Here is a 72,089-nt window from a genome sequence, read left to right as displayed (position 1 = left end):
TCTTTAGTGGGGTTGGCTGTCTCTTGGTCTTGCACCTTATTTCCTTTTCGGGCGTCTCCACAAGCCCCTGTTTCTCATTTCTTTGGGGTGGGATTTCTGGGGTTTTATTTAGGGATGTTGTTTATTATATTATGGCCTGTTGTTTAGTATTACCGCCATGGTTGCCTTGATTATTTAGTTGCGACAGTCATTGCCTGCCTCCGCTTGCCAATAGGGTATGTCCCCCTTGTCTCTTCTGGTCTTTCTGTGAGGTGCTATGTCCTTGTTGCTGCAGCCCCTACTCTTCTTCAAAATTTAAAAATGAAAACCTCATATCCTTTGTTACAGTCCCCACTACCGCGTCTGATGTACTTTAACATATCCTATTTGCCGATTGGTTTGCATTTCTCCTGTTTTTAATTGACTGTCTTTGCGGCCGGCCATGATGGTTGTGGGCCTGCGCATGTATCTCCTTATTTCTCCGAATAAAGGTTTAAAAAAAAAAAATAATAAAATAACCTCTGTGGGGCCATGTATCTGAAATTTGACAGCATCCCAAACAATTCCATCTAATACAGGCCAAACTGTGATGTTAACAAAAGTCTGGTCCGTTTTCTATATGTGTGATGATGAGTGGGGTGCCAAAGTTCCATCAATTAACCAAATTGTAGATCTTTCTATAACATAATGTCTGTTGACAAGATGGACAAATACAACTACGAATCCAACTGACATGAACAAAAAATCTGAAAAAAGCACCAGCCAAATGTAAGTCCAAGGGGGTATAAAAAAATGTTTTTTTAACCAAACAGCAAAAATAGAAACTTATGATGGGGACTTTGATGTTGCAGAGTCAGTGTCAAATGAAAAACATGACTGATTAACAGTATCTGGGAGTACACCAGGCACCGGCACATCTGTGGGGTAAGTATACTCAGTATCATCAAGAAGCTAACCAGCCGGTGGATTCAATAAGGGATTAGTAACTGTAGTCATATCGATGGCAACATCAGGCCTGTTGGTATTGGTAGGAGCCAAAACAGAATTTCTCAGCATTGCTCGAGAAGAGACCGCTGGAGTCATACTAAGAAGAATTGCCCACTCGCTGTAATTTTATATTGTCAATAGAGATGTACCTGTTTTCCTTGTGACCAGGAAGTGGAGGTAAAAATTACTGTCCTTGTACCCTGCACTCCAAGCACAGGAACAGGTGCACGAAATGAGGGGCCAAACTCCTTCTTGTTCTCCACCTTCTCATGGACCAGGTCACCGACTCGGGGTAGCCCGCCAACTACCAGAATCTGAGGCATAGCATCAGTTGTGGAGGGCAAATGTTCCTTTGCAAGACTGTCACAGGTCTTTTGTAGGTACTGTAATACAGTAGAATGATCATCTACGTCAAAGGGTGCGACAGACGCCGACACGTCTAGACCTTCAAGGTCGGGAACAAACATTTTGATGCCAAAGAGCACACCCAGAGACCTTCTAGGGAGATTTTTAAGTGCACGTTGAATGCTATAGAGATGTGCCATACCCTCATGAGCGGCTGTTATCAAGGTTTGCCTCCGGTCCGCGTTGGGAATCAGTCTGTCACCAACGTTGTTAATTCTCACATAGGGAACTTTATCAGGACTTAAATGATAAGAGTATTTAGAAGGGAAACCCTTAGGGTAATTACTTCCCTTTTTGGTCGCAGCAACAGCTGCCAAGATGTCATCATCAATCTTACTTTTGGCACGTGTAACTGCTTCTACTACATTTGTTGCTACTGCGGTCTTTGCTGCTTCATTAGCAAGACAGTTACCAACAGCGTGTACCCCCATGCGCTGGTGACCAAGACTATGAATTGTAAACACGAGTTGCAGGCATTCTTTAAGCTCTGCCACTCAAACCCATAGCATTTTGTGTTTGATAGTGCTACTTTCGGAATCACGATATTCATTTTGAGTCCACAAGAATAAACTGTCATTGTATGATTGAACACAGTAGTAAGAGTCACATAAGGATCAGCGTACTCCAGTGCAAGAACCAGAGCACGTAGCTCTGCCAACTGGGCGGTACAGTCCCCTAATGTCTTTGCATGCACGACATCGGATTCTTCATTCACCATAGTAGCAACCACTATTGTACAGGCTGCTGAATAAGCATGCTTTGATCCGTCGCCGGTTGCGCCGAACCGTTAGTGTAAATGATACAATGGGAATCCTCTAGTGGGCGCATTGACAGAGAAGCCGGATGAACAAGTTCATACTGTATATACTCCTGTGTTTGCAAAGAGGAATCAAAAATAAGAGTGACATCCGGAGACATCAAGGATATGGCTCATTGTATCCAACGCAGATGCAAAGTTTTCGAATTTGGTACACTGGCCTTCATTACTGCTTCTAGGGCAGGATATGGTGTTACAACCAACAAGCGTTCTCTCTTTCAGAATCGCCATCTGCACTGCCGGCAAGACTTTTTCGACTGTGGAAAATCGCATCTTAGCAGAAGTGTACAAGTGTGACTTGTAAGGAATACTGACTGTGTCACCCTCATTAAACGTCAGGTACGTGAAGCCAACTGAGCCTGGTACACTTCTTATCACCAAGTTCTTGTGGTTATCACGAGTCAGTAAGTATTTAGATTCAAGAAGATCAGACTGCAACGATTGCAGTATAGCTGAATGTTCTGGCAGCCAGCACGATTTGGTAAAAGTAGGTTGTATCAAGGCATAAAGAGGTTGATTCGCTGGGCATAATCGGGAATATAAGTGCGCCCGAAGTTGTAGGAGCGCGCAGCTGTGCGCATTTCTCCAGGGAGTAAGGTGCTAAACTTCAACCTTCATTGTTGAGCTCATAGCCCAAGAACAAAACTGTGTAATTTGTGATTTTGCAAAGTTAAACTTGTAACCAAAGTCCGCAAACATACAAATGATGCGGTCAACGCAACACAAATGCGCCAGATTTCATCGTCTGTGAGATAAATATCATCAACATACAAGCACGCATCAGGGTCAAGTCTCTCCAAAAGAGAGACTATGCAAGCGGCAAAGATGCCCGGGCTATTTTTGTAGCCCATGGCCAATCTTTTGAACTGGTATTATCTGCACCCGGAAGTAAATGCTGTCCACTGACTACAAAGAGGGAACAGGTTATGGCTAAAAAAGCCATTGGATATGTCAAGTGTGGTTTTAAACCGTTTACGCACGAGACTATCCACAAGGGCAGAACTGTAAGTTTTCTGTACCGCGCAGGTCCGACAATGAGAGTTCAAAAGCCGGTAATCCAAAACTATCCGGTAAGATCCATCAGGTTTGGTCACAGTAAAAAGAGGATTATTCATCAGTGACACACATGTTTCAATCACACCTTGATATTCCAATTGTTCAAGGATTTCTGCAATGGGAGCCATTTCCTCACACTGCATGGGATATTGGGGTTGTGGCTGTGGCATTGACCGCAATGGTATCTCATGGTGGGGTGAAAGTTTATCCCATCCACATTGACTATGGTAGAAAGCCGATGCAAGCACCTTAGCCCACTTTTCTGAAAAATTCAGCACCTGTTCTTTCGACACTGTGTGCTCAAAACTAGGGAGGATTCCCTCCTCCCCTCTCGGAGCGGCCAAAACGAAAGGTGGGGGCCAGTCTGCCTCTGCCAACATAATGTCATATGTAGAGGTCAGATTTTCCCAAAAAATCCCTTTTATTTTACGTTGTCTGTCACCTTCAATGAAAAGGACTATTTTAAAAAGTCTGTCAGGGGGAGCCACTCTAGTGTCAGCTGTTTCAACAGAGACAAACTTGTCAGTTGCTGTCCCCTTCAGATACCGACGCAGTGCTTGCCGCACAACTGTAATTTCTGCTGCGCTGTCTAGAAGGATCAGTGCCCATGTCTGGTTCTGAAGTTGTGTTCCCACTATCTGTGGCATACCTCGCTGTTAAAGCAACAACTTTATTTTTCTGAAACTGAGGTCATTGACATTGAAAGTCATCCTACTTGCCTTTACCTTCCACTTGGCAGGGCTGCTCACAACCTTGTAAGGGCACCCCAACCTCTGCCATGGTCTCCTCCACTGGGCTGCAATACCGATGTTTCCTTCAAAGAGCGAGGAGAACGTTGTTCAGGAACCTGAAAATGATCAGGCAACTTAATATTCACGCGGTTGCGCAAGTCATGCGTGCGCTCAGAAGACACAGTTATTGGTGATACAGGATGTGTCCCCTGTTTCTTTTGTTGCTTACCCTGTTTCTTAGATTTCCATGTAGTTTTAGGAAAATTGGGATGGTCGTCTTTATCAGACTAGCTGACTGAGTTTGTGGCTGGTTTAAGGTTTAAAATCCAAACTATTGTGGCCAATGGTCTTATAAGCCTCCGCAATAATTTTTGGTAACTGCCGGGGCTTATCGGCATTGGGGACTTCGCGCAAAGCATTAGACACCTGAAAGTTTACCGCATCTCCCTTGACATTAGCAAGGACGAGATCGGAAACTACGCCAAACACTTCGACTAGCCTCATTCCCAATTCAACACCCGTCCCTGCAAACTAATTGTCAGAAACCTGTGCTTCTCAACAGGGTTCGTGTTATGAAATTCTGCTTTCAGTTGGTCTAATTTCTCAGCAAGCCCATAACCGCTTAACCATTACGGGACTGAGTTTCATCCCGACAGGTCCAACTGAATGCATCGCAGCACCAGATGCCCCACCTGGACATTGCGGGAAACATATTGCACTAAAGCCCTAAGCACCCCTACAGAAGAGGTATAAAGGACTCTTAATTCCCCAACGGGAACTGTAAGGGAAAGCGGGTGCGGTATAAACCCGGCCAAAACAGGCCAAATAGCCCCAGGAATGGACAAAGGACCCAACCAAACCGCCGTTACTGAGTGGGGAAGGGTGCCATTAAACCAAACTTGATGCTGCCAAGGGAAACTCCCTTTTCCTATACAGAGTATATTCCAAAGTCACTGCAGTGTGAGTGTAGACATGAAGCATATTGCTATTTGCATTCATTGCAGGAAAAGGTAACCCTTGAGTACACAATCTCAAATGGGTATGCAGCTTCAGCACTCACCACAAAAAGTACCGCCATGCCTTCCAAGGGTAAGCCAAATGCCTGCAAATGATTGCAGACTGCTACTCGACTATGCTGGGGTATATCAACATCACCCATCAGGACACAGGAGTGAAGAAACAATCTATATTAATGTAACACAAACGGGTTGTAATCCAAACAAAGAACCTTTTTAAAATATCAAGCATGAATAAACCCATACTTAAACCATATAGGTAGGTTAATCCATCACCACTGTCAACCGGAAACAGTAATGAGGTTGTCGTGGACTGATATAAGCACTACTCGAGAGTCTCAAATATAAGACCACATCGTTAGGTGCGCCATGTGGCAGTGATTCTGCTCATACACAGAACTGTGCACAGAGACCAAGGACCTTAGTGAATTGTGGTGTACCAAAAAACTCACCTCAGTACCTAGAACCCCTAACCAACTAGGCTTGAATGGGGAATCCCATACCTCAAAGATCAGTAGAGGTGAATCACATCAGGATCTGCAAAAGCTCTTTGGAAACAAATTTTCTCCAAGTGTAATCATGCATTCAGTGCAATAGTAAAGGCGCTAGAATTTCAGTTAGCTGCAGCTGTGTGCATGTTGGGTCTAGAGCGTGGGCCGATCAGCCCGAATAAGAGTTTACATTGTTATGGTACCCTTGGAGGCTTCTGCACACACTGTACAGACTGAGGATGTGATGTAAGTCTAGGGATGTTGAAAACAAGCTTTTCTCATGTGAAGAATTCAAGCAGCCTAACTTACAATAACAGATACATGCAGTGTTGTGTGCAAAAGCTGCAAAATGGCAAAATGCCTTTTAAAAGTTGACTAAACTTAAGTTAACATATCAATGTGTGCATGCAAGGCCCTGCTTTCACTACATTACCACCTTCCTCCTTAGGTTTTGATGGGCCTAAACCCCCTTCTTGGAGTCTCTCCCGTGGAACTTTTTGGGTGCTCTTGTCCTTACATGCTCATCAGCTTTCAGAGCCAGTTCTCTAGGGCTAGAAGGGTTTAAATCTACATATATTGGTGTAACTGGCCTGAGCAACAATTACTCAAAAAGTGCTCCTTCATGAACAGATGATAGGGCCCCTCAAAGGTACTTACAGTGCTACCCTGTATCCTGCCCTCTAGTGTATTTACTGAGATGTCAACAAAGTCTGGGTGCTGACGTTCTGAGTATCCTTGAACTTCATCTAGTACTGCTCTGAAGAGAGACAGAACTTTCTGATCAGACACAGTTTCATGTGGTAGTGAGTTTCTGCTTCCTCCCACGATAGGACCTATCCCCCCAGCTACTGGGATCAATTCCAATAGGAGGTAACCTCAGTATTGAGAGCTAACCCTTCTCATTCTAAGGGCCCTCTCAAATGCTGTCAGATATTTACCTATATCATCATCCTCCAGGTACTTAGTGACAACACACTTGGGCAGCCTTGGGTCAAAGCCACCACCCCTTGACATCTCAAACTCTGTGACACTGCTGCCATCTCTTTTCTCTTCCTCCCTTGACCATTGCTTCTTGGCGGGGCCAGATACATTGGGGTAGTTGGGGTGATCAAAATGTTACCTTTAGAGTTCTGGGCCAATTAGAATCCTGTTTGGAAGGGCTCCGAATCAGATTTGAGTTTGCTGAATCCGATACAGAGCCCTTGTTTCAGCTAAATTGTACCCAGTTTCCAATTACCAATTACGATGCCCGTAAACCAGTTGGGCTGTCTGAATCAGTTCCTTAAGGCATTTGGATAGATCAAGTCTTTGAAGCCAAATTGATCAGCTCCATCGACTCGTTTTGTTGACCGATTTGGCCAGATATTCCGAATCGGTTTTTCCGGAATGAATTGGTTGCCGGAATCGGTCTTTGAGGGCCCGTAGCAGCCCCCTCTTCAGCCGGGGCTCTCCGAATTGGGTCTGTGGGGATACCCAAGGAACACCCCTTTCCAACCATGCACAGTGTGGCAGGCATCATGGGGTGCCTGACACAGGGTGCAAGTTTTCCCTCAACCACCCCTTTCTTCAATGGGAGTCTGTGTTCTTGTTCTGAACACAGGAGCCCTTTGAAGTCACTGGTAGGCCTACCGAATTGTATCCGGATGCATCCATATGCATCCAAATTGCTCGGTCGGACTCCCCCAATCTGGGTCATGCAGAAAGACGTACAGAACCAATTTGATAGGAATGCTTTCCAAAAAGGGTCTTATTCAGCCCCTTAGTCACTTTTTTGGTAAGCCTGGGCATAGTTCGCAGAGTTCCGCTTCACGGAACTCTGTGAAGTGCAAAAATAACTACGCCGTGCTATGTGGAGTGTGCTAAGCCGGAAAAGTACATTAGATAAATGCTGTTTGCAGTGATTTTCAGTACCGGGAGGTTGTCTGCACTGTGCAATCATTGCAAAAAGCACCATGCACAGTGCAAGCGGGAGCAAGCGGACACTGCTTCCTTTCTGCCGCTTGACTAGATCTTTTACTTGAGCAGCAGCTTTCTCAATGCGAATGGATGGTTTCTCAACGTGAGGGGTCATGAGCATACTCAACCACTCGCAATGAGAAATACGACCACCTGCATTTAGAAATCTCACTGGGAAGTTGATTTTCCATGAGGAAAAATCTCGCTGAGTGGTGGATTTTCTTCACTCGTGCTCGCCTTCTTGATGTTGATGAGCGTGAGCAAGGAAATAAAGTCTGCTACAAGGAGTAAAGTTTTCCTGAACTACGTGAACTCTGCGTAACACGGAGTACAGAAAACTCCACAAACATTGTGAACGGAGTTTACCACCCAGACCTGTTTTTTAGTTTTTTTTCTCTCAACGTCGAGCGAGTCTCCTGAGCAAACTGGGTTGCAGTTTGAAGACAGCGGCCTGCTTCAGGGCTAGGCCTCAGTGGATCCTGGGGGTCTTTGTTCTCATTGTCTATGGCATTGAGCTCCGGAGCTTTCAGCTGTAAAAACCTGGATTTCACCCCAAGTCAAGGTTCGACATTGCAGGCTTGACTCTCATTGACAGGTCGGTCACCTTATGAAGTTTTTATCAAAAATTCTTCAAATGATCGCAAAGTTCTGGATCTTCTTCAAGAGGGTTCTATTGGGGTCTTGAAGGGTCCACAACACCAGCTGCACTCTCAAGGCTTCACAAAAGAGGGCTTTGCCTGTCTTAAAAGACCAAGGAGTGGATTCCCTGATCAGAAACAAAAAGAAAAGTACTGGAAGATGACACCTGCATCAATTACCACAGGACAAGTCCAACTGACTAGCTTCACCTGGACTTACTTGGATTGACAAGGTGCATTGTGGGAATTGTAGTTCTAACAACATGAGAGTCAAATCTGAGCTTCTAGACCCATGTCTGGTGTTGTGGACCCTTCGGAACCCTTAAAGGACCTTTCAGAAGACAGATGTTTTGGACAACTCTTTGGAAAAAGCTCCATAAGACAAGGACATTGACAACAATCTTCAAGCCAGCAATGTCAAACCTTGACTGGGTGTGACCGTGCGGAAAGCTCTGGAGCGCTTCAATGTAAACAGTGAAGACAAAGACCTCTGGAACTCACCGTGCCATTGCGCTGCAACAAGCTGCCGTCATCGTACCGAAGTCTGAATTGTCAAAGCGGATCACTCAACATCGAAAGAAAAACATAGAAAAGTAACTAAGTGCAAAGATAAAAACTTGACCAGCCCCAGCCACTCAATGTATCCGACTCATGCTCCATTGCGGTGGGCCTGAAACTTTGACCAGCATTACTAGATAGCAGTGGTTGGGGCTTTTTACTTTTAGGTGCTAGAAAGCACATTTTCTATTTAATCCCTAAAATGTAAAATATTTTGTTATCATTTTAAAGATAATTGAAAGATTATTAATACAATAGTGTGGGATTTTTATTGTGTTTTGTGTCTTACTTGTTTACTGTTTTGGTGATATTTAATGCTACATTCACCTGCCTACTAAGTTAAGGCTCATCAGCCAAGCTACCATAACTTGAGCAAAGATTCATTTATTGAAACTTGACCAGACCTTATTTCTTGTTATGGTGTTATTATTAGTGGTAGTTACCTACCTGCATCTACTAATAAACCACCTTCCAGCAGGGTATTTTTGAAAATACGCTTGAATGGAATTTTGAGTTCTAAACATATTTGTAAGCTAAAACAAAATGTAATTAGTATGTAGTGTACCTGTGAGCATTTATAAATTTACAAATATCATTAAAACTCTAGGAAGGTCAGGCTTAATGTGCATAAGTACATGTTTCTCATTAATTTTACTGAGCACATTCATCCCTTGAGTTTTTTTATTGAGACTGGTATTTTTTGCTTACCTACGAGGTAATAATTCCTCTAGAAAATGTTTTTAAAATATTATGGTGCTTTGTTTCCTAATAACCAATCATAAAGGCATTTTGCATCTTTTTTTAATTTGTGGTTTTACCATTTGTAATCTACATTCCATTGCTGTACTTGTAACAATGTTTTTTTAGATCACTTTCAGCTAATTCAGTTTACAGTTGCATGCAGGGACTTTTCCATTCTCAGTTATTCACAGTACTATCATTTTATTCTGCCTCTTTATTTTTCTTTAAAGCCTTTGTTGTCCTCCTCTGTTAATTTATAGTTGCCCTCCTTCTGTGCGCGTTAGACAATGTAATACTGAACAGGTTACTTCCTTGCCTTTGATTCTTAGAGTTTCATTGCAATTATGCATATAGCCTTATTGTGACAATCATGGCCATTATGGTCATGTGGGCATTTTCATTTTAAGGGTCTAAGAGGAATCAGAGTCCCTTGTATGTGGCAAGTCAATTAATGATGTCTATGGGTGTTGATTATACCACACATTCACATTCAATATTTCCAATTGAAATGGAAATGTCATGTTTTTCCCATATTTATTTAAAATATGTATCATTATTGCGAAGGAAGATGTGCAAGGAGGAAATGCTCATATTAGTGAACTTAAATCTCTGTTAATCCAAGTTAGTCTTTCATTAAAACCTTGTAAGATTCCTTTTTTGCTGTAAGCTTGATTATGGCCAAATTGGAGCATAGATACTAAAGGACTAATTCTCAAATGTTTACTATTTCTTTTGTGTTCACAAACTATGGTGTTTATTTTACTCATAGTAATTTTACTACTGGGGAGACTCTGCATTCAGGAAAGAGAACTATGTATATACAAATATATAGGAGAGGTCTATCCTTGTATGAGCGGAGTATCTGCCACAAGTGCGGAGCCATAACGTTATTATTAGTAAAAGTAAATATGTAGTTTGTGAATATCAATACGAGATATATAATCTATTTATATAATGTTTACAACAATACATTCTACACTTAATATCTAAGATTAATTGATCTTATGTCCTGCAAGAAAATACTTTGATGATTGCAACATTATTATCTTACATTATGTAAGACTATGTAGGCTTGAACATTGGGGGCCTCATTTATGAAAAGCGACGCATCGCTGCGAGAAAACAGAGATGCTTCACTTTTCATTGCGCCCTCCTTGCGACACAAATGATGCGTCATATTTACAGTATGACGGATCATGTCGCAAGGAGTTACAGATACGTCAGTATTTCTGACATATCTGTAGGCGCAAAAATGATGCATTGCTGAGTGTGTCACAAAAGTGACGTAACTCCAGCAGTGCAAAAGTGATGCAAGGGCTCATGAATAAGCCCCTGGGTATTTATGTTTCACACTATCAGTAATTATGGGTGAAAATGCAAGAACAACAACGTCAGTCAGACAAGCTTGATTCCAAAGGCTCCAGAAGGTGGCACACAGCCTCAGAAGAAAGTCCACATATGTGAACAGGCCTCATAAATTACAAGATAAAAAGGAGCCACATCAATCCAGCCTCCAACAACAGCAATAATAATTACAAAAGTCTAGTAGAAAACAAAGAAAGCAATATTCATTTCCTGTGAGAAGGCTGACCAGAGAAAGTTTTTTAGTCAAAAAAGCTGTGATTTTTATCTGTAAAGATTGTGCAATATAGACAGACTTTTTCAACATGTTCTTATTAATTTGAGAACAACTAATGAGGATCGTATTTTAATTTAACAAAATTATACCTTTTCAACAGGAGTATAGTAGTAATCTTTTTAATGTTCAGTCTTGGCTTTGAGGGTGAGTTGTTTTGTTGTTAGCTGTGGGTATTATTTCTACATTGAATATTCTGGTGAATTATTATTATGTTTTAGAGTTTGTTTGTGGGACATTATGTGTAGTTATTATTAAAATGTGATAATTTAAATTTCATGTGATAAATGTTATAGTTTAATAAAAAGAAAACACTCTTTATTAGCATTCTTTAATATATATTACCTGAGCATTGTGAAAAGTATATTCGACAAACCTTTAATAAAATACTTTGTTACTAAGTATTATTCACATTCAATGTTGATTATTAAATCAGTATTAGAAATAAAAGAGTATTAAAATAAATAATATCCATTCCTAAATTAATGAGAGTATGTTGAAAAATGTAAAAACAATAGTGAATAATTTTGTATTCATGAGATTCTGCCTTAAAACACAAATTAATGTATTGAAGCTTATAAGTATTTTCAAACAATAATACATAACATAATTAAAAGTTGAAATGTTATCATGCCATTTAAACATTTGGATATCAAAAATTTTAAGACATTTTTTTTCAACAATTTTGACTCTTCTCCTTTTTTCCCTGTTTGTCAGAATCAATATGAGGATACATCTGGGAATATTCAACTTCAGTGTGATTTTCTGTATCTTTCTCAAGGGGTAATGATCCACTCACAGCAGTAGTACTTATAATTGCAAAGACAACAATCATTTTACAGACTAATTTTGGACTGCACAATAACCTCTTACCAGAGAGAGAGACAATCAAAAAAACGGAGACATGGGTATACCAAACATTTGTTTATTGATGGAGCTAGTTTTCTAATCAGTAACAGTTTAAAAAATACTAAATATTACATATTTTTTATAACCCACACAATCATATATTTGGTTTATGGGAACATTTAAACTACTTAAATGTGTGCACTTGCTTTAATTGCATTTTAGATTAATGTGTTTCAAATTGTATTACAAACTTTTTAATGTAATTTAAACTCATGAGTCTTAGGTCAGATAACATATCCATATTTGCTGATATAGAGACACAAACTCTGACCTATATAAAGAAGCAGAACAGATCTAAATATGAAAGTGTGTATGGGGAGGTAACAAGAAAAATTCCCTTATCAAGTATTAGGCCATCTCCATAAGGACGACTTTCTAATAGTTGATTAATATTGGAGTGTCTAAAAATGCAGGAGTCATGTGCACTTCATGGATATTTTGCTGTCACAATGCAGAAGCAGTATAATTAGCTATAAATGCCCTCATCAGTAATAGAGTAGGTATGGCTGCAATTCTGGTACAGGATATTAGTGTTTGCAGATGAAATAAAAGCCACATCGGTGCAATACATAGCATTATGAACATGTGGAAATTGGGCTAGGTGTTAGAAGCCTTGCTTCACCTGTAGCTGTAACTGTTCAGGTTTTGGGAAATGTAGGTGCTCATGTCATTTTCAGGGTGGCATCAAGGACAGTCGGCAGGTAAACAGTGAATAAACTCTCTGATATACATGCCACTTTCGCACATGAGCTCTGGAATCACCCAGAAACAAGCCGGTGGAGTACTGCTAAAAGTTTCATTTAACAATGTTCCTATTTAGTCTATAAAACTTGATAATGTGTCATCTTTCTGCTCACGAAGTGCAAATCTGTCCAAAGAGCCCCTTCTTTCCTTGATGTCTTTTCCTACCATGTTGTTGTAGGCACTGTGTCTCGGGATCACGTTGGGAGGGAGGGTTACAAGCAGAACCAAGACCAATTTCTTGTGTGTGTAAGAGGCCGCTTTATTGAAACAGGTGCATATCACAATGATCAACACTGGCAAGCCTTACAAAAGGAAAACCTCACTATACATAAAATAGCTGATCTCCTGTTCCCCCCCACCCCTACGATCCTCACATCAAATCCCTCACCCTGCCGATAACAATAATAACATTACAAAACAACCATATTACACAATGTTGCATTTACAAATCGTGCCATCCAATGACCCAAACCCCTACCTGCCTTTGTGCACCTGTAACTACCAAACATCTAGTCTAAACTTAGCCTACCAGCCTGCCCTTTCCCTGCCCCTGCTCACAAACTACCAACACTTAACTAAAAACTTCTGCTAATCTTGGCCAACTTTTAACAACCCCGCCTGCACCTGTTCCAAGCGACGAATATACAATTAGCAAAACCCCTTTGCACCTGTCCCATAAAACCGACCTCCACAGAAACAACACTGACCCAAAATAAACAAACCCCAAAGGTAAAATAAAGGGGGGGAGGGAGGGAAAAATGCTAAATGCCCACTACACTCCCAGCCACCAGGTCACCAAACCTAAGATGTTGGCTGGGAGTGCGCGAACCCTCCATATATATACCTTGGGCTATAACTCCTGTTGGGCTACAATTGGGCTATTCCCAATGTAGCCCAACCACAAAATGGCCACTAATCGGCTCACCCCTACCACCTACCAATCTGCCCGGGGGCAGACATCACCGGATTCGGCTGCCCCCTCAAACCCCCCTTGGGAGGGAGGGGGACAAAGCAAATAGAGATCAATTTTTTGTGTGTGTAAAAGGCCGCTTTATTGAAACAGGTGCATATCACAATGATCAACACTGGCAACTGCCTAACAAAACTAAAACCTCACTATACATAAAATAACTGATCCCCTGTTCCCTCCCCATCCCTACGATACCCACATCAAATCCCCCACCCTGCCGATAACAATAATAACATTACATAACAACCATATTACACACTATTGCATTTACAAATCCTGCCCTCCAATGACCCAACCCCCTACCTGCCATTGTGCAACTGTAACTACCAAACATCTAGTCTAAACTTCTGCCAATCTTGGCCAACATTTAACAACCCCGCCACCCAGGAAAAGGCGGGAGAGTAGGCGGAAACACCGCCTCCCCATTTTTTTGGACCCCTGACCGCATAGGAATGCCCCTTTAGTGCCTCTAAACATTCAACATACTGGCCAGGCCCTCCCTGATTTTCAAAAAATACAAATTCATGCCCATCTGCAACAAGTGAACTCCCCACACCTGAAAAACTCTGCTGTGTCAAATCTGATGTCCCTATGCGCAATCCTCGCAAAATCAAGATCCCTACAAAAATGCACCATTTTTCTCCGTGCCTTATCCACAGCCCTGGGATTAACAGCTCCTCTCCAAACTCTACGGGGAATAAACTCAGTCCAAATGACAGAACATCCAGACCACTGATGTTTTATCAAGGCCAGGTCGCACTTCATGCTCCTCATTAACACTAACCCTATTTTCCTGACCATGTCGTTCTCACCCAGATGGAACAACAAAATGGCAGGGCACGTACCAGCCACCAACACTCCGTTCAAAACCTGCACCAGCTCCTTCCAGCGCATGCCCCCCCTTCCCCTCCTGGAAACTTCAAACAAATCTTTATTAAAACCAAAACTTTCTCCAAAGTAACTGGTGTGGGCCTGGACCTGTGCCCACTTCACGAAAGAATGTCCCACTATCCAAATTGACAACTCCCTGGCGAGGGGGCCAATCACCGAACCTGAAACGATAAAAAGTAAATGAACACGGGAAACAAACAGAACCGCGCTACATCCCCCCTGCTGCGCTGCGAACATATCGCTTGTAACAATCCGAGGGCCATCTCCCCAACCTCATATTGTCCCCCTGCCCCCAAACCCTGTTACTTGCTTCCGATGCTGCCCCATCCCTGAAAGAATGAGTCCCAAAACCCCTGCCATCGATCCCAACTCTGTGAGTGCTTTCCGCAAAATTGCCAATAGCTCAAACGCTGTGGCTCTCCGTCCATTCACATGTACAAAAACCAACCCAGCCCGACCAGCAGCTAGCGCTCTGCACTTCGCTTCCCACCTGCAAGGGCAAGGCAACTGTGGCTCTGAAGCCTGGAGGGACCCCGGCTTCTGAGCCGCTTTAGATTTCCGCAGCCATATGCAAACTCTATCCTGACATGTTGCCACATCCCCCATTCAATCCCGCCCCCAAATTTTGTACCCCAAAATTCCGATACTCTAAAAGCCCCAAAAAAACATCCAAATCATGATCGTGAAAAAAAGGGACGACTCATAACTGTCTGTACATATCCCTGGCAAAATCTGAATCACCCTACCCAGCAAGTCCTCACCCTGCGTACCCGGCCTTGCTCCAGAGCCCGCCCCGCCAACCGATTTTTCCCGCAGATGGCGCATAGCCCCATAACAGTTTATCTACAAATGCAATTCCTGCTAGCTTATCCGCAATCTTCACCCTTGAAAGCCCTTTGTCAATCAAATCCAGCATAAACTGTATCACATCCTCCCTTCTATGCTCCAATAAAGTCTGCCGCCGCGCTCCAGAGAGCAGAAATTCTTCCCAAGCTAGCCTGTAAGCCATCCTCGTGGATTGTGCCAGTGACCCCAAAATCAGCTGCAGCATCCTGTGCTGCCTACGTACCACAACTGCTGCGGCATGAGAATTGGAGTCCTGTCGGAGTCCTTGGCTAGCCCATAGAATCTCCCCCACTGTGAACGAGAAAAAGCATCCGCTATGTCATTGTCCACTCCTGGCACATGCATCGCTCTAAAGGTGATATCATAACATATAGTCCCTTGCTCACTTGGCCACTGGATTCAAGATAGCCTGGCTGATGAGGTTTATGAATCCGAAACCGGTCCCAGGATGCTTGTTTCCGGTCCATGGAAGACATGGCTTGGCAGCTCGGGCTGGACTGTTCCCATGAGGCACAGGGTCAGACTGATTTGCATATAGCCATGTCTGAAATGGGGTGGCTGAGTGGGCTAAAGAATGGTGATGGATTGAACCCAGATCAGTTGACTGGGGGTGAGTGTTTGATTTGCTCAAACGCTCCGTCCATCATCCCCTTTTGTATCGCTTTGTTCGCCCTAAGTGTGGCAGGGTATGCTCAGACGTGAGTCCCTTGCTCACTTGGCAACTGGATTCAAAATGGCCTGGCTGATGAGGATTATGAATCCGAAACCGGTCCCAGGATGCTTGTTTCCGGTCCATGGAAGACATGGTTTGGCAGTTCGGGCTGGACTGTTCCCATGAGGCACAGGGTCAGACTGATTTGCATATAGCCATGTCTGAAATGGGGTGGCTGAGTGGGCTAAAGAATGGTGATGGATTAAACCCAGATCAGTTGACTGGGGTTGAGTGTTTGATTTGCTCAAACGCTCCGTCCATCATCCCCTTTTGTATCGCTTTGTTCGCCCTAAGTGTGGCAGGGTATGCTCAGACGTGAGTCCCTTGCTCACTTGGCCACTGGATTCAAGATAGCCTGGCTGATGAGGATTATGAATCCGAAACAGGTCCCAGGATGCTTGTTTCCGGTCCATGGAAGACATGGCTTGGCAGTTCGGGCTGGACTGTTCCCATGAGGCACAGGGTCAGACTGATTTGCATATAGCCATGTCTGAAATGGGGTGGCTGAGTGGGCTAAAGAATGGTGATGGATTAAACCCAGATCAGTTGACTGGGGGTGAGTGTTTGATTTGCTCAAACGCTCCGTCCATTATCCCCTTTTGTATCGCTTTGTTCGCCCTAAGTGTGGCAGGGTATGCTCAGACGTGAGTCCCTTGCTCACTTGGCTACTGGATTCAAGATAGCCTGGCTGAAGAGGATTATGAATCCGAAACCGGTCCTGGGAAGCTTGATTCCGGTCCAGGGAAGACATGGCTTGGCAGTTCGGGCTGGACTGTTCCCATGAGGCACATGGTCAGACTGATTTGCATATGGCCATGTCGGAACTGGGGTGGCTGAGTGGTCTAAAGAAGGGTGATGGATTAAACCCAGATCAGTTGACTGGGGGTGAGTGTTTGATTTGCTCAAACGCTCCGTCCATCATCCCCTTTTGTATCGATATCATAACGTAAGCATCCCAAAACAACCACCCTCAACAACTTCAAAACCTGTTCATCCCTAGCAGACTGGTGGTTTACAATCCCCACAAACGCCATGTTATCAATCCTGAAAGTCACCTTCCTGTGTGCCAAGTGTTCCCCCCCCATAGAGTGACTGCCACCACCAGGGGAAAGAATTCCAAAAATGCCATACTCCTACCCCCAGCCCACTCTGCAGGCCCCTGTTCAGTAAACCATTTCCCTTGCCAATAGAGTCCAAAGCCCTTCTCCGGCGACAAAGGCACCCCAAGTTCCCTCATGATCTTTTTGAATCTGTCCAGAGTTGCCTGGTAGTCCGTGGAGTCTGAGGTGCCCACAAAGAAAAAGTCATCCAGGTAGTGTGTTACCAGCTGGTGACCCGTCCGCTCTGGGAACAACCACTAAAGAAACATGCTAAAGCACTCAAATAGTGCGCAAAGCATAGAACAACCCATTATCAATGCTTTGTGCACGTACTATTTACCATTGAAATGGATGCCCAGAAGATCCCAATCATCCAGGTGGACTGAAAGTAAACGGAAAGCTGACTTTAGGCTACAGTGCTTTATGAAGATTAAATAAAGATTGAACTTCAAAAATAACATCATTGATTCTGCTACTGAATGCTTCACTACTGTGATTTACTAACTGTGGTTACTATTGTATGTATTTTATGAAAAAGAAATTTGTGTGCTGGATCAATATTGATTCAAAATGAAAGTTGGGACAATTGGTTGTCCTTGGAGATTTAGGGGACATAGAATCTCCGATCCGCGGCACCAATAAGACTGAATAAGGCAGCACTTAGGATAGGTGCAATCGTGTTTAAACCCCTTTCCCCAGTTCGTTTGCTCTCAACGGAAAGCTGACTTTATGTCGCATTTTCCCATCATCGCCGTTGCGCCAGCGGTCACTACCAGTGACATGGTCATGTCAACTGACGAATAAGGAACAGTAGCCTCCCTTTCATCAATGAAATCGTTCACAGACTCTCTACCAGCTGCGATTAAACGGAATAGCCCTTGTTGCCAATCGTCAAAGGGGCCTGCCATGCGGCCCTCGCGCTCCACTTTGTCCAATTTCTCTTGCACTATCTCAGGGTGTTCTTTTGCAGATTGTAAATTGTCCGCCAACCTTCGCGTCCTAGGTTCCCCATACCCTTGTTTAAAGCCCCCATGAAACCCTGCCTGCAAACGTTCCACAGCCTCCCAATTGCCGTAACCCCATAAGGCTGATGTTATTTTGTCTAGTCTAACCGACGTACAAGCCCTTTGACCCAGGCCCCTTAGCCCCAGCCCACCTGCAAAAGGTTGCTGCTGCTGTCTGCCTGCATTAAACCCCCCTGACTGCCACTGCTGACCCCTTGTTGCTGCCCCTGTCTGCCTGAAGCAGTTAATCAAGGCGTGCCTGCCTCCACATTTCGAGCAGTCATGCCGAAATCTACAAAACTCTCACGTGCACATTCCCTTATTAAAATCCAAGGAGGCCCCCCTTGATCCAGTCTGTCCTCTACCTGTACCACCCACCCCTCCCTGGGTGAGTTGCCCCTGAATGGGTCGATACATGAGCAGTAGCCCCCTGGCCGTGAAAATAGTCTTACCTGCCCGGGACTACCCAGTCGTGTGTTGCCACATATCTGTATCTAATTCCCCCATTTTGCCTCAGTGTCCCACATCATGTGTGCTCTAAATTCCTCATCATATTGAGCCCATGCGGTTCCACCCAGTAATCTGGGCATTCCTGATCACATCAATGTACCTAAACAGCGCCACGCATCTGTCCAGGTATTTTTCACAGTACACACTTGCATTTATCAAAAAGGGTGCTGTCCAATTCTCAATTGTGAGAGGCACCCTCGGCTGCTTGGCCAATTTGCACTTCTCCTCTTTCGACCTCTCTTTCGCCTGTACTTTCCTGTGCAGAAAGTTGAGCATCTCGACATACTCGCCCTTCCAGATCCGCTCCTTAGTAGCCAGCATTAAGTGGGCGCCCAAAGGCTTTGTTACTCCCAAATAAGGCAGCCGTTTTTTTTTAACTCCTTGCTCTCTCACTTGCTATCTGACTCAACTGCTGTTAGTACCACTGCATCCTTTTTGGTCTGAACATCATACCCTGGGCTCACTGACACCTTACCTGCATATTCGGTGCCCACTCCCATGGTCTCAACATCGTCCCATGGGCTCACTGGCGCCTTACCTGCATCCTCTGTGCCCACTCCCACATTTGAAATTGGTGAGCCGTAAAATTGGCGGTGGAGAAAAGTCCATACAGGAACAAACACCAGAGGCTATTAGAATGTTAGAGAAAAGTTGGCCGGTGATTTCATAATATGCGCCACACGAGATAACAGTCCTGCAGACTTCCCACACACTCACACATGGAAAAGACAGCACATAAAGCAGGGGTACAAGCTTAACAGACTCAGCATAAAGACTGCAGCTGAAACGCCCCTCGGCCATATGATACACATCGCTAAGCCGAAGTGGACAGATCAGGAAGTAGTACAGATCAGGAAACGTACAGATCAGGAAGCAGCAGAGCATGCTTTAGGTTACTTATCACACATAGAACAGGCACAGCAGTGTCTGCAAACATGAAAGCGTCATTCGTGGAGTGCCTACTATCTGTAGCGTAAAGGAATGTTAAACCAACCAATCAGCTACTTATGTGGCCGGCCAGTACAATTTAAAAATCAAAGTCCAACTGGCCACAGTGCATTTACGCATGACACAGACATTATCTGTGCAGCCACTGGCAGCTGCCAAGTGGGCACATGTCACGTGTGGCACCTTTAGCCAGTCCAGGTTTTTTGGCCAAGCGCACGTTGAATTCTGGGACTTTTAGTTTCACTTTTCAAATTTGACAGCATGAACAAAAATTCCCAACATACAAAACGTTGTTATCCAAAAAGCCAGGACTAGGTTAAGGTGTCGCAAATGGCAATCCGCCACTCCAACAATGACATTCGAACGTATCCTCCAGGTGCACCTAGAAATTCCCAATTTCAGACACGCCGCCGCGGTAAAAACAATCAGCCCCAAACATCATGCAAACGTCATGCAATCCAACGCTCTTAGCAGCAGCATAACATATTACAATCCTTGCATTATATGCATCGGTACTCCGTCAACTCCCTCCAAATATGCCGATGCGGTGTTCAAACACCAAGAAAGCGTCTGCAGAAACCAGAACCCAACGCACGAGAAGGAAGCCATGAAACAAATCCAGACCCAATTCAGCACTTTGCTTTCAAAGCTACTGCCGCGACGTTCTGGTTTCACGTGTGACTTCTCGGGCATGTAAGAGCTGGTTACGAGATTAGAATGCCATGACCAGGCACGGGGTGGTGGCACAAACAGCATTCCTGATGTTTCTCTGCCGTGAAAAGGATCTATCCGCCTTCCTCAAATCACACCGGAAAAGGTGCCCCAGCTGCAAACCGAGCAGAAACCCTACCTTGTTTGCCGTGCTTTGCCCGGTGTCAATGTGTAGGAACCGCAGCTTTTGAAGTCGTGCCCGCATCTCACCGCTCCTCACTGAGGAGGCGACAAAAAGGAATCCAAAAGTTTTCCAGAAGAGGATTTGTGCCTCCCATATTGCTCCTAAAGAAAAGCACAGAGGTCCCAAGAGAATAATAAAATAAATATAAAAAACTTACCTTGGCTTCCCGCGCTGACTCCCGACTCGAGTCCCGAGACTGCAGACTCCCGCCGTCCTGGATTTTAAATGCCGCCGCTGCGTCTGACGTGGTGTGGGCTCTCGTCACTGAAGGCTGCAGGCAGCCTCCCTCCCCTCCATGACAGCCGGCGCTGATTGGTTCGGACGGCTGCCCTAACCGCGTCATTTCTCCTAGTCTGCATCCTGCAGAACGGAGAGTGGGAGGTGGCTTGGGGGAGCGGCTTGCCCACTGTTGCTAATACTGTCTGTTTGGACAGCCTCTGAGGCTGTCCAAACAGTCAGTATTAACAACAGTGGGCAAGCCACTCCCCCAAGCCACTGCCCCCTGCCCTGAGGCTCGAGTAACCAGGAAGTTCTGCTGACTGCTTTCTCGCCGTGCAAGAAGGGCAGGCAGAAACAAATGGTAGTTATAAATAAATAACTACCATCTGTTTCTGCCGTCTTCTCGCACAGCGAGAAAGCAGGGGGGCGGCGCCCAAACGCCCCCATGGAAGAACCGCCACTGTCCTTTGACCCGGTAAGAGCTGTCAGATACTACTTAGTTTCAGTATTAGTATTTCCGGTGTATTCAAACGCATTAGTTGCAGTTATATGTAATAAAATGCAGGCATAAAGTCATCCTCTCCTCTCTGTAGTCACACAATGAAAATAATTCCTAGCCTTAATGTTCGTGTGCGATGTTCAAGCCCTTTGAGCATTGACTGTTTAGCATACTTTGCATTTCGATGGGTTACCTCCATTAATTCATAAAGCTAATACTTTCGGCAACATTATCTATGGCTCCCCTAGGACACTATTTCAAAATGTGCTCCATTTACCAAACATAAGCACGTTTACTGCAAGCGTTTTTATTAAGTAAATAACGTAGCATTACCTAAATGGAAACTTCTTAAGACTTAATCATCTTTGACAATAAAATGTTATCAATGTCTTATAAAAATAGACAATTAATTTAATGATAGCTCGCAATGCCAAAATCCTAGCTAATGTGTTGTGTTAAAGGAGTATTGCAACCTACGTGAATATCAATTACACAGACGAGAAAGTCTAATAATCAGAATGGCTGAAAATTCTTCACCTGTTAATGGTCCAGCTCTTTCGGCTCATTGCAAGGTGACTGCAACTTTGGTTCATGCTTCATTCGCTCTAAAATTTGTGAAGTTGCCAAGAGTCTTAGTTAACTTTATATTAGATTTTTCTCTTTGCATTTAATCAAATCACCATTGTCCTTAAAACTGAACTTACTTATGATAACATTGTAAAAATATCTACTAATTATATATAACCTACACCCCATTAAATGTAACAATTTAGTAAATCTGATTAGCACATTTTTGCAAAAATGTGTAATTGAACTAAACGCATTTGTAAGGTCAGTTTGTTATTGATCACATGCACATTAGGACCTCATAAACTTCCACTTTCTCTCTAAGCGGGGCGTGGGGGTGTGATAAACCAAAAATAAAGGATTACCGATGAGACATGAAAAAATAAATTTCTTAGTTTGCACTGACTTATATGGACTCGTATACAGGGATAATCATTAATCTAACTAGGACAAAAGCTCATATAAGGCTTTTTTTCCATACCTGCATATGCAGAACATTCCTACTTTATTTATACCAGCACAAGCAGGTGTGTCACACATTCCCTCCCCTTCCCCTTCCCCGCACCTTCCTAGTTTTGTTATGCTCCTTGTATTTGAGGTGTGTTGCTAATGGGGCAGAGAACGAATTGCTTATTTTTCCTTTGCATTCACTTACAAAACTGGGAGGCATATGTACAAGCCCCTATTGCCACGGGAACTTCACTTTGTGTGACGTTCCCGTGGCTATAGAGGCCTTGCCTTATGTACAAGGCAGAGTTAAGGCACTGATCGTGGCTTAACGCTGCCTTAATGCTGCCTTGTACATAAGGCACCGTTTCATGCTATGGTTAGCGAGAAATGGGCGTGCAGTGGGTGTTGCAGTGGGCGTTCCACTGCAACACTCATTCTATTTGAAGCTGCCCCTATGTACAAGGGTGGCATACATGGGAGGCAGCACCAAAATTAAGACCAGGGAAATCCTGGTCTCAAGATGGCGAAACGAGGAGAAATGCATTATTTCTCCTCGTTTTTGCTTTTTCCATGTGTGCTGCCTTGTGCAGAACACATGGAAAAAGCAAAATGAAATGGTTTGTTCATGTACTGGAAGTGTCCCTTCCTGTACATATATAAATATTTTAAAAAATGCTATTTTGTAACTTTTATGTGCGCTTCATGAAGCACACATGAACGTTACAAAAGGGCATTTTAGGATTGTTTATGTGTAGAACGGGACACTTTCCTACACAGAACCAATCCTTCCCTGCATGCAGACACCCTTGCACTCTGTTGCAAGGGTGCCTGTGTTGGTGCTAAGTTGTTAAACTTAGCGCATCGCAGGGGGAAAAGCAAGGCTGCACCACATTCTTGTAAATATGGTGCAGCCTTGCATTTCTGAAGTGGCGGAGCGTGTCGTTAAGCCCTGGAGGCTGACGACACGCTCCGCCACTTCATTGTACATATTCCCCTGGAGGCGCAATTATGATTTGACTTGACTTCTTTACTGAAAACTCTAATAGAAAATCAAAAACACATAAAAGACAATCCAACTGTGACTTCGGATTTTACCAATATAAATCTAATAACAACATACTACTCACTAAAGCCCTGTAACCTCACAATGAGCCCTCTAAAATCACAACCAACTCAATAAATACTGCAAACATAGCCCACCCCTTCTCTTTTTTGTACTTTCATTTGTTTTACTTGGTGTTCTTTGTTCAAAGAATCTTGTTTATCATGCTGTATTCTTGTACCTAAGATAACATTTTGATAGTTTGTCTGTAGAGCTGTGCAAATTTTTGTTTCCTTTACTGTTTATTTCCCCAAGGTACTCCATATGTGCCCGTCAGTTTCCACACTTCATCTGCCCTGGTACTATTTAGTCTGCCTTCTCGGCCTCAGTGGTGTCAAGGCATGTCCCCATTGGTCCAGAAGCACAGCTCTTACAGGAGCAACTGCAGTGTTTCAGTGGTATAAGTCCCTGGTGGTCTTGGATCGCTAACATTATGTCAGTGATTGCTGTTGTGGTAGCCTTGAGCATCTTTATACTTGCCATTCTATTTCTAAAAAACAAATGGCCAAGACAATAGACTTATAGTCTTGGAGGGTGAATTTCAATACAAGAATCCATCTCTTTTGCAATAGTTACACATTGATGTAGTTTTCAAGTTTTCAAATTCTAATTCATTTTATTTCGGCTGCTAATATGGTGCAAATTTAGCCTCAGAGATTTAGTGTAGAGACTGATGATCATTGGACACTTTGCATATTTGCCCTGGGGCCCTGTATGAGGTCTGTCACTGCCTTTCTGCCTACCTTTTCATGGTCGGGTCCCCACCATGAAAAGGTAGATGGGTAGATGGAAATGCAACTCCTGAGTAGGATGGCAGTGCTGGCATCAGCACTGCCGTCATTGAGGCCTGCTTTCAATGCCGCAGCAGTATCCAAGATACTGGTAGATGCTGCTGCTCTCCATGATTGTAATAGTAGTCGGACTGCCAACAGTACACTGTATCATAATCAGGCCTTATGTCTGTTAGAATGAGTCAAACAAGTTTAGCAATTCTAGAATGCCAAATGAATGAAAAGTGCAAACTGAGTGTAAATGAGCCTGGGGTAACCTTTGTCCATAATCATCAAAGTTTAACCAAAAACCTGATAATGAGGCAGTTTTGGGGTGCAGATGTTATGGTACTGGTGACAGGTATGCCTGCAGAAGATTCCGCTGTTAGACTCCGATTTGATTCAAGGTGACTCAGGAGTGAATGATTTACTTATCTCAAGCAAGCTTGCACGTCCCAGACAGCCTCGGCCGGTAGTGGGAGTACCGGCCGGGCAGTGACGTGGGGAGGGGGAGGGGCAAGGTGGGGGTAGAAATGTATGGATTACGGAGTTTAACAGGTAAGGAAACATAAATAAATAAAACAAATTTCGTTGCGCGCACTGCATTGAATTTGGTGATGCAGTGCATGCAACTACCCACCCAGCCCTTCCCACTCCCCACGTCACCGCCCGGCCGGTACTCCCACTACCGGCCGCGGCTGGTCTCAGACAGTAAGAAAGTCTAGAGATATGATAAATCATCTGTGTCACACTAAAACTGTCGGACCTCCTAATGAGATTGGGGCCCAGATTCTCCAAAGAATCACGAAACGCAGTGCTGCATCCAAAGATTCTGCACTGTGTTGTGTGGCAGGGAGGAAGCAGGAGAGGTCCATATCGACATAGATCTGATTCTCTCCTGCCCTCTCCCTGGTGCTGGCACAGCTTTTAGCTGCCATGCGCCAGGCACACGCCTTAGCGCCATAGTGCTAGGGTGCGTGTCTGAGTCTACTGTAGGTTCTGTACAGGAAGCCAACCGTTCCTGTGCAAAATACTATGGCTAGACAAGTTTAAAGTCTTTTCCTACTTTGTATGTGTGCTGTTACAGTGCAGCACACATGCAAAGTTGGAAAAGCAAGGAGAAATTAAAACATTTCTCCTTTTAACGCCTGCTTTTCAGTGGCATTAATTTTGGGCGCTACACTCTGTCTACTAATGTTAGTAGATAGGTTTTAGCATCTAAAAACATGAGTGGTTGCATGGAAATGAACATGTAGTTCTCAATGTAACACCCCCTTTGATGCAAAGTAATGTAAATCAGTGTTTTATGCTGCGTTTGTACTTTTCCATACAAACCAACACAAATAACAATTTGCGTTGGTTCAGTAATCTCCAAAAGGTTTAGCGTAATTTAGCATTAAAATGATAACGCTAACCTGATGCAAAACCTTTGTGAATTTTGGCATAGGTATTTCTAGAGGTTCCCAGGGTGCTTCGAAATCAGAAATAGAGAATGATATGAAGTCAGATATACAGGTCCCAAAAAAACCATAAGAATGAACACCATGGTATTAGGTTTAATTTTGCATTAATTCTCAAAAATTCTCCATCCAATACAACGTTCAGATAAAACCTGCAACATACCTATAAATGGTATCCTCCAGGTTCCAAACAATGAATGTCTTTATAGGATTTTTAAGCACAAACAATGTTCTTTTGAGCAGAACGTCATTTGCTATTTGAGGGGATAAGAAAGATATGGAGGTCCTTGTCTGGAGTCTTCCACACAAGCATACAAATCCAAGAATGTCAATAGAAAAAAGCAAAGCGTAACAATCTAGAGATATCAGTATGGTATTGTTAGCAATGCTAGGAGTTTTAAAAGCAAACAAAAGTAAACAAACAAAATAGCAGAAAGAAACTCAATGTTACGGTTGCAAATAATCACGGGGCATATTACAAAGCAATAGCGATAATTATCGCTATTGCTTGGTTAGCGGGAACAAAATATCGCCGAGCACCGAGGATTTTTACCGCTGAGATACCTTGATATTATCAAGGTTTATCTCAAAAGCGCTAAAAATCCTGCGAAATGCATGATATTTGGCTGAAAAATCAGCGATATTCATGCATTATCGTGTCAATGCTCTTAGCCATGTTATCCACCTTCCATTGGATAACATGGCTAAGAACTGCTTTTAGCAGGCGTTAGCTTTTGGAGATATTCGTGCTTAGCACGAATATTTCCAAAAGTTGTTAATAGGAGTTAGAGATGTTAGCGACTGTTTTCAGTCGCTAACATCTTGGCACACCCACTTTGCATGTCATTAGCGATAATTATTGCTGACATGCAAAGTGGGCCCCTAAATGCCCGCTATCGCCTACAAGCTGTCGCTAACTGGTGTTAGCGACAGCTTGGTAATAGGGCGATAAAATTATCGCCGCATTAGCGGGAAAAAGTCCCGCTAATGCGGCGATAATGCCCTTGGTAATATGCCCCCACGTTCTGCTAAAGCAGCATGTTTTTTTTAGAGCCGACAGCAATCTAAAAGCATGGACACAACAGCCCAGATCACAACATTGCCAAAGCAATGGTGGTTGTACTTGGCGTCAATTCCATTCAAGGCTGGATGTCAATATTGAAAGGGAGAATTGTACTCAAATAATCAGCCGAGAACATTAAGGAAAAATGTGCACAACTAGGCGTTATCCATTTCTCAATTTAAAGCTTTTATTGAAATTTCAAATAAATCAATACAGAAAGTAAAAAGTTAGTTAGAATCGAATGCCAGGTCAATAATAAATGCAAAAATACAATGTGCATTTAAGAAGTTAAGTAGCAAGCGCACATATGGCAATAATCAAATTAATAGTGACAAGCCCTAAATACAAAAGGACCAAGCAGCATCTAGCCATTTCTAGCACAACAGCAGATTCACTAAGTCAAGTGACTGGTCTGAAATGAATGAAAGCAATAACTCCTCCCCAAATAGCACTTATACTATGTTTCAGATCAGTGGCGTAGCTCGACCTATAGGGACCTGGGGCGGTCCCTAAGTTTGGCGCCTGGTGCAGGTAAGAGTGGGGAGATGGCGGTGGACAGGTATCTTGTTCTTTGGGGAGGTAGTCGACAGACAACTTGCTCACCACTGCTGCCTCCAGAAAGAGTGCGGCCTGGGGAAGACTGCCCCCCAAATCCATCCCCCCCCCCCAGCTACACCACTATTTCAAACTCTGAAAGCCGATTCATTTCATAGCATTAAATTATGTAAAAAGGAGGCACTAACATGTTATTTGCATAGCAAAACAATCAAACTATCAGTTTCCAATCCACCCTAAATTACACCTTCTTCCACATAATTGCCATTGCCTACTAGCTAGCATAATTTAGTTACATAGAGAAAATAAATGAGAAATGAAACTTAATAGAATGGACTACTCTGCACAACCATAACAACAACAAAGCAACAAGGATTCAGCCCATGATTTTTAATTTTTTCGAAACACGTCACTTTGGCCAAGGAGACAAAAGAAAAATTGTGCTTTACACGTCCAGAGCCATGTGTTAGACCTGTCAGCCTTAGGGTAGTCTATTACTAAACATTTTTCCTTCATTCTCCTATATTTCTGAATTTGTTTCTGCCGACCTTAGGACTCTGTGCACTTTACCACTGCTAACAGGTGCTAAAGTGCTTGTGCTCACTCCCTAAAACATGGTAACATTTGCTTACCCCTGAATTTACATATACATCCCTAGTAAATGTGTATGCTGTAGAAAGCTGGCTCTCTAAACAGTGTACTAAAACGAAGCATACTGTGCAGAGTGTCCAGTGAGACCCTGATTTGTATACAGAAGGAAACGTAGATAATACTAATGCTCTATTTGTGGTAGTGTGGGCGGGCAGTTATGCTTATCAGAGGGTAACACTAAGCATTTGTTGTACTTACAGAAGAAATAAACCAGACAACCTCAAAAATAAATCCAAGACCAATTTGTAAAATAAACCACTGATTTTTATATAATTGTTAAGACCGAGAAAATCATTCACAGCTAAGTCCTTTTTTAGTTATGAATTTTCAAGTTTTGAAAATAACTCACAGTTGTGGCATTTATGCACAATGAAAGTCTAAGGAAAAAAGTACCTAAATGTATATAAAATCGACCAGTCAGTACTAGTGTTTCACCTTCGAGGTTTAGAGTAGCGCAGGCCAAGGTCTAATGTTCCACCAGTGGATCGTCGGAAGCATCCCGATTTGGCCGGGAGCAGGGTGCTGAGGTCATTGGCAGCTGGTGCATTATGAAGAAGGGGGCTACCTCAAAACATGCTGTACAAGGGGACTTACAGGTATGTTTGAGGGACCCAGTATGAGGGATCGGGTCACAAGGCCCTCAGGACCATGGGAGAGCAACTGGTTCATCAGTACCCAGAACTGACGTGCTGGGTGCAGAGCAGATAGGTTAGCGTGACTCTGTGTGCCAACATGGTATTTGTGGTTAGGAGCAGGCAGGTTGTAGGGGCAATTCCGGCACAAATGGACCACTCATGGAGTACGCCTCAATGTCCCTTGATGGGTGCATGCTTCCTGGGCAGTAGGAGTCCAGATTGGACTCTTCTTCTTAGTGTTGGTGTAGGTGCATCGATACTGCAGGTTTTGATACGGCATGGCTCCTCTAGTCCCTGGTGTCCTCTCACTTTATGGGTGACAGATATTAACCTCATAAGCTGGTGTATCACTAATGGTTAAGTTGCTGCATTGTTATCGCCAGCGAGCAGCAAGTCGGTAACTCAGGCTTAAGTGCCTGAGGCAGTAGTGGAGTAGTCCCTCTACTCCAAGGGAGTTCTCTAAAAATTGTCGAAGGGCTGAAGGTGCTCTGGGAATCTTGGAGGCTTCACAGCAGCAGGATGAGTACCCACACCACAGTGGTCGAGTTCTTGGAGGCAGCAGGCAGTGTACCCTAATAGGCTAATACTGTCAAGGACCCCACAAGTCTTACCATTGAACTGTGAAGCGATCTTGCAGAGACGACATGAGCTACCACCACCGGACCCACCTTACCCCAATCTGGCTACAACAGGCTAGGATGGTGATGGGTACTGGGAAGGGAGCCAGAGAATGCTGGTGTTTTCTAGTAGCCCGGTTAAGGAACCTCCCTCTATCTTGGGACTATCCGTGTGCACCGGAAAACTGGGAAGAGAAAGAACAGCCCCTTTTAGTATGAACACAAACACACAGTTCCACCCCTCTTCTCTCAAGCACTTGCGAAAAACGGATTTACCTGTTTATGAAGACGCCAGGCAAACAAGATATAGTGCTCCAGTGCGGTTTGTTATTGCACAAACAAATGTTAGCGCTCCTGCGCGTGATAAGGCAAATAATAATGAAAGAGTGCTCCAGTGCGGTTTGTTGCTGCACAAACAATGTTAGCGTTCCAGCACGTGACAACGCAAAACAAGTTATAGCGCTCCAGCGCGCTTACCCCAGAAAGTAATAAGCTCTTTCTAGCACATAGTAAGACAAGGCAAGATAAGGTCTAGCGCTGCAGCGCGGTATTCCTGCTCCCTGCAGTGTAAGCGCTTCCAGCGCGTGGCAAGGCAAGCAGGATGAGGAAGGCAGTTCAAAAACGCGCAGCGGCCCGAAGAGTCGGAACAACGGCTTGGCAGCGGGGAGAAAGTTTGGGCCGATATCTCTTCCCAGGCTGAGGACAGTAATTCCACGGAATCCGAAGCGCCGATCGGGCGGAAACCGCGGTTCAAATGCTGTTTCCCCCAGAAGCACTTGCACGTCACAGGTAGCATTCAGAGGGTAGCTAGACTGCTAACTTCTCTTGAAACGGAAGTCCACGATCCGTATCGCATGTAGTGCGGAGCAGTACCCCCCGCAGTCATACAGGAAGACCTACCCTGATCTATCCTGACGGAACATGACAAGTACCCTCCATTCCAAGATGGAGAAATCGGAAAAGTGGGGTCTGCCCAACCTTAGAGCTGGTGCTGGCTGAATTTTGGCACACCTCCTAATATAACAATGTCCCACTGCCAAAAGTTGGAGCAGGACAGGAGGGTGGTTGTCATCCTCCACTAACAGGAGATGCCAAGGTTGCCTTTCAAAGGCGGCATCACCTTTGAAGCTTCCTACCTTGGAATGGAATTCCAGCCTGGGGGAAGTGTGAAGAACATAAGCCAAGAGCAGGCATTGTCCCCGGCCTCTGAGAGCGCAGGTTCTCACCCAATGACGTCAGAACCAAGTCTGGTGGTGGCAGGCTGGCTAAGACTATGAAGTCTAAAAGAGATTTCCCTTTGGGTCTGTTTGTCACATACACTTCTAACTCTCACTTTGTTCACAATCAACACATTTTGTACACCCCCAGTTACATTGCAGTGCGAGAACCACACCTGTATGATATTAAAACGTTGTGTCACTTTATTAATAAATAAATCACCAAATCTAGTCGAAAATACACTTGTCGCTTTTCATATAAGTTTCTCAAAAGTATAAAACCACTGTCTCAATATGCTTCAAGATTACATAAAAAAACATTAAAAACCTTTTATAACACTTGACGCTGTATTTTTCTATTTTGTGTCCTAATGCATAATCAAATACACAGATACATAAACATAAAACAAACAGGATGGTACAGTAGACAATCGCATATGTCTTTTCAGCCACTAATGTCTTTAAATCATTGCTCATTACACAGAGTATCTTCAAGTAATTAATATCAACAGTGTCCTTCACTGCACGTCAGATTAAGTGTCATAAATGCATTAACGCATTTCGGTGGATCCAAATAATTAAAGTCATCTTCTTCAGGATTATTTGATTTCTCCCACAGTATCGAAAACACAATTCTATTTTCATATTCCAGTATGACACCCGATTTCTTCCCTTGTTATTCTGTATTCGCCTGATCCCTTATGACGTGGATCCAAAATGATTCCTTTTTAGGTAGTTTTATCACCCGGTTTTACTTTTCTTGATCAATATCTATCCTGCCTTTATCAACAGGAGATGAGTCTCCCTTCTATATATAGAGCCCTACACGTGTCAGGACACATTTATTTGTCCTCATGCAATCACGTAAAGTGAATGAAGACAAAGAGACCCATTATTGGGACCAGACATGCTTTCATTCGAAATCACATCATGTTCCAGGCAATATGTGGGCCTAATCATGTCAAAAGAGACACTTTTCCACATATACCATATACCCATGGTCTGTAAAATAAAGACTACTAGAGGGCCTGCAGCACTTATTGTACAACCCACTTAAGTAGTCCCTTTAAACATGTGCTGTGTCTGGCATTGCAGCCTAAATGGAGTATTAAACTGGCCGGTTAACTTGGCAAAATAAACCCTTTGCCAAGCCTTAAACTTCCCTTTAATTACATACAATTCACCCCTAAGGTAGGTCATAGGTAGCCTATAAGGCAGGGTATATGGTAATTAGAAGGGGGGCATGTACTTTTACATGTCCCGGTACTGAAAAACTCCTACATTTGTTTTTTTACTACTATGAGGCCTACCTCTCCCATAGGTTAAATTTGGACTGCCACCCTCTTCATGACTTAGCCGGTCAACGCTGTCTCTTCCCACCAAAACAAGAAGAACGATCACCCAGGCCCTCGTCAGCAGCAGGTTGGACTACGGAAACACTATCTACGCAGGAGCCTCGGCGAAACTCCTGAAACAACTTCAACACATCCAGAACGCCTCTGCATGCCTGATCCTCAACATCCCCCACTGCAGCCACATCACACCTCACCTGAGATACCTGCACTGGATCCCCGTCAACAAGAGGATCACCTTCAAGCTCCTCACCCACGCACACAGCACACTCCACAACACCGGACCAGTGTACCTCAACAGAAGACTCAGCTTCTACACCCCCACCCGCCAGCTCCTCCCTGCCGACCTGCCACAAAAGGCCTCGCATCCGAAGAGCGACCTCCGGCTGCAGATCGTTCTCCCACTTAGCCGCCAAGACCTGGACCACCCTCCCCATTCACCTACAGCAGACTCAAGATCTGCTGTCCTTCAGAAGACTCCTCAAGACCTGGCTTTTCGAGTAGTAGCAGCACCTCCCACCCTCAGCGCCTTGAGACCCTCATGGGTAAGTAGAGCACTTTAGAAATGCTATGATTGATTGATTAATACTTGCTAACATTTGATTGGGAACAGGTAGAGATTTCAGATTTGGTGTCTAGGAAATTGTAATACACAATCCTCGTTATTGGTATAGTTAGATATTACGTTTCAATAATTAAAATGCAGCATTTTCTGCCTTAGCTATTTTGCACCTGCAACCTGTTCCTAGGTCACATGACTGGGTGTCGCTGGCAGTTGGACTTTTTTATATCGCTCCCAGACAGCCACACAATAGAGGGATTGGGTGTGCATAGATGGCCCATGATTGCAGGATAGGAGTTGCAGTTGGGTACAGCCTTACTTTCAAATCAATAGGCTGTGCACACAACAGACTTCACACCACTCCATTGTTCATGCAGCTAGGCTGGAACCAGAGCAGGAGAAACAGAAAAGTCAAAGTATTTCAAAGGGAATTCTCTATAAACTTCTCCTATTTCAAAGAAGCCATCAGATACCCAAATAGGACACTCAGAGCCACAATTGAATTAACTTCTGGGCCTACAGAAGGACTCTGAAGACTGAATGCTGCTGAGGCCTGCTTTGTACTTCAGAAGACTGCTTTACTGCACCTGGATGGACTGCTCTCCTTCCTAAAACATGCATTGAACACTCAGTGGCCTGCTCTGATGTGTGAGCCTGGTTCCACTTCTTGCACCCAGGACTACCAGAGTGGCTCCAATTGTGAGTTGACTGGCCACCTGATCAGAGCCTCAGGTATAGAAAAGGCTCCAACCATTTTAAACCTGCACCTTGACCCAGCCTGTGTGAATCCCAGCCCTTCTGAGTGGTACTAAAGTGACCAGAATCCTAAACTTTAGACTTAGACATTGTTTAGCTAAAATCTTCTTTAGGAACTGAGAGACAACTCTAGGAACTGAGAGAGAATCAGGACCAATCTGCCCAGGGTGTATCGCTGATCAGCATGATTTTACGGCAGCTCCTGCTATGTTCTTATACGCATCAGTAAATCCGGTTTAGTGGTTCCTCGCAGAAGAGGTTTTCAGCCTCTTGGAGCCCTCCTTGGCAGCAGCCTCCAGACTACAGCTCTGCACATCTATCTGTTTGAAATGTGACCATATTCATAGTTCAATGGGTGGCTGACAGCAAGTTAATTGAAGTCAACCTCATGAACCTTTTGAGTATTCATCCATTGTATTAAAACCTTTACCTGTTTATAACTGTGAATATGGTTCTGCTCCATTATATGTTTTCTTTCTCCCACTATCTGTTCGCTTATTCCTATTGAACCTATATGGCCTTTTATCTATTTCCCCAAATCATATTTTTTTTTTTATGGCTTTAAAGTCATTGTGCCCAAATAAGTACTTACATTCCCTTCTGTGTGTTTGAGCTTTGACTTCTACCTTATGAGTCAGGGGAAAATCACACCAGGAATTTTTTTACCTATGTCCAATGGGTAGTTTTAGTTATGGATTCGAGACCAGAAGCAGTGGAAGTGTTAACTTTCTCCTATAGTATGCATCACTAGCCACTGGAGCACTGTTAACAATCTGTGTTCATAGATAGCTGCTATCCCATCCTCTTTATCTCTGATTCAAGTGTATTGATCACAAGTCCTCTTAGCTCACTATTTCTTGCATATTCATCTATATTTAGAATCTCCTGAATCCTCTTGAGGCCCATCCTTTGTTTAACATTCTGTGTGTTCTGCCCAGTACACGTACGACCTCAGTAGATTCAGCCTCAAAATGTCAATATAATTGTAAATAGACTGCTCATCTATATAGGCTGTCTTCCCTTTTCAGGCAAGTTAATATGTATTTTTTTCAACCTGCAAATACTCTCAACTAGACCGTAGCTGAACATTGCTGCAGTCTCAAAAATCTTTAAGACTTTTTCCATAATAAATTATCTTATTCTGGCAAAGTGTGTTATTGTTATACTGTGCGAGAGAAATCATGTTTTTCTTAGTTTATGGAAGAACACCTTACACATAACTTACATAGTTTCATGTATCATGTAATGGGCATGTGTGATAAGCTCCTATTTCCTATGGTACATTGTGCCTAGGAGCCACATCACAAGGCTAAAGAGTATACAGACTTTAGGTCACTTTATGAATTTGAGTCTGAAGTGGTAATACATTTTGAGGCATCTATCAGAGAACAACTGTATTGCCTCAGGTTGTGGCATCAGAAAAGGCCACACTGTACTTTGTGGGTACTAACCTTCTCACAAGACTGTTACAAAAGTCCTTGAATTAAAATATTTTGTGAAGTCAACCTGGCCTGATTGGTTCCTTAGATCTCGGCAGAAATATTTCAATGTCCTGAATTACTTTGCATCCTTCATTTTTCAAATGAAACATTGCTTTTTTGATTAGTGTAGCTCTGATTTATCTCGAGTAGTTCTATTAGGTATGTAATGTGGTGTTAGAGTCTGTAGGCAAAGTGGCCAATGGTATTGTGCGCTTTGAAAGCTTACCATAATCGAGGGGAGCTTACTCTTTGTGTTATTGGTAATCTTCTACTGGTAACCAATGAAGTGCTTTGAAAACTGGGGTGTACAATTTTTTGCTCAGTCTCATATTTAGACTGGTAGTTCTATTTTAGATACACTGAGGTTTTTGGTTATCTCAATTGTGTAATAATAGCCCTGCCTGGACAGTATGAAACTCCTGGTAAATTCCTTGCAACATTTTATTTAAAGAAAAGTTGGCATCCTTTTTAGCATAATAATTGGAAATTGTTGAGCTTTGGTAAGTGAAAGGTTTGTGTCAAACTCTATGTCACTAATATTTATATAGGGGGGCATGGCTTGAACTGCCACAAGATGGCCGCATCCGATTGAGGCTCTGCGAGTGAACAGGACCTCTTTTACTTTCCGGGGCGGTTTTCCTCAGCTTTTGAAGTCACAGAGTGAAGGCTTCTATAGAGGGGGTGTGGGGGCACAGGTAGCATTTGAAAAAAAATGTACCTGTTTCCCCCACAACGTTTTTTCCTTCAAGTACCTGAGGTGGTGCCCGCCATTTTGTATTCGGTGGGTCGTCGCTATGCATCAGAGGATTACTGGGGCTGTTTGCGGTGCTATTTTTTGAGACACCACTGCAGCTTCAATTTGGGAGATTCGTGCCCTACTGGATAACCACACCTGAACCATTGTTTTGTCAAAAAGTGGCGGCAGGATACCAGTTAAGTTCATACATTGCATGCCTTTTTTGCCTTTTGGGCCTCTTTGAGAAGTGGCTTCACAGTTGCTTTCTGCACAGGCCAATGCATCAATATTCAAGCTCATGATAGATGGCAATAATATTACTCCGTTTATTTTCTTCGAATGACTGCATATATTTTGGAAGATACTCTTCTACTACGCCCTCTATAATGCCCTATATGTCTGTTCTCTCTCGATCATTTTGTAGATATATGGTTTCATTGGCTTCATAATGCTCTACAGTTAATGTTTCTTATATTCTTCTAACTGAGTGGCCTTCCTGATAAAAGAACTGAGTCAGCTATTGTTTTTTGATGCTTTTTCTTCAATGAGTGAACTCTGTCAGTGTAAGGCGATTGTCACTAAGTCTGGTGGTGGATATTAACATTTTTCCTTCGTGAGGTTGCCTATAGAATCAGGCTTCCCAATCCAGATGTGGTGCGCAGAAGTTTAAAAAGCTTTTTCATTATTGTTTTTTAGCTGCTTTTTATAGGTGTCATATTACTCGTTTATACACGGCCTATCTTCTGAACTCTTCAATAGAACAACAAATCCACATTCATGGAACCTTCCTCCTCGCTTGGACCAAAAATTACTTCAGAAAGTATGTCTTCTCTTCGTAAGGATTCCAATCCTGCTGCCCCTCCAAAACGTCACAAGAAGGAGCCTAACTTGCCTACCAAGTCTCTACTACCATAACAATGGAGGACCTTATGGAAGAGATAAGGATGCTTAAAACTTTTGTAGTACAAACCAAAGCTACCCTTCAGAAGTTGGATGAGAAATGGTCTAACTTAGACTGAAGAGTGTCGGCAGTGGAACAAAAGATTAGCGATGCTCCAGATTTGATCCCTCAGGTTGCTGATATGTCTAAGGAAATTGCTCTCCTCAAGATGCAATCGCAATAGACGCAGTAATCTTCGAATTTATGGTATTCCTGAGTGAGAGGAAGGATCTGAAATGCTCACCTTCTTAAAAATACACATCTCTAAAATTTTTGGTCTCAAGGATGGCACCACTCTCAAGTTGCAGCGTGCTCACCACATTGGCCCAAAACAGGTGTTTTGCCTTCTTCTCCGGCAGTAACTCACCCCAGAGTGATAATCGCTTTATTTTTGGAGTACACTGAGTTATTAATGGTCCTTTCAGTGGCAAAGTTGAGAAAGCAGATGTTATGGTCTGGTCTGAAAGTATTCTTATCTCAAGACATGGCCCGCGCCACTTCTGCCCGACACAAGGAGTTTCTTTCTCTTCGGCCAGCTCTTCGAACCATGAATGCCAGATACGGACTAGTGCATCCCTGCTTTTTTTAAGTCACATACAAAGAAAAGTCCTACTCTTCTGATCGTCCTAAAGATGGAAGACAATTTATTTCTTGTTTTAAAGGAGATATAAAGGACTTTCGAGGGCCTTGAGTAACAAAGTTCTTTCTGCTTTGTATTACGCTCTCTGAATTCATTTGTTTACTACAGGTCTTTAAAGAGTTTTGTCTGCCTTTATGGTTGTAGGTTATGTCTGCTGCTGCTATTATTTTCTAGAATATTGTGGCCCTTCTGCCCTCATTGGAGGTTATTTCATATTACTGTTCTTTTGTCTTTGTCCACAGATGTTCTCTCCTCCTGTAAGACCCCATTCCCTAGATGCTTCCCTATTTCCCGCCTTTTTCACCTCAATCCTAATGTTCCCAGTTAATCCTCATGTCTGGTAAGTGTTTGAGAATTTCATAGCACTCCTTTTGTTGATGTTTCTTGCCTGTTTTACATTTATTGACTTATGTCTAATCTATAGTTAGTCTCCCTCGTCGTGTTGTGTTATTTCACAGTTGGCTCCTTGTTTTCATATGTATTTTTATTTTTCACTATTGGTCTCGGCTGTTCTTGGTTGTTCTTACTGGCTCTGCCATCTGTCTTCATTCAGCGGTTTCCAGCTCCCCATGTTATTTTCTTTAATCTGGAGCTTATCCCATCTTTCTTGGCTGAAGTCCCTTGACTTCTTGTCAACCTTCCTTTGTCTATTATCTACTTCCTCTACTATCCTTTCCTTCACATTCCTGTTTTTTTTTTCTATTTTCTCTCCCCTGACTTTATTTCATATATTTCCTTTTTCACTTGCATTTTCTCTATGACCTTTTCCTTTCCTCCTCTATGTAACCCCTACTTATCATTTATTTCATATCGTTCTTTATTCTTATCTGTTTTCAGCTCAACTTTACAACCTTGTTGACTGGGATCGCTGTCATATTGTTTGTAACACACTTTTGAATTTTGCAATGTTCATGGTATTGATAATCTTTGCAGTGCTTAATTTTTACAGTGCTTATGTATTCTCCCCTTTGCGATGACCAAAAATGTTTGAATTATTTCATGGAATGTAAAAGGTTTATGTAATCCTGTTAAGAAGAAACGAGTACTTATGCATCTTTCCAAACTACAATGTAAAATTGCAATATTACAGGAAACGCACCTCAATGATAATGATGTTAATTCCCTCAAAAAACAATGGGTTGGCGATGTTTATAGTTCCCCTTCTAAAGATAGGAGAAATGGAGTGGTGATATTATTTCATAAGTCCCTTTTCCTTACTGTAGAGAGAGAGGAGAAAGGTGCAGATGGTCGTTGGCTTCTCCTTCATACTCTCCTTCATACTCTCATCAAGGGTTCACGTATTTCTCTCCTTAACATTTATGACCCCACAGGTATCGACTCCCAATTCTGTTACTCCATGTCGCACACCCTTCATTCATGCTCTGACTCTAATCTCATAGTGGGTGGTGATTGTAGTCACGTCATGAATCCATTTATTGATAGGAAATCCTCTTCCAGGTACATCCCTCATAAAATGCAAAAAAAACTTCTCTAATACTATGCTCTGGAGGGTTGGTTGATGCCTGGAGAATATTTAATCCCAATTGTTCCCAATTCACCTTTTATTCCCGGACTCATAATTCTACATCTAGAATTGATTATATTTTTTTTAGTCCACTTCTTCTTCCTAATCTGTTGCAGGCTGAGATTGGTTCCATTTCGATTTTCGATCACACTCCTGTCCTTATCAATCTAGATTGTCCCTCCCCGCCCTCTAAATCCCGCAGATGGCAATTTAATAATTATCTTCTTAAAGATCCTTCATTTGTTGGATGCTTTAAAGACTTTGTTTCAGAATTCTTTCTCCTAAACGCTAGTCTTAATATGCCTTTTCATACCGTATGGTAGGGGTCTTCAAAGTGTGGGGTGCAAACCCCAGGCGGGCCGTGGAGTGATAAAAAGGGGGTCGCACATTCCCAGTCACGCTTCTGCCCAGGCCCATAGGATTACGAGGGATTCAGCCACCCTCCTCCCCTGTTGTGTGTCTCAGCTCGAGCTGCTGAGGGCTCCGCTGGCCTATGTCTGCAGTCTTATCTCCAGCACAGCATGGCATGCCTGAGTTGCCTGAGTTTGTCACAGGTCTTTAAAGATCTTTTGCATATTTACATACCTTTTGTTAACTGGTTACCATGGCCTAATTTTTTTTCTACTTCCAGTAACCCCTGGGCCCCCACTCTGCCTATTCCTTACTTTTGTATTTTACATTTACTGCTGTAGTGTGAGAATGCATTTCATGAAGAGAAATATAAAGCAGGGTTGCCAAAATAAAAATACCAGTCATTTGATGTTTAAAGAGCATGCAAGGGCCTCCTACTAACAGGATTGTAAATAAAATCATATGCATTCATTCGTAATACCACTTTTTGGTCTTTGTTCCCTTTAATTATCTGTCATGGATCATTGAGGCAGCCCTATATGACAATTGCTTTCTATTTATATTTGCCCTTCCAAGTACCACAGATGAGTGCTGAAATATAGGGCTTTAGATGACTGCTTATTTTTGTACCGCCTGGGACATCAACATAATGAGCAGGCAACCCTAACCATAGGACAAGAAGTGTGTTGCAGGATTAGCATATTATTTATTTCCTCCACCCTTGATCCCTAATTAATGCCATAATAACAATAGTTTAACTTATTTCTTAAACACTACACAGCTGTCAATAATATGCTGGGTTACTTCAAGTGGCTGGGAATGCACCCTGCATTCAGAGAACTCACTTCTCATTCTCACACTTCACTTTCACGCTCACCCTGCACTCACAGCGATCACAATGCACTCACACTGATCCCCATCCACTCACATCATTCTCCTGCTCACCCTGCACTCATAGTGATCACTCTGCACTCACAATGCACATGCGGTGTTCACCGTGTACCTCACCCTACAGTCACACTACTCATCTGCACTCATCCTGCACTCATGTGACACCTCATTCACCTGCACCCCCTTACTGCTCAATTTGCAACTCACTCAAACAAGCCCATTCTGGGGCTAATAGCCATCTGCTGTCTGAAAGCAAATGAGAAACACACAGAAGGGGAAGGAGAACAAGCTAAATGGGGTGACCTACAGAGCATAGTGGCAGGTTTTTATATCTTTCTGAAGCACAATAGATTCTTGGTGGAGTGAAGCAAAGGAGGGTGCACATTCCATAACTGTGTGGCCTGCACCAAAACAGGAAGACAGACAATTTTTGCCTTCCTGAATTAGGGAACAATAAGAAGAGTGGCATAGGCCGAGAGGAGCATACGGGTCCAACCCGTGTGCTCGGTGAATAGAGATGAGAGGATGATAAAGGACATCAAGGGAGTGAGAGAATGCAATTTAAGAGGTCAGGGATGAGGAGAAATGTGAAGTGCTGAAGGGAAGTGCGAACACGCAAGAAGTGAGTGTGAGTGAATGTTGAGGGCACAGAGGAGGGCTAATGTTAAACTGTGAGAGAAGATAGATGAGAGATGATCTGTGACCTAAACAGTAATTTGATGCAACTTGGATGAGGGACAGCAGCAATAGGGGAAGAGAGGGAGTACTGGGGTGTGTGTTGAGCAGTGATTAATTTGTAATAAAACATGTGCCAGGGACCTCACCAGTAGGCCACTGCAACTTTAACTACCCGCCCATTGCCTTGCCTGTGCGGTCAATGACAATACATATGCAACTACCAACCACAAAACTTGTACAAGTGTGACTATTTCAAGCCGCCACAGCTATAAGAATGGCACGGGTGTCAGGAGTTTATCGTTTTTAATGTATATTGAATTAATAAACAGCTGTTCTGCTCATCTTTAAATTACACAGACCGAGCCATCATGTGGCATACGGTCATAGTGCCAGTGTGCACAATTAGGTGCCACTGCGGAGCACCGGAAACCACCTGTTCAAATTAAGCACTGGTGCTGAGGTAATGGAAGAGGGATATTGGTTCAAGAAGGTGTGGATGAAGAAAGGAGAGATGTAAAAGATGAATGGGGGGACTGGAGAGGAGTGAGATACAACTAGACAACAATTTGAATGGATAGACTTAAGGTGAATGAGAAGTGCAGATGGGCACAGGAGGTGACGGGGCCACAAAGGCCATGAGATAAATGCAAGAGACTGTTAGACATAAGGGCAGTGAAAAGACAGATTGGCAAGAGGTGACTAAGGGTGAAATGAGAAGTTGAATGGGGAGAGATCAGAAGTTGTAAAAAGGGGTGAAATAAAATGGCCTGCAAAGTGAGAGAGGGATCCCAGATTGGGAGAGGAGAGGAGAGGAGAGGAGAAGAGAGGAGAGGAGAGAAGAGGAGAGGAGAGGACAGGAGAGGAGAGGAGAAGAGAGAGGGATGGAAGGGAGGGGTGAGAGGAAAGTGCATGGGTAAATTGCTTAACCTGCACAAGACCTCTAGGGTTTTAAGGGATCCCTGCTTCTCCCGGCCAGGAGAGCTTCTAATATGGCAGCACGTATTTCTGCGGACCCATCACAAAGATTGACCAGACATCTTTCTGATGTTAATTGCTGTATTTTTGTTATAAACTGGTACTGATGGGGTGAAATCTTTCCTCATGTTACTGTGTGCACAAATGTCAAAATAATGAAGCAATTCTATCCCAAAATAATAACATCATTTAAATGTTCTTCCCACACAATTTAGTCAAGCCTGTTGTGTAATTTGGTCCTCACCTGCCTCATTATTCCAGTAGCCCTGCCTACAGGTTTAGAAACTTTTGTCAAGAGGTGGTCCTAACAACTGAAAATGTTGACAGGGGGGTATCAGTACCCAAAAGTATGAAGACCTCTGCCATATGGGATGCCTTTAAAGCCACAGCCAGAGGTTTTATTATTGACTATGTAGCCAGTAAAAGGAAATAATATTGTAAGGAGTCTGCTTCTATGTTATATTCTATTAAGAAATTGTCGCATGCATATTTTTCTTCTAACAATGCTGACAATCTTAAGAATCTGGTTCAGGCAAAACTAGCTATGGAGGAAGCTTCTGGAACATTATTAAAAATTAATTCTGAATCTTATGGTGGTCGCAATAGAGTGGGTAAATTGCTGGCGAACTACTTGAAGATTAAGGGGTCCATTACGATGTCGGGCGGATTTCCTCCGCCAGGCTGGCGGTGGCCACCGCCAGCCTGGTGGAGGAAATCTGCCCGACATCCACTGCCCAATTCCCCCCGCCATATTTGGATGGCGGGGGGACCGCGGCGGTGTCAAACACCGCCCGCCTGTTTTCCACCCCGGTCGCCTTGCGGCCGGGGTGGAAAATGAGTAACATGGTGGCAGTGTCTGTTAGACACCGCCCGCCATATTACAATGGGCATTTACAAAGGCTTTTCCGTGGCGGCAATGCCACCACGGAAAGGCATGCGGAGACTCCCTGCGGAGGCCCCTTGCGGGCCCCCTGGGAATCCAGGGCTTGGGGGGTGCACATGGGAGGTACCTATGGTACCCCCCAGCATTTCAAAGTGCAACATGGCAGGCACCACGCAGTGCCTGTCATGTTGTGCCTTGAAATGCACAACGTGCATTTTTACCATTGCGGCGGGCGGAGACTTCAGCTCCGCCCGCCGCAATGGTAAATATACAGGATGCGCCCGCCTGTGTGGCGGGCGCATCCTAATGCCAATATCGGGACCCCCACCCTGTAGGCGGGCGGTCCACATTACCGAAAGGGTGGCGGGCGGGCAAAGCCCGCCCGCCATCCTAATAAACTCCTAAGTCTCAAAGATCCAGAATTTGCAAGATTACTGATGATTGTGGTATTCATAGCTTTAAGGATGAAGAGATTTTAAAATGTTTCACAGACTTTAAAACAATTTATAAACCCCTGAATCCTCTCCTTCTGATGCTGCTTGGATTCATATTTTGATTCATTACCTCCTCCCTCTTCCCCTCTTCCCGATTGTTTCATTTTGGATGCCGATATATCACTTTCTGAGATCAAGTCCGCCCTATCTAAGTTGCCCAATGATAAGGCCCCTGGCCCGGACGGCCTTACTGTTGAATTTTATTCCTGTTTTTCGTCTATCCTTTTGCCTCATCTTTTATCTCTGTTTCAACATTTTGTTTCCTGCAAGGAGGCTCGAGATTCTTTTCTGGAAGCTATGATTTGGTGCCTATCTGGGATCGTGTGCATGAAGACATCAAGACCTGGTCTCATATTCCCATGTCTATTTATGGCCGGTCAGTCATTTTTAAGATGGTTTCGCTCCCGCGCCTACTGTCTCAACTGCAGAATCATCCGTACCCAATTCCCCCTAGGTTAGTTTGCCAGGTCAATGCAGCACTGGGTCAGTTTCTCTGGGATGGCGGAGCTGCAAGGGTGGCGTTACGGATTTGGTTTCAGTCTACGTACTGTGGGGGAATGGCGACCTCAGACATTTTGTCTTATTATATGGCCTCACACTTGCTCATCCTGAATGAGTGGTGGTATGGGGACAGGACAGATCCGTCATACACTGTCGAGCAACGGTGCATGGGGGAACACACCCTACATACAATTCTCTACTCTGCCCTGTTGAGATGCTCCCTACTGTCTGCCACATGGACTGTCTTCCAGATCTGGAAACAGGCATTACGGAGGATGGGTTGGTGACTGACCCGGGAAACCCCTTTAGGCATAATGGCCACCTACCACACTTGGCGGCTCTGTCTCGATTCCGCGACTGGGATAACATTGGGATCTCCACCCTGGGCCACTTCATGTGGGGACCAGTTTTTAAATCCTTCCAGGATATCCAGAAAGACTTCCACATGCCGAAAACCCAAATCTTTAAGTATTTACAGGTCCGACATGCTATTTCCCCTAGCTTGGAGGGGTTGAAGTCACTTGCAGAGTTCAGTCTTGTGGAGGACAAGGTATTTATGGGGGACCTCCACGACCACAAGATCTCTAAAATGTACCAGTCCCTGGTCACACATTGTTCCCCACAACTACAGCATCTGAGGGAGACTTGTCAGGGCGATGTTGGTCAGATGGAGGAGGAAGTCTGGACGGAGCTTTTGGCATCTCCGAGAGGAGCGGCCATCGCGATGAGCCTACGGGTTATCCAGTTCAAGTATCTGCACTGGGTATATTATACCAGGGTTAGGCTCTGGAGGGCGGGTTTGGTGGCTGGTGGCCTCCCCAGTGTGTCTCCAATGTGACCACGAGGACGGAACCCTGTTGCATACTGTCAGGCACTGCTCCACATTAGCGTGATTCTGAAGTGTTGGAGAGGGATCTTCCCAACTCACCGAAGCTGGCCCTCCTACATGTTATGGAAGGGATCGGGGGCAACATTCACAAGCGCCATCTCATGCTTCTGGGGTTTACCCTGGGGAAAATGGATATTGCTAGGGCTTGGAAGGCAGCGGTGGCTCCCTCTGTCTCTGCCTGTAAAAATGGTTTGAACTTCTGTATGGGTCTAGAGACCCCAAACTGTGTGGCCAGGGGGTGCCCCCAAAAGTACTTTAAGATCTGGAAGCGCTGGGCAGACTATCGTGGCCTGGAGCTCGAGCGGTCACAGGGGGACCGGAGCCGGGACCCAGAATGACCTCCCCACTTTTTATTGTTATTGTCCGTTCTTCTTTGATTATTTTTATCTCCTTTCCTGCAGATGTTCAGCAGGACAGGTGCCTCGTAGGTGATGATATCTTACAATCGTACAATGACAGTTATTGATATGATATGTTGCTCTGGAATAGACGACAGTGTGCTGGGGGTGGGTTGGGGTTACAGTTTTAGGGTTCTGATTTTATTTGTATTGCTTTTCATCTTCTCCTGAAAATGCATGAAAATGGTCAAATTCAATTGATGTATATTGATGCGGCGGAAGCCTCTGGGTCACAGAGCTCTGCGTCATATGTGATGTTTTGACAAATAAAATCTGTTTAAAAATAAATTTAAAACCGTTAATTGGGTTTTGAGTAAATTTCTCTGGAATGGTCGGAAAGCCTGTAGTTCCTTAGCCCTCTTGTCTGCCCCTAAAGATTGGGGAGGTGTTCAATTTCCCAATTTTCAACAATATCATTCTTCCTTTTTATTTCGTCAAGTGTTACCATATTTGTCTTCCTCTGAAGGGATTTCCAGTTCTGTCTGGCACAGATTGGAGGAGTCTCCGATTTATCCATTTCCTTTTTCCTTGTTACCCAGTCCAAATAATCCTCCTTGTTCCTTTAATTATCCGACAATTTCAAATGTTATTTCTACCTTCCACACAGTTAAGTGTGGATCCCATTCTTCTCTTCAAATATTTCTAGACTCACCTCTGTGGCACAACAAATTCATAAAATTATCAAATCGTACTATATCTACTATACCTGTTTAAGCACTTAATAAAGGATTCTCTTTTTCTCTCCCCTCGAGAGGTACAGTCTAAGTTTGATCTACGTGTTTACTGACTATTTAGATATGAGTCTTTGAGATTGCTCTTAACCAATCAGTTCTCCCTCCTTTCTGGATCTCCTCCCTCTTCTTCGGACTCCTTGTTAGAACCTTTATCCACTTCTCCCTCTATTCGGGCCTCTCATATTTATAAAAATCTTCATTTTTCCCCTCTTACCTGTCCCAAGAGTAAAGTTGAACTTTTATGGGAATCTGATTTGCAGCATACTCTATCTATTCACACATGGAATTCTATTTGGGCACACATACCCCACACCTCCTGTAATGCTAGCACCAGTCAGACCCTTTATTACTTTTATCAGAGATTATTTCTCACTCCATTATATCTTTCTACGTATAGTGTAGAATTATCCCCGAATTGTTAGTCATGTCAACATAACCCTGGCTCATTAATGCACTTCTTTTTTCTTTGTCCCAACATCTCCCATTTTTGGATTAAGGTATGTGATTCAATCTCCTCCATTTGTTCTACAAATTTTCCTTTTGATATCTATTCCATATTCCTAGGGAGTAACTCTGTAACATGGTTTGGTTCCCGTAAGATGGGTATCTTTGTAGATCTGTTAATTGCTGTTGCCTTCCAGGTTGTACTTCTAATTGGAAGGATGCCGCTGAGGTCTCCTTTTCTGCTTGGTGGGTCCTTTTTTGTTATCATCACAGACTAGATAGAGCTTCTGTAAGTACGTCTCAGCATGTCATTCGAAAAGAAGCCTTTTGGTCTCCACTCTCTAATTATCTATCCATGTGTGCACTTCGGGATAAGGACTTTTCTTTTGTTTATCAACCCCCATGAGTATCTTCTTTCTTTCTTTTTTTCTTCTGTTGCTCTTAATAATCAAGTTTTGGTTTCTACGCTGTTTTTCAGAAAAATGATTTAATAATGTATTTTGGTAATCTTCCATATGATATAGATAAGGATAGCATCTTATTCGATTTTCCTTCCTTCTTCTCCCCCTTTTTTTCTCTTTTTCTTTCTTTCTCCAGCGTTCCCCCTCTTCTGAAAACTATAAAGTGCTATTGTGTTTCAAGGTGCAACCTTTCATTACTGCTTTCTTCTTTTGAGTTATTGCTTATCATTGGTAGATATCTTGTGATATTCATTCCTTTACAGGGTATACTCTGTTCTTTACTTTTTTGCTCTTTTCTGTGTCATTTTTGTATAAAGTTGTACCTATGCTTCTATTTGTTTTATTAAAGCTCTTTAAACTAAAAACAAATAGTGTTTATATAGTTTCAAATGGTACTGGAAATGCAACCATTGTCTTTGAATCGCATTCAACCTGCTGCTGACTGAGGTTATTACCAAATCAGAGGTCAAGGTGGATATCGCTTGCAACTGTTTGGAAGGATATTTGCTTTATGATCTGACCGAGGGGTTTTATATATATGTTATAGAGTAGTGGCAATAAAAAATAACCATGTATATTGACAGAGGTGATGGGTTATGCTGATGACAAAGGCGATTCCCTGTTGACAGGTTTATTTCCATTTGATAATAATGAGTGCACCCTTTAAGGGCTGCCCCCCAAATTCCTCCCATATGTACCCTTATATACACGCTTACAACTTTAATGCATCTTTATTGAAGCAGGATCTTCTTTGTTACACCTACGGAAGGGGTGGTTGATTGATATTAGTACCCTCCTTGTTTATCTCAGAAAAAAGTAATACATCGCCTTTCTCTGGCATAGAACAACCAAGAAAATGCACTCTCCATTCAAAAACAGAGTAAAGTCACTATCTGCTCTTTTTTATTTTGTCTTTAAAGGAATATGGCACTAATGTTTTACTACTTGTGAAGACAACAGGATTCGCATTTGGCTGGGAATCAATGAATGGTTTTAAAACAAATATCTGGAAAAAGAAATGAGAAAACGTTCAAACTAGTGCTTTAAAACTCGTGGAAACTCCCAGCTGCAGCCTGTTACGTTTTTCATGTCACAAGGTTGATACCCCACAATTCCTGTGGTGGCCCCCCTTCCATAGAGTGAGCAAAGGCGGAAAGAAGAGTGTGTTTCATTACATTTTAAGTACTAACTGATGTCCCAGGTCCAGATTATTTCCCAATTTTGCAGTCTCATGCACGAGGAGAAGTTCCTTTTACTTTTCTAGAAGACATGGTTTAAATATTTTTTTTAACTATTTAAGCAACTTGAATTTTTAAATGTATCAGAAGATACCTGTAACCGAGTTTCCTACTTGTTTCTTTTCACCAAGTATCAATTTAATTCTTCACTTTTACATGAAGAAGACAATTTGTAGAATCCATGTCTACACTATAATTGATTTTGTTATATATATATATTTTTTTTTTAGAAGTGGTGATAGAGAGCCACTTGTTGCAGCGATTCCTTGTTGTAATATTACTTTCTCATTGTGGCCTGGATTTACCAATATTTCACCCAATGCAGGGTGGAAAGGGAAGTTCAAGGTTCAAGGTTTAGTTTATTGTGATGATTATTTAAAATCTTACAATATTACACATCTCAGACAAGACTAAAACTGTGTTCTCGAATAAAAACACTTAAAAAATGTCATTTTGTAAGTAACTAAATATCTACAATAGGCATTACATCTAATTTAGTTTTAACTATCATTAAAAACTTTACAAAGATAGCGTTTAAAATAATGTCGTTCAAGGTCATGCAATTGATCAAGGACTGTCTACATGTCCTTATGCCACGTACTTTGAAGGGAAACTTTAGTAGCGATTTCCTCTCCTGTAAAAGCGTAGGGCAGATACAGAGAAGATGAAGCATATCTTCCTCACCGTTGTTACACAGTCTGCATTTCTTTTGAGTTTTCGGTCTCTCCCACGGGGGAAGGTGACATAATCCTGGCATAGATCCAAATCTAGCTTTAAGGAGGACCTGTTTGTTTTTTTCTGTCCACGGTGTTACCAGGTATTGTTGGATTTCCTTCTTTTTATATCCATTAATTACCGTCCATGCGTGTTTCTTTTGGTGAGGATAGCTTTATCGTTTAAGATGGATAGATGGTTTGCAGTTTTATTAATTATTTTCTTGAATGATGATTTGATTATATTGTTTTCCCATATTGGCGTGATCACAAATTCCTTTATTGCTTCCCTTAGGTAGATCCACGCAGTAGAATTTGTGTCCTTATTTATTTCTCTCCATAAGAGTTGCGATATTTCGTTTTGATGGTCATTTTTTATTTGGTTCCATACTTTTATAAAGTGGCCTTGCCTTGCATGTTGCTGGTTGGTCAGTCCAAACTCCAGCCTTTGCTGGTAAATGAAATATGGCTCGATAGGCTCTGGTTATGATCTTGTTCAGGGTTTCGCTATCCTTGCCCATTATCACTTCACTGCCATATGTTATGGTCGGTAGGAGTTTTGCGGCAATTACATTCAGCAGAGGACCATATGTTAGGCTGGGAAGTGACTTTTGCACAATTCTAAATGCTGCAGTTAGTGAGTTCGCTTTTCTTTGAGTCTCTCTTTTTTGTAGTTGATAGCTACCCTTCACATCAAATAGCACACCCAGGTATTTATATACCTCTACTTGCTCCAGCTCCTTTGTATCCATAATCCATTAGTTTTATATCTTATCTTGTTGTTTTTGGTCACTACCATAATCTTTGTTTTAGTCTCGTTTATGACCATCCCATTCTCTTTCGAGTATGTTTGAGTCCTCCTGATTAGACGCTGCAGTCCCACTTTAGTATGGCTCAATAGTATGACGTCATCCGCATACATTAGGTTCGGAAGGCGCTTATCAGCTAGTTTTGGGGGATGCGCATTCTCGTCATCCAATATTCCCGTAAGGTCCGCAAGAAACAAATTAAAAAGTAAGGGAGGTAAAACACAGCCTTGTTTCAGGCCTTCCTTTGCTGGAATCTCCTTTGATAACGTTCATCCATCCCCCATCCTCACGCTTACCCATGTCTCTGTATATAAAAGGCGAATCAGCTTGAGGAGGGGGCGTGGAATATTCATTTTTTCCAGTTTATTCCACAGAAGATCTCATTTGACGCAATCAAATGCTGATTTAAAGTCTATAAAACATAGGTACAGGGGTTGTTTGAGTCTGATTGATTTATCCATTAGTAGTGCAAGAACCATTATGTTTGTTGTTGTTCCTAGGCCTTGAATAAAGCCTGTTTGGTTTAAGGGCAATTTCTTCGTTTCCCTCACCCATTCAGATAGTTTTGTTAACACAATTCTTGCGAATAGCTTGGCATCCGTGTCTTGCAGAGTAATCAGTCTATAGTTTTCTGCAAGAGCCCAATCTCCTTTTTTAAAAATTGGAGTTATTAGAGATCCTCGCCATGATTTAGGGATAGTTCCAGTTCTAATGACTTCTGTGTATAGTTTCTCTAATATGGTCGTCCATAGTTCTGGGTTTTCTTTAAAGAGAGCAAACGGTATCCCATTTGGTCCAGGTGCGCCGTTTTTCTGTTTTTTTATAAGTTTGATTATCTCTTCTATTTCTATAACTATTGACGTATCCTTAAAAGGAGATTTATCTTTTTTGCACCCATGTCCCTTTTCTGGGGGTGTTAACTGTGAAGTGTCCTGATTTAAGTGTCTCCTCAGAAAGATCTCCCATTCCTGCTCAGTTAGTGGTGATGAGATTACCTGCTTGTTAGGTCTAGCAAGGTTATTGATAATCTTCCAGAAGTCTCTAGAGTTCTTTTGCTTGCTAGCGTGGAATACTTTCGCCCAGCTTGCTTGATTTGCCTGATTTTTCTCACCCCATATTAGTTTCTTCAGATTTTGATTCAATGACTTTAATTTGACCAGATTTTACGCTTTTATCCCTGGTTTCTTTAGTAGCCTGACAATCCTGTTTCGTTCTTTCTTCAATGTCCTTAATGTATAAAGCAGATTTAAGTGTTTTTCATTTTTCCTGGGTGGCTCTCTATATTTTTGGTTCTTCTTTGTATTTATTTTAGTTTGTGGTGTGGTCAGCTTCCCCGTGATGTATTCCCATTGCTCTATCGCTGTTTTTGCTACTGTGTCCCTAAAGCATACTTCCAAAATCCTTTCCACTTCATCATTCATTATTTCTTTGTTTTTAACATTCCAAAACAGTGTTTTGTAATTTGTTGTGCCAATATGCCCATGGGCGGATTGGTACTCCTTATTTCTATTTAGTCCGATGTTCATTATAATTATTTGTTGAGCATGGTCACTTTCGTTAACCTTCTTTAGTTGGTACGAGATAATATTGTGGAACATATGCAACGAGGTCATGGTGCAATCGATCCTTGAACATCCGTTATGCCCAAAGTAACTGTTTAATGGTGGAATGTCTGTTTTTATTCTACCGTTAAGTATTCGGAGTCCCATTGCTTCAATGTCCATTAATAATTTCTTTCCCTTTCTATTCTCATCGGCATTATTGTGTATCCCTAGATCTTGCTCAGGAATTAGCCATTGATGGTTTTGGGATTGTATTATGTCGTCTCGTGTGTGGGATGACATAAGATTTAAATTAAAGTCCCCGGTAATCATGAAGTCTGCTAGGGGATCCTCTATCATTATATTAATAAGGGCATTGTTCAGGGTTCTGCAAGTTTCATCCCTGCTCCGATTTGTAGGCAAAATATATACAGTAATCAGATATAGTGTATTAGGGTTTTGGGTAGATTTTTTATAGATTAATTTGACTATCAAGATATTATTCCAGTCTACTATCACTTGTTCATGTTGTACTTGTGATGTATTAGAAATAAATATTGCCTGTCCACCACTGGCTCGTCCGAACCTTCGTTCTTTTTTTGCGTGCTCATAATAGCCAGCATATCCATGTAACATAAATGGGTTAGTTTCCCAGGTTTCTTGTAATACTATAATGTGGGGGTTTACCGCTATGGAGTCTATCTGAGCATTTAAGATCTTAGCTCTCAGTCCATTTATATTCCATGAGCATACTCTTATTATTTCACTGTCATTACTTTTGTCTCCTATTTGTGATAAGGTATCATATCATTGTTTCTGATTACTGTGGAGTGCCATAGTTACCCATTTTTCATTTATTTCTAGGTTTCTATTTATGGTGTTTTGTGGTATGGTACATATATTTTTTGTCGGGGACCTACCAAGAGCATTTTTTAGATCTGAAATAGTCTGTATGTCTACCTTTTTATGTTTTGGTGTTGTTTCCTCCCCAATGAATGGAGTGGGGTAAACCTCTGGTAGTTTTTTGGTAAGTAATATGCCCCAGGATTTAAATGTTGTTTGCTCGTTTATAATCTGATCAGCTATTTTTGGCGATCTTAATGTTATTAGCGTTGCGGTTTGTTTATTATGTTTCCCCTCCAAAAATTCGACAGAGATGATATCATCACTGTCGATATTGGTCAGTGCCGATATTGATTTGAAAAGTCTAAGTAAATTCCCCCTGTTAAGTATATCTTGCCTACCTCTAGATTGAAATTGAGGTGTGAATATAATTGTTTCACTATTTACTGGGCTTTGTACAGTAGGGACATTTTTTTTCTCAGGTTGCTTGGGTATATAGATAATTGACTTTTTTCTTTCCCTACTTTTAATTTGTAACTGGTCCCATTCTGATGTGGTTGTGGGACCATTCGCTGGCTTCGACACTGTAAGGGCCCAGTCCTTCTCTTTTTTTTCCTCAGCAGTGCCATGTATTTGGTGAGGAGTTATTATTTGAATTGTATTTGTTGGACTGCTTCTATTCGTTTTGTCTGGATTACAATTACTTGGCACTCTTTCTTCCTTTTTTAGAATTGTATCCAGTTTTATTATCCGACGCGGGTTATCTAGAGAATCATTACCCACTTGTCCTTCTGTTACTCCGTTGTCGTTTCTCTTAGGCATTTGTGTTTCATTGACTAGCTGGCATATTGGAAGTATTGGGTCCTTTGTTGATTTTTTTTCAAAGATTGGAAAGTAGTTATTTCTACCTATCCGCGCATCTTCAGTGGTTGGTGGTATCGGATTGTTGTCTGTCTTTAGTGTAGGATTTAGTTTCAGTTTATCTTTTTTCCTTGCTTTACGAAGTTTTTTCTTTTGTCATTTTGTCATGGTCGTGAATCCGTCTGAATCAGTATGATTATCGCTTTGATCCTCATGGTTAACTACAGATGTGACTTCGTTCTCCGATAACTCCATGATTTGGTGGACCGGTAAACTAATTCTTTTATCTGCAATTTTTAATGATTCTTTTGATTCTGTCCCTTTAGGGTTATAAAAACCATTCCCAGTTTTATTTAATTCCTCTTGCTTCATAGAGGTAATATTCGTCGTAACTTCCTCCTGTTTGACTTTGATGTTTCTTTTAGTATCTTCTATTATGCTGGTTAATACTGCCGGTAGTACTGCTAGTTTGTCCATAATAGGGACATAGATACAATCGGAGGTCGTTTTTTCATTTTCTTTTTGAGCTCTGATTATCAAGTCATTTAGTTGGGCAAGTTTATTGTTGATTCCCGCTACATTATTTGCCATCATTTTTAGAAGATCAATTTGAATGTCCATTTTGTTTGATTGGTACTGGAGTGCCTCTAGGGTAAGGGACGATGTTTGGTAAAAGATATCCCAGGTTATTACTGCTTCTTGATGTTTTTTTTTCCAATTTCTGAAGAGTGAGCCATTTCCGACTTAGTTTGTTTCTTATCCCCAGATTTGTTTTGTTCTGCCATTTTTTATCAGTGGGAATTGGAGTAGTAAATGAGGCCAAATCAATGTTTTCGTGCGGTCCATCAAAGTATTCCCCCAAAGTTTTAGATTCTTTTAGTGATGGTTCAATGTGCACATCAGGCCTGTTGATACATTCATGGTCTACCCCGAGTTGACTTAGGTGTGTTTCCCCTTGTTCGGAGGGCACACACGAACGTTTGTTGATTTTAACATTGACTTCAATCGGGCAACTTTGGGCCTTCTGGTCTGTTTCATCTACATAACCGTGTTGGTTAGTTTCCAGCACTTGTAATTGAGTTTTGTTTAGATTTACATTTCCCATTCTTTCAGACTCTGACTTTATATTGCAATTTTGTAACTCTGTTGCGGGTTCTTGCTGTGTTGTCCATTGGAAGTGGTCTCCAGTTAGTGTGTCTGAGTTTGCAAGGTGGTTTTTATCACAAATTTGCTCTGATTGTTCCAATTGGTTACTAGTTTGTTGCATGTTATGTGTTTCACTGCACATAGGTTTTATGGGTGACTGTAGGTTATATTTTATTACTTCCAATTTCATTGACAAAAAAGCTCCTGTTGGATCCCTCGCAAATTGGAACTTGTCTGGAATTTTACCAGCCTTCTCAAACATCCGCGCAATCGGGGATATAAGAGATTGGGTTAGCCCTGGTGCATTGGTTTTGAGTTTTTTTGATACTGAAGATTGCTGCATTCTTTTTGTATGTTTTGTTGCTGTACCTACAGTCCTTTCCTTTCCTGATCTCATATTGTTAACTGTTATATCACTGGTTTTTAGTTTGTGATTATCCTTGGGACTGTCACAGTCGAACTGAGACAACTCTAAAATTCACCCTCCTCAGCCTGTAGCACACTCCTCACAATCCGCACGCCCTCCCAAGCCTGTCTACTTCCTCCTTCTCTGCCGTGTAGTACCACTCCCTACAGGAGTACAACTCTAGAATTCACCCTCCTCAGACTGTAGCACACTCCTCACAATCCACGCACCCTCCGAAGCCTGTTTGCTCCCTCCTTATCTGCCGTGTAGTACCACTCCCTACAGGAATACAACACACATCGAGACTGGTGCAGCTGCCGTCAGGAAGGAAACGTGACAAGGATTGCGTGGCGATGGCGATGACGATGAGTGGTGAGTGACAGTAAGTGCAATTTAATGTATCAGTGACTTTTCAAGAGTGTCCCAGAACATGCAGGTTACGTTTTTTTGTTGAATTTGTTGAATTTTAATGTTAGCTTTATCGTAGTAAAGTGGGCTTACCCTTCCAATTCAGCGCCCGGTATGGCCGCTTCTATGCTCTGTGCTCGGTACTTATCCTCCTTGTGCCTCTACTCTCGCAGGGGGTGGAGCGATGGCGCCGTGGCAACTCACATGATGCAGGTTGTTAGGAACTCTGGGCCAAAGCCTCAGCCCGTGCTCGGTAACACTGTTCAATACTACAGCCACGACCACAACCACGAACCACAACCTCGAAGTCACATACCCTCACAGTGACTGTCACAATCTGAGTGTCTCTAATGATTTTCAGAGTTGGCTGCAGGTATACCCTCTGGGATGCATCCTCTGTAATGGTCTGTAATCGACGTCCGGGCAGAGTGGTGTTCTAACGCTCTCTCTGCTCTCTAGCACACTCATCCCTTACTGGTGCTCCTGCGGTGCTCATGCGGTGTGCAGGGCTTGATGCAAACCTGGACTGGAGTCAGCTCTGCTGAGGGGCACTGCGGGGCACTGCGGGGCAGCTTGCGGCTCCTGCCGCAGTGCAAGGTGACTTGCGGTTCCTGCCCCCCGAACTGCACTTTAATACAACACCTCACCGCTTCTGTTGCACTAAAAGTGCCCTGCAATGGTACCGCCGTAAGCTGAGAATTGCGGTTCGACTGGTCAGCGTCCTTTAACGTCCTTTGTAGTCCAGCCGCAATTGAGATGCTTTTTACAGGTTGGCGCTCTGCCGATTTGTAATCCTGAAATCCCTGCCGAGTTGGTGAGTGGTGAGCGTTGGTAAACCTGGGTCCCGGCTCACGGAGGTCAGCAGGAGCACTTGAGGCTGACCGCGCTAGCTCAGCGCAGCAACAGCGGCGTCTGCCATTTCCTCCACCACCTCTGCAGCGTCACCTCTCTCCCCCCCACAGCCTGTCTGTTCAGACTCTGCCCCGAACTTCCGCCAACTCAGCACAGCCCAGGTGAGCCAGCAAAGCAGTGCTGCGGGAAAGGGGGGGAGGGAGGTCAGTCAGCGCGTCTGCCGTCTGAAACGTCCAAAACGGGAGACACAGCAGACACGGCAGCTGGCAGCACGGAGGGAGGGGGGGCCCGATGAGGGTCCGACGGGTACCGGGAGCCTTGGAATCCGATAACCGGCGAGCTCAGCATGGCTCGGCTCGGCTTCCAGCGAACCCGCTCAGCACCCTCTCAGCGCGTCTTCCCGCGTCCTCACTGCTCGCAGCTCGTATGGTAGCTCCTCCTTCTCTCCAAAGCAGTAGACAAGCAAACGTCCACCAGGACTAAGTTTCCATCTCAAAGGGAAGTTGCTTTGCTGCCCTACTTGAAAAGCAGAATGCTGAACTGCGCATAATCACCAAGATATGGCACTGTACTACTCTCTCCTAGCACATGCTCACTTGTGGCTGCCTCGCGCCAATGCAGGCACCCTTTTTCATGTTGCAAGGATGCCTGAGTTGTGGTCTGGATAGTTTTTGTGCAAGAAGGGATACTTTCCCGTACAAAAATTACCATTTGAGGTTGTTTATTCTTTGTTTGTGTGCTGCAGCATGCAACACACATGCAAGACAAAAAAACTACAAGAAATACCAATATTTTCTCTCTTTACACCAGCCTCTGGTAGGCACACCATATTGATGCAACTCATGTTTACACGTCTTTGTAAATAGGAGGTTGTGTCAAAATACAGGGGTGGATGTACAGGGACGCATATGCTCCACCCATCTAATTCCTACCAGATGCAGGGCAGCACAAGGCAGCGCTATTCCCTGCGTTACTTTGTTATTGCAAAGACAGCAAATCAGACTCTGCACGGCTTGTAAATTCCAAAATAGAGTTTGCGTCATGGCTTCATCAAAAAGTGACACAATCCATAAACAAAATATTAGAAAATCTGGGCCTCAAAGTTTTGATTCTCCAGTTTTTGGCCTCGTATATCAGAATTGTGCACTAGTTTTGAAAACTGCAGCCAACGTTGTTTGTCCAGTAGTCAAAAACAATGACTAAAGCATCAATACCTCACACACAAATATTGAATCGATGTCACTATCGATTTTGCAGTTTACCGATCTCACCAGATGTCATGCTGTTTTCCTTTTAGCGAATCATATAAACAATGTTACCAAATAACTCTCTGATCTGTTATTTTCTTCTGCAATACGCAGTGCTAAATTTGTAAAAGAATAAGTGCCAAGGCCCAAAGAGGCCCAAGCTCACTGCTGGCGCAGCTGAATGGGTTGCTGGATACTAAGGCTGTGTAGCTTTGAATCCATCTCTTGCTTCCTTCATGCACTACCATACTACTCTTTGCTTCTTGTCATCACTCTTGCAGCAACAGTGTATGATTTTAAATCAGGGAAAGAAAAATGTGAGTTGAAAAAAACGTTTTTTAAATATATGTCAAAGAGAAATATTAAATCTTCTCCCTCATGAATAAAACTTAGACTAAAGTTTTGTTTTATTAGTCACATATAAAAGCATCTTTATTTAAGAGTTGAAAGAGAACATTTGCATTTAAATAGGAAGATTAATGGCTCTAATAGAGAGAGGCAACACAGAACAATTTTCTAAGCTTAACATATATCAAATAGGTTATATACAATGCATACTTTTAGTTCACAAAAAGATAATTGTAAAACCATTTACCAAGCTTGAAGCTAAGCAGAAGGTTGGGTGGGATAACTGCAAACGTTTATCTTTAAATAATCGAATTAATGTCGACCTTCACCTAGTAAATGAAGTAGACATTTCCCCTTTCCTCAGGAAATTAAGTACTTTTTATTCAACGTTTAAAAAATTGTCAAGTCTCAAACTTAGAATGAATTGTGCTTGGTTGAAAATAGACCATTAAACGTCGTGGAGAAAGGGAATCATACTTTATGAAATGCCACTATTTAACGTATGATGTTTAACAAAAGGCACAATTACGATTTAGTACAGTATACAGCATTTAAATAAAAAAGCATCATATGATGTGGTTTCGAAATATTAGACAAAACTCATGCAAGAACAAAACCAATAAGTTTAAAAGAGAAGTTCCTAGCATAAATTAACACCAAAGGAAGACCTGCTACGAAGGATATTGGGCCACATGCATTAAGCTGAGGAATCACAATTCCTTAATAGCGATACTTAAGGAATTGCTATTAAGGAATCGCTATTCCTTATACATGTAGGTTTCACTAAAATATTTGCGATTCTTACACATTCCTTAATTGCAAATCACAAATTACGATTCGCCACTAAGGAATGCCTTCCCATTCACTCCTAAGGGCCTACAGGCGCATAGCAATGAAAGGGACAGCATTCGCAATTTGCGATTACCAAATAGGTCATCCCAAATTGCGCATGCAATTTCAAGGGTGCAAGGGGGCCAAAAGGTCACCCGGATGTTCCCCCAACAAAAGTAAGTATGCACATGTGGTGTACACACATGCCTTTTATGTGCATTTTGTCAAAGGAAGCACAACTTCCCATCAACTTGCAATTCCAATTTGAGAAAACGCAATTTGCAAATGCTTAATGCATCGCAATTAGGGAATCACAATTTGCGATCCTCTAACTGCATTCGCAAAATAGGTAATCGCAAACATTAAAATTACCTGTATTGCCAATGCCTTTGGGCTTGATGCATTGCAAATAGCATTTTACCGGTCGCAAATGGGCCGATCCTGCGAATCGGCCCATTTGTGACTGGTAAAATGCTTGATGCATGTCCCCCATTGAACTAATAGTGCCCCTGGGTAAGCGAGACATGAGGATTTTAATATGCATGGCTCCTCCTTAGAGGCATTTGGGAAGGTGTAAGCAAGTTCTGGATGAGAGAGGCGTAGGATATTGGTATACTGAGCTGTTGTAGTCCTACTCATCTGTTTGAAATGCAAATATGGCAACCTTCAGTTTCACTGCAAACCTGCATTCCCAGAGTGTGCCTTTGGAGCAGCTACAGGGAGTGGGGCGCTAGGGAGGTTTGCCAAAACTGGCCGATTTTACTGGATCCAGAGTCAGCAATCACCTCACCATGAGGCATGGCATAGTATGATCCATGAATTCTGTAACTCATTCTCCCCTCTTATTTGCTAACTCTTGAATGGGTCAACCAGTGTGAAGAAGAAAATTGTGGGCTTAGTTACTGCATGCCACACAATAAAATGATTCTAAAAGATTTTTGAAACGTATTAATAATATCAAGAAAGGTACTGGAGCCGCAAATAATGCAAATATTAGCGAGTCTGAGTGGCTTCAGCATTTAAAATCACATTTTAAAGAACGTTCCTAGGATAAAATGAGCTCGCACTAGCCCTACAAAGACACCATGGCACCCTATGCACACCCTCCAGGGGAGGTAGAAAAAGTTATCAAAAAGTCACAAGCAGATTGTGCTCAATGCCCAAATGGACTACCTTATGCATTCTTCACCTAGGTGGGCAGCCTTTTTGGCGTCATTGTATAAAAACATTCAGGCAAAGGAGGTCATCCCCGAAAGCTGGAAGGGCTCAACATTAAATCCCATTTTAAAGGTGGAAAAGCTTCTTCCCTCACCAACTACTGTCTAATTGCACTTTTGGACATGGATCTTAAATTCATCTTTACTGTACTGATACACGATCTGGAATCTTGGACACATGAAAGCGGAAGACTCCCACCAAATCAGACTAATTTTGTAAGAAGTCAACGTACTAATACCAACATCATGTCTGTGGGCCTAATATTGAATTGAGCAAAGGCAACTGGCACACTGCTTTATATGTGCTTCATTGATTTCAAGGCAGCCTTTGACTGTGTACACGTAATAGTCTATGGGCAAAACTCCAGCGATGGAGAATCCCATCTAACTTTCTGCGAGCAATTATACTAATATACTCTGATACGTGGGTTAAGATAAAGATTGGAGATGGTACCCACGTATCAGAGAGAGTTCAATCATCGATGGGCTTAAAGCAAGGCTGTGTGTTAGCACCCCTTTTGTTTAACCTATTTATTACAGATCTGAGCTGACAGCGCATGCCCGAGCTTGAGTGGACAACGATTGTTTATGCAGATAACTTATTACTATTCAGCAACACACAAATAGGCCTTCAAAGCCTTCTTAATTGTCTTGGCAGCTACGCAGATAAGAATGGCCTGGAAGTAAATTGCAAAAAATTGAATGTGATCACTTTTAACCAGCAGATAAAAAAGAAAAACTGCAAATGGTACCTTAGCGAATATACTACAAATGATGCATTCACCTACATATATTTAGTGGCAAAAATAGATGTAAGAGGAACATTTTAACCCCAAAAAAGGCAATTAGGGGGAAAGCCCAAGCAATCGATTATGCCTTCACAATGCTGGCAAGCTCCATTTGAGGCCACAACATGAAACCTCAGGGAGCAGTAATTAAGGCTAAACTTATACCTGCCATTGCCTATGGATCTGAGATAATGCTAGGCAAAGAGGCCTGCCTCCCTGACAAACTAGTGATAACATCGAATAAACAAACCTTTCGGCTGCCCATATCTGCCTCACCTGCTCAGGTTTGACTGGAGTTTTCAATTACAAAATAGTCACTTGCCAGACCTGCGGCATTGATGAGCTTTGCCACAAACTGCGTGCAGCTGCGGAAAAGACGATGGCTAAACGAGTTTGGATTGATGTCAATCTCCAACGGGGGAATGAAGCCTATAAGAAATATTTGGAGAATATCATTGTGTTGCTAGAACTGGGAGATCTAAGGAACTCTGACATCTCTGGTCAAGTTTTCAAGAAAATGGTAAATAAGTCGATTAAACTCCAAAGCTTAGCTTGCAGATAGAGAAATGCTGTCAAAGCGCCTTCACGGATGGTTGGTATTGAAATCCTATTCAATTCCAAGAGAAGCTTTACTTTAGAAGCACCTTACCATTGGAAGGTAAAACAGATGTTCCTGGATCCACGATTTGGTGAAATACCAACATTAGATTCGTCCCAAAATGGAGGAATGGTGTTGCAGGCGAGAACAAGAATTGCTGCCTAGGCCATCAGGCGGCAGAAACTCTACAACCTGTTATATGTACCTGTCCAAATCTGGTAAACCAGAGAAAAATGCTTATTAAGGCAGTAGTTGAACTTCCTAGGAATTAGGTTATTGGAAAGGGAGGGCTAGTCTAGGCTTCATGTTACAGTGGTCAGGGCCCACAATTGTTGGTGGCACGTGCCTTACAAATGGCTGCACCCAAGAGCTATTGGGAATGCTATAGCTAGGATTGTGGGCAGAGGTCTGTGCCTTCCTATTAGATGTTGTTACAATAATAATTTCCAAGCCTCATGTTCTTTTGATGACAGATTGTGTCCTTTTTTAATGTTTTATTCCAAGTGTGATATCATACCTGGAAAACAGCTGACACGTGTTTCGCCCAGTGGCCTGTTGGCCATGTGTTTTTTCAAGGCAGAGCATCCAAAGTGCGGTCTTTTCTCTGTTAAATGAAGCATGAAGTAGTCTCTGCAGTCTCTGGAACAAACAGATGGGCGAAACACGTGTAGGCAGTTTTCCAGATATGATATCACACTTGGAATAAATAATTAAAAAAGGACACAATCCGTCAACAAAAGAACATGAGTCTTGGAAATTATATTGTAACAACATGTAATATGAAGGCACCGACCTCCGCCTACAGTCCTAGGAATTAGGACCTGTAGGAATGCAGTGCTGGAGTCATTCAACACAAGAAACACAATGCTGAACAGTCAGTTTCTGTCAACTTTTAAATCCTTAACAGGAGCATAGGTTTGGTTATGGGAGGAGCTGGTGAGGTGTTAAAGTGACCGAATAACTGTTTCACCGTAGCCATTGATCGTATGGAATGGGCTGATAGAGGAATATGTCATAAGCTTTCCCTAACCCATCAAATTACATAAATATTTGCCTTGCACATAGCTACTCTTCGTATGCCCCTCCAATTTGCATACTGCCATTTCTATGGCCTCCTATCTTGCACATTGGCGCTTTATTTGTAAACTGTCATTCTGCTATATCATTTGTATGAATATTTAATTATTCTATGCTCTTGACTCCAGCTTGCACATTGGCATTTAACTGCATTTTAGTGTATGTATAGGTATTTTACATACATGGTCCTTAGGTAAGATATGAAAAAGTCAGTCTATGATCGATAGATTCTTTCTGATGGTAGGTAGGTATGGTGGACGACTTGACTTCTGAACCATCCCAAACTGTGCAAATTGGTGCATATTCTGATTTGTGATTATGATTTTAAAGGGATGCAAATAATGAAATTGTTTGTCAATCAAGTAATCAAATGGTTGAAATTGTTTAAACCTATTTAGGTAAATATTTTTACATTGTGTGGGTTTTTGGAAAAACAAAGTAGTCCATATGTGTCCCATCTCCAGTTGTCCCTGCCCACATTGCCATCATTTTTGCTTGTTAGTATCAGTCCAAATTCCTCTTCCAAGCAGACACTGGGTCTTTCAATGTTGAAGTTAAATCTCACCAGGACTCATGAACAGAGAGGTGCTCCAGACAGCACTCTGACTTCTGAGCCCTAAGGTTGCCCTGCCCCACATATCAATCACATAGGGCCCTTAGCTCCAGAGTTCTTATGCCACCAGCTGCTTCCTACAAAGTGAACGGCATACACCAAAAACATACATTCATAGAGTTGCGCACAGATGCTGAGGTGGTAACAGCTCCGCAGCCCATAAGGTTAGTAATAGAGCAACAGTATTTGTGTGAAAGAGGGATGTTTGTAAGCATGTGTGAATGTATGGGAGTGTGAATCCATGTTTATGATTTTTTATCTTGTTTAAAGAGAATCAGGAGGGCTCACGTTTGACTAAAGGAAGCCCTACATGGAATCATGTGGTAATTCTTATCTTGCAAACATGCCGGCTATCCCTTGATAATATTGGCAGATCCATGAATGAGTTATTTATTTAAAAGGTTTTATATAGCGCTGGCTAGACCAGAAGGTATTGGAGCGCTTTACAGCAGAGATGATAGGATCATATCAAGGAGATAAAAATAAACAAATGTTCATAAGAGTTCAAAAGTTCCATTGTGCTGTGCGTCTGAGGGGCGCCAATGAGGTAGCGAGGTCCGAAGTCTTAGGCTAAGTCTTCCTCCGAACGGAAATGAACAAAGAGGGGGTTAGGGATAGGGGATGAGGTAGGGAGTGGAGGAACGTTGTTGGTTTACTGCAGAGTGGAGGCTAGTGAGTTGCAAATTTCAGTGCGGGATGGCATGGTTGAGGTAGGATTCTTTTAGGAGTGATTTGAATTTTGGGAAGGAGGGGGTAGTTCTGATAACAACAGGGATGGAGTTCCAGATTTTTGGTGCATTTCCTGCTAAGGAACATACTGCAGTTTTTTGTTTGCGAGTTTTCGAGGGGATGATAAAGAGGGAGTTGGAACTCCTGAGGTTTCTCGACTGGCCGACTTTTTTAAGTTTTGAGGCCAGGTATTCTTGTTTCCCTGTGTGCAGGGCTTTATGCGTGAGGCAAGCAGTTCTGAAGTTAGCACACATTTCCACTGGGAGCCATTTTAGTTCTCTGAGAGCGGGAGATATGTGATCATATTTTTTGACTCTGGTGACCATTCCAGCAGCAGCATTGAGAGTTGTTTTGAGTGGTGCAATGTGGGAGAGAGCTGTACCGGAGAGTACTGCTTTCCCATAGTCCAGTCTCGACAACACCAGTGATTGGGTGGCTTGTTTGATGTCCATGGGAAGTATGTAGGGTTTGATTTTATTGAGAAGCTTCAGATTGAGGAAGGCACTCATTGCGGAGTTCTTAATGTGGTTGTTCATGGTTAGTTTTCGGTCAAGGGTGATTCCAAGTGATTTTACCGAGTTTGCCAGGGTGAGATTACTGTTGAGGGCATCAATGTTTGCAGCCACTCTACGATTTGCGGGTTTTCTTCTTTATTGGAGATTAGGAGGATTTTGTTTTTTTCCTGGTTGAGTTTAAGGTGGTTAGTTGATAACCATTGTTAAATATCCCTGAGAGTATTGTTGAGTCTTAGAATGTCATTAATGGCGGATGTTTCCAAGTAGATCTGGGTGTCATCAGCATATAGGTGGAAGGGGATGATGGCCTGTTTTAGAATGGTGGTGAGGGGTACCATGTATATATTGAAGAGTTGAGGGGAGAGTACTGATCCTTGGGGGACACCTCTGTTGACGGGGAGTAGGTCAGACGTAAAGGATTTGATTTTTATCCTTTGGGAGCGATTGTGAAAGAAGGAGGAGACCATTGAAGGACCACCTCATCTGCACCTACCCTGTCAGGACTATACAACTTATCTTGCTCGCCAAGGTCTTGCACGGGAACAGAGATGCTAGAACCCAAATCCCTCTGAGCAATGTCAGCGGGTCAAGTCACTGAACCCTTCCTTCATTACCCTCAGGGAAGGGGGTGTGGATAAAATAACAAACAGAGAAGAAAATGGTCCTGCGCTGATTCCCCTCTGGATTCTGCCTTCAGGTAGTTGGGTAGATTGAGGAACCTGAAAATCAAATACAAACATTACATTGCTACCACAGGTCTACCATTTATCTACTACTGAATGAGCGCCGATCTCTGCTCACCCACCCTTGTGGCGCTGGACCTTGCCTCTCTTCTTATGGAATGATTGACCTCTGCTCAGCTATCAGTTGTCACTAATATCACAATGGACAGTAAACATAGGTTAATTGTTTCTAGTAACTATGCTTGGTTTACCTTATTCTATTTTGAATAGGGAAGGGGCACTTACTTCACTGCTATCTGAGTCTTTTGCTAACATGGGATTCTGTTTTTTAAAATGGTCTTTCTTTTTCTCATAGGTTCTCTGAGCCCTTCAGTACCTTGCTGTCATGGTAAGTTTTTACAGCTTTTATCTTGCTTTCTTATTCTTGTAGAACGTTCTTATTTAATAGTTCATAAATCAAAGAACAACAGTTGAGAATTAAATTGTCTGAGTAAATATATATATATATATTTATCTAGCACAGTGTGTTGATTATTGTGCACTTAGCTTGCTTCATCTGTTATCAGCGCTGGCGCTTCTGACTCGGTTTTCGTTTTCCTCCAGGTATGTATTTTTTGACGAATTGTATACGAAGTCGCCTTTCAGCTCCTTGGCGGCAATTAGTGATTTTCTCTTCTGTCAGCCGTGACAGGCGGCCGCTCCTCAGCTGCTTAGCGGCTGTACACGGAATTTCTCACGACTTGAACACGAAGTCGCCTTTCAGCTCCTTAGCGGCAATTAGTGATTTCCTCTTCTGTCAGCCGCGACAGGCGGCCGCTCCTCAGCTGCTTAGCGGCTGTTCACGGAATTTCTCACACTTCAATATCGGGCTCTCGCAAGTTCATTCAGACTCGCGCTTGGCTTGCCGCGCCGAGTCTGAACGCAAGATATTCACTCTGACTCACTACAGTAATTATTCACGAAGTCTGGAAACACTAGATTAGAATTTTCGTCGCTTCAAGAAAAGCGAACCTCCTCAACTCAAGTCTTTAGTGAAGTGCGCGTTCTTCATGACGCTCGCGCTTCACATTAGGATCCTCAGCAGCTGGGGTCTGGAAGACTAGAACGTCTGCTGTCTTCCATGCTGGCAGTAACGGCGGCCATCTTATGTCTCCAGGAACGCACCTTGTCCACCCACGTGTCTGCAGTCCCTCTGGATTTGTTTAACAGCGCAGTTGGATGGGTGATGACAGGACTCACAGATTGAGTCCTGACAGTACCCCCCAACAAGGTAGTTCCTTCCTTTCTTGGCTTAGTAGGGAATCTTTGATGAAAGGATTTCACTAATCTTGGTGCATGAACGTCCTCTTCCTGCTCCCAGGACCGTTCCTCTGGGCCATAACCTTTCCAGTCTATCAAATAATACAGTCTGCCTTTAGACCACTTGGAATCCAAAATTTCTTTGACTTCAAACTCCGTTCCAGTTTCCAACTGGATTGGCTTTGGAGGTAGTTGGCTCCTCAGACTCGTAGATGCCTTCTTTAATAGTGAAACATGAAAGACTGGATGAATTTTCAACCTGGACGGCAGTTCCAATCGATAAGTGACTTGATTAATTTGATCCTTGATAGAGTAAGGACCGATGAATCGAGGTTGAAACTTCCTGTTTCCTTTGAGTCTCAAATTTTTGGTACTTAACCAAACCCGGTCCCCTTTCACCAGGAGAGGTCCTGCTTTTCTCTTCCGATCAGCATATTCCTTGTATTTTGTTTTTGCCGATCGAAGATTGTTCATGACTTCTTGTTGGATTCGAAATAAATGTGACATGACTTCTTTCACTGCTGGGACTGCTGTTTCCATTTGACGAATGGTTGCATTCGGATGTCTGCCATAGTTCACAAAGAAAGGAGAGAACCCTGTTGAAGCATTCTTTGCATTATTATGAGCAAATTCTGCTGTCCACAAATATTCTGACCAATTCCCTTCTTCTTTTAAAAGGAAGAGTCGTAAGTATTGTTCCAATTCTTGGTTCACCCTCTCTGTCTGCCCATCTGTCTCGGGGTGATAGCTAGTGGAGAACCTAACCTCTGTTCCCAACCCATCCATAAAGGCCTTCCAAAAACGGGACACAAACTGAGGACCCCTGTCTGAAATCACTATTTTAGGAATTCCATGTATTTTAACAATCTGGGCGCTAAAGTGAGCTGCTAACTGACTGGCTGTAGGTACCCCTTTTAGAGCTGTGAAATGGGCCATTTTTGAGAAGGCATCCACTACCACTAGGATGGTGTTGAATCCCTGACTTACTGGCAAATCTGTTATAAGGTCTAATGTAACTGTGTGCCAAGGATGGGGGGGTGTGGGTAAGGGTTGCAATAACCCTTTTGGAGCCTGCCGTTCCGACTTCCCCTGCGCGCAAATCTCACAAGACTTCACATACGTCTCAATATCTGACGTCATTTTAGGCCACCAATAATGTCTCTTGACCAATTCCTCTGTCTTAGCTTCTCCCTTGTGGCCGGCCAGTTTGTCGTCATGACACTCTTGCATTACTTGTTGACGCAACTCGACTGTTGGTAAGTACAAGGCATGCTTATGGTAAGGCAATTGTTGAATTATTCTTCTGTTGGTGTCTTCTTCCACCCACTTCTGCATGGCCTCTTCGCTCATGACATCTGCAATTGACTCTTGTAGTTGAATGGTGGTTATGGTTCCAATAATTTTATCACTGGGAATGATTGATTGAATGTCTTTGGAGGTTCTCTGGAGCTCAGTACCAATTCTGGATAATGCGTCTGCTTTCCCATTTTGGCTTCCAGGACGAAAGGTGATTATGAAATCGTAATCTGCAAAATACAGCGACCACCTCAGCTGTCTTGGAGTGAGTGTTCGGGCCGTTTTCAAAAATTTTAAATTACGATGATCCGTAAACACCGTTACTTGATGTCGGGCCCCCATCAAATAATGTCGCCACTCCTTAAAGGCGTCCTTGATTGCCAACAACTCTTTCTCCGTGATGGTATAATTCACTTCTGCTGGAGATAGCTTTCAGGACCTGTAGGCAACCGGATGCAATTGGCCCGTAGTTTTATGTCGTTGTGACAGCACTCCTCCCACAGCCTGATCAGACGCATCAGTTTCTACATAAAAGGGCTCTGAGGGATCAGCATGCAATAAAACTGGCGCTGTGGTGAAATTCTTCTTCAACAATTGAAAGGCCTCTTCTGCTTCTTCTGACCACTCAAACTTGGTTCCTTTCTTCAGTAATTTGGTGAGAGGAAGGATCTTTTTGGAGAACTCACTTATAAATCTCCGATAAAAGTTAGCGAATCCAATGAAGCCTTGAACTTCCTTCACACTTCTCGGGGATTTCCAGTTCGTCACTGCCTCCACCTTGCGTTGGTCCATCACGATTCCGGAGGGTGACAGTACGAAGCCCAAGAACTCCACCTTGGTTACATCAAAGGCGCATTTTTCTAATTTCACGAACAATTTATTTTCCTGTAATTTCTGTAACACTCCTCTCACGTGCTCGTGATGTCTTGCCACATCGGAAGAATAGATTAAGATATCATCTATGTACACAATGGCACACTGATCGATAAAGTCTTTCAAGACGTCGTTGATGAAGTGCTGGAATGCAGCCGGGGCATTGCACAATCCATAGGGCATCACTTGATATTCGAAAAGCCCAAAATCCTTCCCGCATCCGGACTAGATGATAGGCCCCTCTTAGATCGAGCTTTGTATAGATTTGAGCCCCTTTAACTTGGTCTAGAAGCACTGAGATTAGTGGTAGAGGATATCTGTTTTTCTTGGTTATTTTATTTATGGCTCTGTAGTCGATGCACGTCCGCAATTCTCCCTCCTTCTTAGGGACGAAAAACAGAGGCGACGAGACTGGCGATTGGGATGGTCGAATGAAACCATTGGCAAGATACTTATCCAGGTACTCCTTCAAATGTTGGTGTTCCTTCTCAGTCAAGGCATAGACGCGACTGCATGGCAAATTTGACCCTGGCTCTAATTCTATCTTGCAGTCATAGGCTCGATGTGGTGGTAAACGTTCCGCTTCCACTTCATTGAACACCTCTGCGAATTCCTTATATACTTCTGGAATTTCTTGAGCGTCGATCACACACAGGGAATGCTCAATGGTACACAAGGCCTGCGCTGGGGTGTTCTTTTCAGCTTGATTCTTTGAATTGAAACAATTTTCACAACAATAGCTCGAATCCATCACTATAGTTCTGGAGCTCCAATTAATTGTAGGATTATGCTCTGTCAGCCAAGGGAGACCAAGAATTAATTGGAATTGCGGGGCATCTATCAAATTAAACTGAACCTTCTCCTGGTGTCCTTCTCTGGTTGTCAGCTGGATAGTCTCGGTATGACTCACGATGGGCCCTGAAGAAAGATTTGTCCCATCTACAGCACGCACTGGTTCACTTTTGGCCTTCCGAATTGCCTGAATTCCAACTCTCATGGCAAATTTTAAATCGCAAAAATTTCCCGTGGCACCTGAGTCAATCATCACGGATACTTCTGTCAAGGTAGTCTGTCTGAATTTCACTTCCATTGTCAAAATTAGATGCGGCTCCGCCGACTGTAGCGTGTTCGCGACGTGGTGTTCATGTGGAGTTATTTCCTGAGTCGCACTCACCTGTTCAACTCCTCCCGCAGGTGGTGCCATTAGTTTTCCTTCGGCTTGAATGGACCCTTTGGTTTCTTCGGACATTCTCGGACAAAATGGTTTCCGGATCCACAATACATGCATTGGTTGTTCGCTCTTCTTCTTTCCTTCTCTTCTTTAGTCAACGGGCCTCTTATAGTCCCAATTCGCATTGGTTCAATTCCTGTATGATTCTCAGAGGTTTTAACGCCATCTGACCGAGCCCGGTCAAATCTCGGAGGTATTGTCTTAAAATCTTTCTTCTTTTCCCCACGCCGTTCTCCTTGACGAAAATCAATCTCTAACACTAAATCTATCAGTGCTGAGATTTCGGTAGGCCGGTTAGGAATTTGAGCTAAGGTGTCTTTTAATTCATCTCTCAGCCCACGATCAAATACTGCAGCCCTCTTGCTTTCTGGCCAGTTGGTCTCCACCACCAGCTTATTGAATTGGGCCAGGTAAGCAATCAAGTCTCGATTTCCCTGTCGAAGGTCTAGAAGTTCGTTGTCCACCACCTGAGAAATTCTCCGTCGGTCAAATATTCTTAAAAATTCTTGTTTAAAATCCTCAAAATTTCGTAGCAAAGGGTCATCTCTTGTGACTAGGGGCATGGACCACGAAGCTGCATCTCCGCTAAGATATGAGAGTATGAAGGCCACTCTAGACTGCGCGTCGGGGAAGATCGAAGGGCGGCACATGAAATGCAATGAGCACTGTGATAAAAATATCTGCGCTTTCTGAGGGTCCCCATTAAATCTCTCTGGAGCTGCTAATGGAATGACCGGGGAAAGAGAATGTATAACCTGAGTGGTGGACCTATTAGCTGTCTCTAAGACTGGGTTCATGGCTTCTCTCTCTAAACTACTTGGTTGGCGTAGTCTTAGCGCCAAATCAGCCGTTTCTTTCCTAGCACTGATCACTTCTTGCCTCAAACTTCGATTCTCCTCCCTCACCGCTCCCAATTCTTTCTGTATAGCATCTAAAATTGTACCTAAGGATTGCACATCAATTCCTTCTGCCATCTCTGTTCAGGTGCAAAGGCTACTTGGGCACTTCACTCTGTCAGGACTATACAACTTATCTTGCTCGCCAAGGTCTTGCACGGGAACAGAGATGCTAGAACCCAAATCCCTCTGAGCAATGTCAGCGGGTCAAGTCACTGAACCCTTCCTTCATTACCCTCAGGGAAGGGGGTGTGGATAAAATAACAAACAGAGAAGAAAATGGTCCTGCGCTGATTCCCCTCTGGATTCTGCCTTCAGGTAGTTGGGTAGATTGAGGAACCTGAAAATCAAATACAAACATTACATTGCTACCACAGGTCTACCATTTATCTACTACTGAATGAGCGCCTATCTCTGCTCACCCACCCTTGTGGCGCTGGACCTTGCCTCTCTTCTTATGGAATGATTGACCTCTGCTCAGCTATCAGTTGTCACTAATATCACAATGGACAGTAAACATAGGTTAATTGTTTCTAGTAACTATGCTTGGTTTACCTTATTCTATTTTGAATAGGGAAGGGGCACTTACTTCACTGCTATCTGAGTCTTTTGCTAACATGGGATTCTGTTTTTTAAAATGGTCTTTCTTTTTCTCATAGGTTCTCTGAGCCCTTCAGTACCTTGCTGTCATGGTAAGTTTTTACAGCTTTTATCTTGCTTTCTTATTCTTGTAGAACGTTCTTATTTAATAGTTCATAAATCAAAGAACAACAGTTGAGAATTAAATTGTCTGAGTAAATATATATATATATATTTATCTAGCACAGTGTGTTGATTATTGTGCACTTAGCTTGCTTCATCTGTTATCAGCGCTGGCGCTTCTGACTCGGTTTTCGTTTTCCTCTAGGTATGTATTTTTTGACGAATTGTATACGAAGTCGCCTTTCAGCTCCTTGGCGGCAATTAGTGATTTTCTCTTCTGTCAGCCGTGACAGGCGGCCGCTCCTCAGCTGCTTAGCGGCTGTACACGGAATTTCTCACGACTTGAACACGAAGTCGCCTTTCAGCTCCTCAGCGGCAATTAGTGATTTCCTCTTCTGTCAGCCGCGACAGGCGGCCGCTCCTCAGCTGCTTAGCGGCTGTTCACGGAATTTCTCACACTTCAATATCGGGCTCTCGCAAGTTCATTCAGACTCGCGCTTGGCTTGCCGCGCCGAGTCTGAACGCAAGATATTCACTCTGACTCACTACAGTAATTATTCACGAAGTCTGGAAACACTAGATTAGAATTTTCGTCGCTTCAAGAAAAGCGAACCTCCTCAACTCAAGTCTTTAGTGAAGTGCGCGTTCTTCATGACGCTCGCGCTTCACATTAGGATCCTCAGCAGCTGGGGTCTGGAAGACTAGAACGTCTGCTGTCTTCCATGCTGGCAGTAACGGCGGCAATCTTATGTCTCCAGGAACGCACCTTGTCCACCCACGTGTCTGCAGTCCCTCTGGATTTGTTTAACAGCGCAGTTGGATGGGTGATGACAGGACTCACAGATTGAGTCCTGACATACCCGGTCTTTGAGAGCCTTGATGAGGGTTCATGGGTGTTTCTTGTTATCCATTTTGTGCAATCGTGTCATATACTTCAACCTAGTTGCGGGATTTCTTGACACAATTATGGGTAGCCCTGCATAATAGTGGACCATCAATGAAAAGCAGTAGGTATTCCAAAGACCTTTTGCTTATATCTGTGTAATAGTCCAAAGTATAGAGAACAAGGAATTACTGAGGGGTAACGAAAGGCAGGGGATACAATTCAATATTGTTTATAATAATGCATGTTACAATAGTTTGCATATGTAAAGCAATTGTTGCCTATTCGTGAGTATTCCGTAAAAGAAGGAAGGGATTTACAAAGGCTAAGAATCGCGTAAAGGCTTTTATTAAATTATAAACTCTCTAGACCTTCATCCTACAAGAATAAACCTAGTAAAAAATGTTTAGTTAGACAGTTATGATAGTATTACTAATGATCTAGTTATTATCCAGTCCGAGGTACATTTACCTCAGGACTGGAATTTATTAATCCCGAAAATATTATTGTTTATGTCATCAGAACATTGTTTTGCATTTCTACAGAACCGGCCAATACTTTTTTAGACCCTTATCCACCCTAAGGAAAAGGTGTTTTTTGCATTTTCACTGCACCTCAGGTCACACACTACTGTAAGTCTAATGGTAAAAAGAAAGGTAAAAGGAAATGCAAAAAGAGGGAGGGGGAGGCAGATTGTGTAGGGTGATAGATGAAATATCTGTATCACTTAAACACATTGTACTGTAGTCATGAATATTGTGGCTAATTTTAATAACATGCTGACCATCCCTGCATAACAGTGTACCCCTCAGTGACATGTGTGTAGACGCGCATGGCAACATGCTAGCGATTCCTGCTTAATAGCGGGCAATAAATGGCATAATGTGGGAATTGCAAGTGAAATACTATCTTTACTTCCATTTTATCGGTGCATGATATGTATTTATATGTATATATATGTATATGTGTATATATGTATATATGTTTATATACATATTGGGAAACAGCATTTACAATGGTGTCATTACATCTCGCTACTATTACAACGCGGTTGTTACAACAACCGCGTTGTTAGTACGCAATGCATTTACATCGCAAGTCATTACAATTACTTGCATTCAGGGCGCTGCAGTATTGGAAATTAATTCCAACACCTTCCATACTGTTGCGCAAACTGGAGTAGGAATAGTAATTAATACTATTCCTAAGTCTGGCACGCCCCCAGTGAAGTCGTTGTAATGACTTGTGATGTAAATACATTGTGTACTACCAATGTGGTCATTGTAGCGACCGCATTGTAATAGCACGCAATGTAATACATCGTGATGTAATGAGCCATATTCAAAAAAAAAACAAAGGTTACACAGCTAATATAGTTAGGAAATCGAATAAAAAACCTTAGATATTCAC

The sequence above is a fragment of the Lissotriton helveticus genome, chromosome 9 (assembly GCF_964261635.1).
Source record: "Lissotriton helveticus chromosome 9, aLisHel1.1, whole genome shotgun sequence".
Lineage (NCBI taxonomy): Eukaryota > Metazoa > Chordata > Amphibia > Caudata > Salamandridae > Lissotriton > Lissotriton helveticus.
This window is presented reverse-complemented; position numbering follows the sequence as displayed.